Source organism: Pseudophryne corroboree, chromosome 1 (genome assembly GCF_028390025.1).
Source record: "Pseudophryne corroboree isolate aPseCor3 chromosome 1, aPseCor3.hap2, whole genome shotgun sequence".
Classification (NCBI taxonomy): domain Eukaryota; kingdom Metazoa; phylum Chordata; class Amphibia; order Anura; family Myobatrachidae; genus Pseudophryne; species Pseudophryne corroboree.
In genome coordinates, this window is record NC_086444.1 from 1124495155 (window position 1) to 1124567243 (window position 72089).

General features: G+C 49.2%; 1 long non-coding RNA gene across 1 annotated transcript; it reads left to right on the forward strand.

Moving 5' to 3' along the window:
• The first annotated feature begins 38173 nt into the window (after positions 1-38173).
• On the forward strand, positions 38174-46935 carry LOC134997867 (uncharacterized). The gene is made up of 3 exons (XR_010200292.1): positions 38174-38247; positions 44810-44860; positions 46510-46935. It is a non-coding gene; the product is annotated as an uncharacterized LOC134997867 (long non-coding RNA).
• The last annotated feature ends 25154 nt before the right edge of the window (positions 46936-72089 follow it).

A 72089-nucleotide genomic window follows, 5' to 3' on the forward strand; every position in this document is an offset into this window, starting at 1 on the left:
CAATCCGGAGCCACGAGTATAGTTCTTACTCCTCTCCGTCTTATAATTCTCAGTACCTTGGGTATGAGAGGCAGAGGAGGGAACACATACACTGACTGGTACACCCACGGTGTTACCAGAGCGTCCACAGCTATTGCCTGAGGGTCCCTTGACCTGGTGCAATACCTGTCTAGTTTTTTGTTGAGGCGGGACGCCATCATGTCCACCTTTGGTTTTTTCCAACGGTTCACAATCATGTGGAAGACTTCTGGGTGAAGTCCCCACTCTCCCGGGTGGAGGTCGTGCCTGCTGAGGAAGTCTGCTTCCCAGTTGTCCATTCCCGGAATGAACACTGCTGACAGTGCTATCACATGATTTTCCGCCCAGCGAAGAATCCTTGCAGCTTCTGCCATTGCCCTCCTGCTTCTTGTGCCGCCCTGTCTGTTTACGTGGGCGACTGCCGTGATGTTGTCTGACTGGATCAGCACCGGCTGACCTTGAAGCAGCGGTCTTGCTAGGCTTAGAGCATTGTAAATGGCCCTTAGCTCCAGGATATTTATGTGAAGTGATGTCTCCAGGCTTGACCACAAGCCCTGGAAATTTTTTCCCTGTGTGACTGCTTCCCAGCCTCGCAGGCTGGCATCCGTGGTCACCAGGACCCAGTCCTGAATGCCGAATCTGCGGCCCTCTAGAAGATGAGCACTCTGCAACCACCACAGGAGAGACACCCTTGTCTTTGGTGACAGGGTTATCCACTGATGCATCTGAAGATGCAATCCGGACCATTTGTCCAGCAGGTCCCACTGGAAAGTTCTTGCGTGGAATCTGCCGAATGGGATTGCTTCGTAGGAAGCCACCATTTTTCCCAGGATCCCTGTGCATTGATGCACTGACACTTGGCCTGGTTGTAGGAGGTTTCTGACTAGCTCGGATAACTCCCTGGCTTTCTCCTCCGGGAGAAACACCTTTTTCTGGACTGTGTCCAGGATCATCCCTAGGAATAGAAGACGTGTCGTCGGGATCAGCTGCGATTTTGGAATATTGAAAATCCAACCGTGCTGCCGCAACACTACTTGAGATAGTGCTACCCCGACTACCAACTGTTCCCTGGATCTTGCCCTTATCAGGAGATCGTCCAAGTAAGGGATAATTAAAACTCCCTTCCTTCGAAGGAGTATCATCATTTCGGCCATTACTTTGGTAAAGACCCGGGGTGCCGTGGACAATCCAAACGGCAGCGTCTGAAACTGATAGTTGCAGTTCTGTACCACAAACCTGAGATACCCTTGGTGAGAAGGGTAAATTGGGACATGGAGGTAAGCATCCTTGATGTCCAGAGACACCATTGTAAGTGTTCAATGACTTTAGATTTAAAATGGGTCTCACCGAGCCGTCCGGCTTCAGTACCACAATAGCGTGGAATAATACCCCTTTCCTTGTTGCAGGAGGGGTACCTTGATTATCACCTGCTGGGAATACAGCTTGTGAATAGCTTCTAATACCGCCTCCCTGTTGGAGGGAGTCGTCGGTAAGGCAGACTTTAGGAAATGGCGAGGGGGAGACGTCTTGAATTCCAATTTGTACCCCTGAGATCCTACCTGAAGGATCCAGGAGTCCACCTGTGAGCGAGCCCACTGTGCGCTGAAATTTTTGAGACGGGCCCCCACCGTACCTGAGTCCGCTTGTAGAGCCCCAGCGTCCTGCTGAGGACTTGGCGGAAGTGGGGGAGGACTTCTGTTCCTGGGAACTGGCTGTTTGTTGCAGCCTTTTTCCTCTCCCTCTGCCACGGGGCAGAATTGAGGAGCCTTTTGTCCGCTTGCCCTTATGGGGCCGAAATGGACTGCGCCTGATAATATGGCGTCTTCCTATGCTGAGAGGCTACCTGGGGTACAAACGTGGATTTCCCAGCAGTTGCTGTGGACACTAGGTCTGATAGACCTACCCCAAATAACTCCTCCCCTTTATAAGGCAATACTTCCAAATGCCTTTTAGAATCGGCATCACCTGACCACTGCCGCGTCCATAAACCTCTTCTGGCGGATATGGACAGCGCACTGACTGTTGATGCCAGTCGGCAAATATCCCTCTGTGCATCACGCATGCATCTTTTAAATGTTCTACAGTCAGTAATATACTGTCCCTATCAAGGGTATCGATATTTTCAGTCAGGGAGTCAGACCAAGCCACCCCAGCACTGCACATCCAGGCTGAGGCGATCGCTGGTCGCAGTATAATACCAGTATGTGTGTATATACATTTTAGGATAGTCTCCTGCTTTCTGTCAGCAGGATCCTTAAGGGCGGCCGTATCAGGAGACGGCAGTGCCACCTGTTTGGACAAGCGTGTGAGCGCTTTTCTACCTTAGGGGGTGTTTCCCAACGTGCCCTATCCTCTGGCGGGAAAGGGTACGTTGCCAATAACCTTTTAGGAATTAACAGTGTTTTATCGGGAGAAACCCACGCTTCAGCACATATTCATTTAATTCCTCAGATGCAAGAAAAACTACAGGTAGTTTTTTCTCACCAAACATAATACCCTTTTTAACGGTTACTGTTGTACTATCAGTAATATGTAAAACAGTTTTCATTGCCTCAATCATGTAACGTGTGGCCCTACTGGAAGTTACATTTGTCTCCTCGTCGTCGACACTGGAGTCAGTATCCGTGTCGACGTCTGTATCTGCCATCTGAGGTAGCGGGCGTTTTAGAGCCCCTGATGGACTTTGAGACGCCTGGACAGGCCCAAGCTGAGTAGCCGGCTGTCCCATGTCATCAAACTTCTTATGTAAAGAGTTAACACTTTCACGTATTCCTTCCATAAGCCCATCCACTCAGGTGTCGACCCCCTAGGGGGTGACATCTCCACTACAGGCAATTGCTCCGCCTCCACATCATTTTCCTCTTCATACATGTCGACACAGCAGTACCGACACACAGCACACACACAGGGAATGCTCTGATAGAGGACAGGACCCCACTAGCCCTTTGGGGAGACAGAGGGAGAGTATGCCAGCACACACCAGAGCGCTATATATATGTAGGGATAACACTATATAGAGTGTTTTTCCCCTTAAAGCTGCTGTATATAGTTATACTGCGCCTAATTAGTGCCCCCCCTCTCTTTTTAACCCTTTTCTGTAGTGCAGGACTGCAGGGGAGAGTCAGGGAGACGTCCTTCCAGCGGGGCTGTGAGGGAAAATGGCGCCAGTGTGCTGAGGAGATAGGCTCCGCCCCCTTCTCGGCGGACTTTTCTCCCGCTTTTATCTGTAATCTGGCAGGGGTTAATATACATCCATATAGCCCTGGAGCTATATGTGATGTAATTTTAGCCAGCCAAGGTGTTTTTATTGCTTCTCAGGGCGCCCCCCCCCAGCGCCCTGCACCCTCAGTGACCGGAGTGTGAAGTGTGTATGAGGAGCAATGGCGCACAGCTGCAGTGCTGTGCGCTACCTTGGTGAAGACTGATGTCTTCTACCGCCGATTTTCCGGACCTCTTCTTGCTTCTGGCTCTGTAAGGGGGCCGGCGGCGCGGCTCTGGGACCGGACTCCGAGGCTGGGCCTGTGTTCGGTCCCTCTGGAGCTAATGGTGTCCAGTAGCCAAGAAGCCCAAGCTGGCTGCAAGCAGGCAGGTTCGCTTCTTCTCCCCTTAGTCCCTCGATGCAGTGAGCCTGTTGCCAGCAGGTCTCACTGAAAATAAAAAAACCTAAAACTAAACTTTTCCTAAGAAGCTCAGGAGAGCCTCCTAGATTGCACCCTGCTCGGTCGGGCACAAAAATCTAACTGAGGCTTGGAGGAGGGTCATAGGGGGAGGAGCCAGTGCACACCAGGTAGTCCTAAAGCTTTACTTTTGTGCCCAGACTCCTGCGGAGCCGCTATTCCCCATGGTCCTTACGGAGTTCCCAGCATCCACTAGGACGTCAGAGAAATAAGGGTGTTGCTATTCATATAACATTACCCTGGCCCTGTATGCCATAAAAATTCAGGGGTGCAGTTGTTAAAATTTAAAAGCACACTGCTCCTGTATGCTTTAAAATATAGGGGTGCTGCTGGCCCTGTATGTTGTAAAAATTCAGAGGTGCAGTTGCTAAAAATTAAAAGCTCACTGCTCCTGTATGCTGTAAAATATTGAGGTGCCGCTGGCCCTGTATGCTGTAATAATTCAGGGGTGCTGTGAAAATCAATGTACACTGTCCCTGTCTTGTATGCTGTAATAATTCATGGGTGCAGTGAAAATCAATATACACTGGCCATGTCTTGTATGCTGTAATTATTCTAGGGTGCAGGGAAAATCAATGTACACTAGCCCTGTCTTGTATGCTGTAATTATTCTAGGGTGCAGTGAAAATCAATGTACACTGGCCCTGTCTTGTACGCTGTAATTATTCTAGGGTGCAGTGAAAATCAATGTACATTGGTCCTGTCTTGTACGCTGCAAGTATTCCAGGGTGCAGTGAAAATCAATGTACACTGGCCCTGTCGTATATGCTGCAATAATTCTAGGGTGCAGGGAAAATCAATGTACACTAGCCCTGCCTTGTATGCTGTAATTATTCTAGGGTGCAGTGAAAATCAATGTACACTGGCCCTGTCTTGTACGCTGTAATTATTCTAGGGTGCAGTGAAAATCAATGTACACTGGCCCTGTCTTGTATGCTGTAAGTATTCCAGGGTGCAGTGAAAATCAATGTACACTGACCTAGTCTTGTATGCTGTAATTATTATAGGGTGCAGTGAAAATCAATGTACACTGGTCCTGTCTTGTATACTGCAATTATTCCAGGGTGCAGTAAAAATCAATGTACACTGGCCCTGTCTTGTATGCTGTAATTATTCCAGGGTGCAATGAAAATCAACGTTCACTGGCCCGGTCTTGTATGCTGTAAAATTACAGGGGTGTTGTGAAAATACAGGGCTGCTGGCACTGTCTGCGGTTGCGATGTCTAGGTCTGACCTTCACAACACTGTATGGGAAGAGGAGGCTCCTACCACCATTTGCACACCCCCTGCAAGTGCTGGGAGGAGCACCGCCAGTCCAGTTGCTGATATTGAGATTGAGGATGTCACTGTAGAAGTACACCAGGATGAGGAAGACATGGGTGTAGCTGGCGCTGTGGAGGATGTTGACGATGAGGATTTTGATGGTGATGTGGTTTGTTTGAATAAGGCACGAGTGGAGACAGTTGTTGGCCATGGGATGAAAAAGCCCATTGTCATGCCTGGGCAAAATACCAAAAAAGCCACCTCTTTGCTGTGGAATTTTTCTCCACAAATCTGGACAACTGGTGTCAAGCCATCTGTTGCCTTTGTCAATCCATAATAAGTAGGGGTAAGGACGTTAACCACCTAAGAACATCCTCCCTTATACGTCACCTGCACCCATTCATAAGTCATTGTCAAGTTCAGAAACTTTGGGTAAGCAGTCTACTGACACCTAAATGATGTGGGTTTTTTGTTTGAATATTATGTCTCTGTGAGGATGAGGATGTAAACAATGAAGGGGGGTGGGGTGGATCTGAGGATGAGGACGACGACATCTTGCCACTGTAGAGCCAGTTTGTGCAAGGAGAGATTAATTGCTTATTTTTTGGTGGGGGCCCAAACAAATCAATCATTTCAGATGTGGCAGACCCTGTCGCTGAAATGATTGTATGTTAAAGTGTGCATGTCCTTTTTATACAACATAAGGGTTGGTGGGAGGGCCCAAGGACAATTCAATCTTGCACCTCTTTTTCTTCTTTGCATCATGTGCTCTTTGGGGCCTAGTTTTTAAAAGTACCATCCTGTCTGACACTGCAGTGCCACTCCTAGATGGGCCAGGTGTTTGTGCCGCCCACTTGGGTCGCTTAGCTTAGTCATCCAGCTACCTCATTGCACCTCTTTTTCTTCTTTGCATTATGTGCTCTTTGGGGCCTAGTTTTCAAAAGTACCATCCTGTCTGACACTGCAGTCCCACTCCTAGATGGGCCAGGTGTTTGTGCCGCCCACTTGGGTCGCTTAGCTTAGTCATCCAGCTACCTCATTGCACCTCTTTTTCTTCTTTGCATTATGTGCTCTTTGGGGCCTAGTTTCCAAAAGTACCATCCTGTCTGACACTGCAGGTCCACTCCTAGATGGGCCAGGTGTTTGTGCCGCCCACTTGGGTCGCTTAGTTTTGTCATCCAGCTACCTCATTGCACCTCTTTTTCTTCTTTGCATCATGTGCTCTTTGGGGCCTAGTTTTTAAAAATGCTATCCTGTCCGACACTGCAGTGCCACTCCTAAATGGGCCAGGTGTTTGTGCCACCCACTTGAGTCGCTTAGTTTAGTCATCCAGCTACCTCATTGCACCTCTTTTTCTTCTTTGCATGAGGTGCTCTTTGGGGCCTAGTTTTTAAAACTGCCATCCTGTCTGATACTGCAGTACCACTCCTAGATGGGCCAGGTGTTTGTGCCGCCAACTTGGGTCGCTAAGCTTAGTCATCCAGCGACCTTGGTGTATCCTTTTGGCCTAAAAACAATATTGTCAGGTGTGAAGTGTTCAGAATAGACTGGAAATTAGGTGAAATGAATGTTATTGAGGTTAATAATACCGTTGGATCAAAATGACCCCCAAATTCTGTGATTTTAGCTTTTTTTTTTTTTGTCAATTATCTAGATCCAAAACCAAAACCAAAACCCGAAAGGGTGGTTTTGGCAAAACCAATCCAGATCCAAAACATGAGCGGGGATCCAGATCCAAAACACAAAACCAGAAAAGTGCCCACCGCACATTTCTATTTATGATGAAAGTAAATAATAGTTCTTGTTGGAGTGCAGGTTATACAGTAGCTGTCCTCTCACAGTAGTGCCAGCCATAAACTGGGATCTGCCTGTTATGTATTTTGATATCATCCCCTGCCAGTGGCAGAACTTGTGAGCGGTGGACTCTGGTACAAAAAATATAATTTGTGCCCTCATCCTCCATTCTAAGTTCATAATATACCACACGGCAGTGGGTGACGGGAAAGGCAGAGGGTGACAGTGTAAGGCCGGGGGAGATGCAGAACAGGGCCGTAACTAGGGGGTCTATTCATGAAGTAGTGAAAAGAGTGGAGAGGTGAGCCAGTGGAGAAGTTGCCCATGGCAACCAATCAGCTGCGCTGTATAATCTTATAGTATGCAAATTATAAATGTTACATCAATGCTGATTGGTTGCCATGGGCAACTGTTCTACTGGCTCACTTCTCCACTCTTTTCACTGCTTCAATAATAGACCCCTGGGTGTGTTCTGAGTGTACCTGGCACATAGCGCACTTGCGGTGTGAGCGCATCATACGCTGTGTGCCACTGAATGGCCGCTCTGGTGGTGATCGTTGCAGAGCTGTTCAGATGTAGTGTCTGGTGCAGAACTGCTGTAGATTGAAGGCAGGATTTCAGCCTTGGGAATGACAACAGGGAGGACTGTGCAGCGCTGGTGATGGAGAGACCTCTAGTGTTCGCTGCAGCGTCAGGGATGGCAACAGGGAGAACTGTCTTCATGCACTGTCTGTGAGTAACACACACACACACACACACACACACACACACACACACACACACACACACACACACACACACACACACACACGGGCTCTACCTGGTGCAAAACACACACACACACACACACACACACACACACACACACACAGACACACACACACACACACACACACACACACACACACACACACACACACACACACGCTTTAGGTGGTGCAATGTGTCTAAGGGGCCCTACATGGTGCAATGTGTCTAAGAGTCTCCACCTGGCGCAAAGTGTCTAGGGGGTTCTACCTGGCGCAAAGTGTCTAAGGAGCTCTACCTGGCCCAATGTGTCTAAGGGGCCCTACATGGTGCAATGTGTCTAAGAGTCTCCACCTGGCGCAAAGTGTCTAAGGGGTTCTACCTGGCGCAAAGTGTCTAAGGAGCTCTACCTGGCCCAATGTGTCTAAGGGGCCCTACATGGTGCAATGTGTCTAAGAGTCTCCACCTGGCGCAAAGTGTCTAAGGGGTTCTACCTGGCGCAAAGTGTCTAAGGAGCTCTACCTGGCCCAATGTGTTTAAGGGGCCCTACATGGTGCAATGTGTCTAAGAGTCTCCACCTGGCGCAAAGTGTCTATGGGGTTCTACCTGGCGCAAAGTGTCTAAGGAGCTCTACCTGGCCCAATGTGTCTAAGGGGCCCTACATGGTGCAATGTGTCTAAGAGTCTCCACCTGGCGCAAAGTGTCTAAGGGGTTCTACCTGGCGCAAAGTGTCTAAGGAACTCTACCTGGCCCAATGTGTCTAAGGGGCCCTACATGGTGCAATGTGTCTAAGAGTCTCCACCTGGCGCAAAGTGTCTAAGGGGTTCTACCTGGCGCAAAGTGTCTAAGGAGCTCTACCTGGCCCAATGTGTTTAAGTGGCTCTACCTGGAGCAAAGTGTCTAAGGGGCTCTATCTGGTGAGTTTGTTTAAGGGGCTGTACCTGGCACAATGTGTCTGACGGGCTCGATCTGGCGCAATGTGTATAAGGGGCAGAGGCGTAACTAGGGTTTTCGAAGCCCAGGGCAAGATGAAGAGAGGCCCCCCCCAAAATAATAATAATAATAATATATATATATATATGGGCGTGGCCACACACCAGAAGGGGTGTGGCCACGCACCAGAAGGGGTGTGGCCACTGAAAATGCCCCACAGTGCCAGATACATGCCCCACAGTGCCAGTTACATTGCCCCACAGTGCCAGATACATGCCCCACAGTGACAATTACATTGCCCCACAGTGACAGTTACATGCCCCACATTGCCAGATACATGCCCCACAGTGCCAGTTACATGCCCCAAAGTGCCAGATACATTGCCCACAGTGCCAGATACATTGCCCACTGTGCCAGATACATGCCCCACAGTGCCAGATACATGCCCCGCAGTGCCAGATACATGCCCCGCAGTGCCAGTTACATTGCCCGCAGTGCCAGATACATGCCCCACTGTGCCAGATACATGCCCCACAGTGCCAGTTACATGCCCCACTGTGCCAGATACATGTCCCACAGTGCCAGATACATGCCCCACAGTGCCAGTTACATGCCCCACAGTGCCAGTTACATTGCCCACAGTGCCAGTTACATGCCCCACAGTGCCAGATACATGCCCCACAGTGCCAGTTACATTGCCCACAGTGCCAGTTACATGCCCCACTGTGCCAGATACATGCCCCACAGTGCCAGTTACATACCCCACTGTGCCATATACATGCCCCACAGTGCCGGTTACATTGCCCACAGTGCCAGATACATTGCCCACAGTGCCAGATACATGCCCCACAGTGCCAGTTACATGCCCCACTGTTCCAGTTACATGTCCCACAGTGCCAGATACATGCCCCACAGTGCCAGTTACATTGCCCACAGTGCCAGATACATTGCCCACAGTGCCAGATACATGCCCCACAGTGCCAGTTACATGCCCCACTGTTCCAGAACATGTCCCACAGTGCCAGATACATTGCCCACTGTGCCAGATACATGCCCCACAGTGCCAGTTACATGCCCCACTGTTCCAGAACATGTCCCACAGTGCCAGATACATGCCCCACAGTGCCAGTTACATCGCCACCAGTGCCAGTTACATTGCCCACAGTGCCAGATACATTGCCCCACAGTGCCAGTTACATTGCCCACAGTGCCAGTTACATGCCCCACTGTGCCAGATACATGCCCCGCAGTGCCAGTTACATTGCCCACAGTGCCAGTTACATGCCCCACAGTGCCATATACGTGCCCCACAGTGCCAGTTACATTGCCCACAGTGCCGGCTACATGCCCCACAGTGCCAGATACATGCCCCACAGTGCCAGATACATGCCCCGCAGTGCCAGATACATGCCCCGCAGTGCCAGTTACATTGCCCGCAGTGCCAGATACATGCCCCTCTGTGCCAGATACATGCCCCACTGTACCGGATACATGACCCACAGTGCCAGTTACATGCCCCACTGTGCCAGATACATGTCCCACAGTGCCAGTTACATGCCCACAGTGCCAGTTACATTGCCCACAGTGCCAGTTACATGCCCCACAGTGCCAGATACATGCCCCACAGTGCCAGTTACATTGCCCACAGTGCCAGTTACATGCCCCACTGTGCCAGATACATGCCCCACAGTGCCAGTTACATACCCCACTGTGCCATATACATGCCCCACAGTGCTGGTTACATTGCCCACAGTGCCGGTTACATGCCCACAGTGCCAGATACATGCCCCACAGTGCCAGATACATGCCCCGCAGTGCCAGATACATGCCCCGCAGTGCCAGTTACATTGCCCGCAGTGCCAGATACATGCCCCACAGTGCCAGTTACATGCCCCACTGTTCCAGTTACATGTCCCACAGTGCCAGATACATGCCCCACAGTGCCAGTTACATTGCCCACAGTGCCAGATACATTGCCCACAGTGCCAGATACATGCCCCACAGTGCCAGATACATGCCCCACTGTTCCAGAACATGTCCCACAGTGCCAGATACATGCCCCACAGTGCCAGTTACATTGCCACCAGTGCCAGTTACATTGCCCACAGTGCCAGATACATTGCCCCACAGTGCCAGTTACATTGCCCACAGTGCCAGTTACATGCCCCACTGTGCCAGATACATGCCCTACAGTGCCAGATACATGCCCCGCAGTGCCAGATACATGCCCCGCAGTGCCAGTTACATTGCCCGCAGTGCCAGATACATGCCCCACAGTGCCAGTTACATGCCCCACTGTTCCAGTTACATGTTCCACAGTGCCAGATACATGCCCCACAGTGCCAGTTACATTGCCCACAGTGCCAGATACATTGCCCACAGTGCCAGATACATGCCCCACAGTGCCAGATACATGCCCCACAGTGCCAGTTACATGCCCCACTGTGCCAGATACATGCTCCGCAGTGCCAGTTACATTGCCCACAGTGCCAGTTACATGCCCCACAGTGCCATATACGTGCCCCACAGTGCCAGTTACATTGCCCACAGTGCCGGTTACATGCCCCACAGTGCCAGATACATGCCCCACAGTGCCAGATACATGCCCCGCAGTGCCAGATACATGCCCCGCAGTGCCAGTTACATTGCCCGCAGTGCCAGATACATGCCCCACTGTGCCAGATACATGCCCCACTGTACCAGATACATACCCCACAGTGCCAGTTACATGCCCCACTGTGCCAGATACATGTCCCACAGTGCCAGTTACATGCCCACAGTGCCAGTTACATTGCCCACAGTGCCAGTTACATGCCCCACAGTGCCAGATACATGCCCCACAGTGCCAGTTACATTGCCCACAGTGCCAGTTACATGCCCCACTGTGCCAGATACATGCCCCACAGTGCCAGGTACATACCCCACTGTGCCATATACATGCCCCACAGTGCTGGTTACATTGCCCACAGTGCCGGTTACATGCCCCACAGTGCCAGATACATGCCCCACAGTGCCAGATACATGCCCCCGCAGTGCCAGATACATGCCCCGCAGTGCCAGTTACATTGCCCGCAGTGCCAGATACATGCCCCACAGTGCCAGTTACATGCCCCACTGTTCCAGTTACATGTCCCACAGTGCCAGATACATGCCCCACAGTGCCAGTTACATTGCCCACAGTGCCAGATACATTGCCCACAGTGCCAGATACATGCCCCACAGTGCCAGATACATGCCCCACTGTTCCAGAACATGTCCCACAGTGCCAGATACATGCCCCACAGTGCCAGTTACATTGCCACCAGTGCCAGTTACATTGCCCACAGTGCCAGATACATTGCCCCACAGTGCCAGTTACATTGCCCACAGTGCCAGTTACATGCCCCACTGTGCCAGATACATGCCCCGCAGTGCCAGTTACATTGCCCACAGTGCCAGTTACATGCCCCACAGTGCCATATACGTGCCCCACAGTGCCAGTTATATTGCCCACAGTGCCGGTTACATGCCCCACAGTGCCAGATACATGCCCCACAGTGCCAGATACATGCCCCGCAGTGCCAGATACATGCCCCGCAGTGCCAGTTACATTGCCCGCAGTGCCAGATACATGCCCCACTGTGCCAGATACATGCCCCACTGTACCAGTTACATGCCCCACAGTGCCAGTTACATGCCCCACTGTGCCAGATACACGTCCCACAGTGCCAGTTACATGCCCACAGTGCCAGTTACATTGCCCACAGTGCCAGTTACATGCCCCACAGTGCCAGATACATGCCCCACAGTGCCAGTTACATTGCCCACAGTGCCAGTTACATGCCCCACTGTGCCAGATACATGCCCCACAGTGCCAGTTACATACCCCACTGTGCCATATACATGCCCCACAGTGCTGGTTACATTGCCCACAGTGCCGGTTACATGCCCCACAGTGCCAGATACATGCCCCACAGTGCCAGATACATGCCCCGCAGTGCCAGATACATGCCCCGCAGTGCCAGTTACATTGCCCGCAGTGCCAGATACATGCCCCACTGTGCCAGATACATGCCCCACTGTGCCAGATACATGCCCCACAGTGCCAGTTACATGCCCCACTGTGCCAGATACATGTCCCACAGTGCCAGTTACATGCCCACAGTGCCAGTTACATTGCCCACAGTGCCAGTTACATGCCACACAGTGCCAGATACATGCCCCACAGTGCCAGTTACATTGCCCACAGTGCCAGTTACATGCCCCACTGTGCCAGATACATGCCCCACAGTGCCAGTTTCATACCCCACTGTGCCATATACATGCCCCACAGTGCCGGTTACATTGCCCACAGTGCCGGTTACATGCCCACAGTTCCAGATACATGCCCCACAGTGCCAGTTACATGCCCCACAGTGCCAGTAACATTGCCCACAGTGCCAGTTACATTGCCCACAGTGCCAATTAAATGCCCCACTGTGCCGGATACATGCCCCACAGTGCCAGTTACATTGCCCACGGTGCCAGTTACATGCCCCACTGTGCTAGATACATGCCCCACAGTGCCAGTTACATTGCCCACAGTGCCAGTTACATTGCCCACAGTGCCAGTTACATGCCCCACAGTGCCAGATACATGCCCCACAGTGCCAGTTACATTGCCCACAGTGCCAGTTACATGCCCCACTGTGCCAGTTACATTGCCCACAGTGCCAGTTACATGCCCCACTGTGCCAGATACATGCCCCACAGTGCCGGTTACATTGCCCACAGTGCCGGTCACATGACCCACAGTGCCAGATACATGCCCCACAGTGCCAGTTACATTGCCCACAGTGCGAGTTACATGCCCACAGTGCCAGTTACATGCTCCACAGTGCCAGATACATGCCCCACAGTGCCAGTTACATTGCCCGCAGTGCAAGTTACATTGCCCACAGTGCAGGTTACATTGCCCACAGTGCAAGTTACATTGCCCCACAGTGCCAGTTACATGCCCCTCAGTGCCAGATACATGCCCCACAGTGCCAGATACATGCCCCACAGTGCCAGATACATGCCCCACTGTGCCAGATACATGCCCCACAGTGCCAGTTACATTGCCCACAGTGCCAGATACATTGCCCACAGTGCCAGATACATTGCCCACAGTGCCAGATACATGCCCCACTGTGCCAGATACATGCCCCACAGTGCCAGTTACATGCCCCACTGTTCCAGTTACATGTCCCACAGTGCCAGATACATGCCTCACAGTGCCAGTTACATTGCCCACAGTGCCAGATACATTGCCCACAGTGCCAGATACATGCCCCACTGTGCCAGATACATGCCCCACAGTGCCAGTTACATGCCCCACTGTTCCAGTTACATGTCCCACAGTGCCAGATACATGCCCCACAGTGCCAGTTACATTGCCCACAGTGCCAGATACATGCCCCGCAGTGCCAGTTACATTGCCCGCAGTGCCAGATACATGCCCCACTGTGCCAGATACATGCCCCACTGTGCCAGATACATGCCCCACAGTGCCAGTTACATGCCCCACTGTGCCAGATACATGTCCCACAGTGCCATTTACAGGCCCACAGTGCCAGTTACATTGCCCACAGTGCCAGTTACATGCCCCACAGTGCCAGATACATGCCCCACAGTGCCAGTTACATTGCCCACAGTGCCAGTTACATACCCCACTGTGCCATATACATGCCCCACAGTGCCGGTTACATTGCCCACAGTGCCGGTTACATGCCCACAGTTCCAGATACATGCCCCACAGTGCCAGTTACATGCCCCACAGTGCCAGTAACATTGCCCACAGTGCCAGTTAAATGCCCGACTGTGCCAGATACATGCCCCACAGTGCCAGTTACATTGCCCACGGTGCCAGTTACATGCCCCACTATGCTAGATACATGCCCCACAGTGCCAGTTACATTGACCACAGTGCCAGTTACATTGCCCACAGTGCCAGTTACATGCCCCACAGTGCCAGATACATGCCCCACAGTGCGAGTTACATTGCCCACAGTGCCAGTTACATGCCCCACTGTGCCAGTTACATTGCCCACAGTGCCAGTTACATGCCCCACTGTGCCAGATACATGCCCCACAGTGCCGGTTACATTGCCCACAGTGCCGGTCACATTCCCCACAGTGCCAGATACATGCCCCACAGTGCCAGTTACATTGCCCACAGTGCGAGTTACATGCCCCACAGTGCCAGTTACATGCCCCACAGTGCCAGATACATGCCCCACAGTGCCAGTTACATTGCCCGCAGTGCAAGTTACATTGCCCACAGTGCAGGTTACATTGCCCACAGTGCAAGTTACATTGCCCACAGTGCCAGTTACATGCCCCACAGTGCCAGATACATGCCCCACAGTGCCAGTTACATTGCCCACAGTGCCAGTTACATGCCCCACTGTGCCAGTTACATTGCCCGCAGTGCCAGTTACATGCCCCACTGTGCCAGATACATGCCCCACAGTGCCGGTTACATTGCCCACAGTGCCAGTCACATGCCCCACAGTGCCAGATACATGCCCCACAGTGCCAGTTACATTGCCCACAGTGCGAGTTACATGCCCCACAGTGCCAGTTACATGCCCCACAGTGCCAGATACATGCCCCACAGTGCCAGTTACATTGCCCGCAGTGCAAGTTACATTGCCCACAGTGCAGGTTACATTGCCCACAGTGCAAGTTACATTGCCCCACAGTGCCAGTTACATGCCCCTCATTGCCAGATACATGCCCCACAGTGCCAGATACATGCCCCACAGTGCCAGATACATGCCCCACTGTGCCAGATACATGCCCCACAGTGCCAGTTACATTGCCCACAGTGCCAGATACATTGCCCACAGTGCCAGATACATTGCCCACAGTGCCAGATACATGCCCCACTGTGCCAGATACATGCCCCACAGTGCCAGTTACATGCCCCACTGTTCCAGTTACATGTCCCACAGTGCCAGATACATGCCCCACAGTGCCAGTTACATTGCCCACAGTGCCAGATACATTGCCCACAGTGCCAGATACATGCCCCACTGTGCCAGATACATGCCCCACAGTGCCAGTTACATGCCCCACTGTTCCAGTTACATGTCCCACAGTGCCAGATACATGCCCCACAGTGCCAGTTACATTGCCCACAGTGCCAGATACATGCCCCGCAGTGCCAGTTACATTGCCCGCAGTGCCAGATACATGCCCCACTGTGCCAGATACAAGCCCCACAGTGCCAGTTACATGCCCCACTGTGCCAGATACACGTCCCACAGTGCCATTTACATGCCCACAGTGCCAGTTACATTGCCCACAGTGCCAGTTACATGACCCACAGTGCCAGATACATGCCCCACAGTGCCAGTTACATTGCCCACTGTGCCAGATACATGCCCCACAGTGCCAGTTACATGCCCCACTGTGCCATATACATGCCCCACAGTGCCGGTTACATTGCCCACAGTGCCGGTTACATGCCCACAGTTCCAGATACATGCCCCACAGTGCCAGTTACATGCCCCACAGTGCCAGTAACATTGCCCACAGTGCCAGTTAAATGCCCCACTGTGCCGGATACATGCCCCACAGTGCCAGTTACATTGCCCACGGTGCCAGTTACATGCCCCACCATGCTAGATACATGCCCCACAGTGTCAGTTACATTGACCACAGTGCCAGTTACATTGCCCACAGTGCCAGTTACATGCCCCACAGTGCCAGATACATGCCCCACAGTGCGAGTTACATTGCCCACAGTGCCAGTTACATGCCCCACTGTGCCAATTACATTGCCCACAGTGCCAGTTACATGCCCCACTGTGCCAGATACATGCCCCACAGTGCCGGTTACATTGCCCACAGTGCCGGTCACATTCCCCACAGTGCCAGATACATGCCCCACAGTGCCAGTTACATTGCCCACAGTGCGAGTTACATGCCCCACAGTGCCAGTTACATGCCCCACAGTGCCAGATACATGCCCCACAGTGCCAGTTACATTGCTCGCAGTGCAAGTTACATTGCCCACAGTGCAGGTTACATTGCCCACAGTGCAAGTTACATTGCCCCACAGTGCCAGTTACATGCCCCTCAGTGCCAGATACATGCCCCACAGTGCCAGATACATGCCCCACAGTGCCAGATACATGCCCCACTGTGCCAGATACATGCCCCACAGTGCCAGTTACATTGCCCACAGTGCCAGATACATTGCCCACAGTGCCAGATACATTGCCCACAGTGCCAGATACATGCCCCATTGTGCCAGATACATGCCCCACAGTGCCAGTTACATGCCCCACTGTTCCAGTTACATGTCCCACAGTGCCAGACACATGCCCCACAGTGCCAGTTACATTGCCCACAGTGCCAGATACATTGCCCACAGTGCCAGATACATGCCCCACTGTGCCAGATACATGCCCCACAGTACCAGTTACATGCCCCACTGTTCCAGTTACATGTCCCACAGTGCCAGATACATGCCCCACAGTGCCAGTTACATTGCCCACAGTGCCAGTTACATGCCCCACAGTGCCGGTTACATTGCCCACAGTGCCGGTCACATTCCCCACAGTGCCAGATACATGCCCCACAGTGCCAGTTACATTGCCCACAGTGCGAGTTACATGCCCCACAGTGCCAGTTACATGCCCCACAGTGCCAGTTACATTGCCCGCAGTGCAAGTTACATTGCCCACAGTGCCAGTTACATGCCCCACAGTGCCGGTTACATTGCCCACAGTGCCGGTCACATTCCCCACAGTGCCAGATACATGCCCCACAGTGCCAGTTACATTGCCCACAGTGCGAGTTACATGCCCCACAGTGCCAGATACATGCCCCACAGTGCCAGTTACATTGCCCGCAGTGCAAGTTACATTGCCCACAGTGCAGGTTACATTGCCCACAGTGCAAGTTACATTGCCCCACAGTGCCAGTTACATGCCCCTCAGTGCCAGATACATGCCCCACAGTGCCAGATACATGCCCCACAGTGCCAGATACATGCCCCACTGTGCCAGATACATGCCCCACAGTGCCAGTTACATTGCCCACAGTGCCAGATACATTGCCCACAGTGCCAGATACATTGCCCACAGTGCCAGATACATGCCCCATTGTGCCAGATACATGCCCCACAGTGCCAGTTACATGCCCCACTGTTCCAGTTACATGTCCCACAGTGCCAGATACATGCCCCACAGTGCCAGTTACATGCCCCACTGTGCCAGATACATTGCCCACAGTGCCAGATACATGCCCCACTGTGCCAGATACATGCCCCACAGTGCCAGTTACATTGCCCGACTGTGCCAGATACATGCCCCACAGTGCCAGTTACATTGCCCACGGTGCCAGTTACATGCCCCACTATGCTAGATACATGCCCCACAGTGCCAGTTACATTGACCACAGTGCCAGTTACATTGCCCACAGTGCCAGTTACATGCCCCACAGTGCCAGATACATGCCCCACAGTGCGAGTTACATTGCCCACAGTGCCAGTTACATGCCCCACTGTGCCAGTTACATTGCCCACAGTGCCAGTTACATGCCCCACTGTGCCAGATACATGCCCCACAGTGCCGGTTACATTGCCCACAGTGCCGGTCACATTCCCCACAGTGCCAGATACATGCCCCACAGTGCCAGTTACATTGCCCACAGTGCGAGTTACATGCCCCACAGTGCCAGTTACATGCCCCACAGTGCCAGATACATGCCCCACAGTGCCAGTTACATTGCCCGCAGTGCAAGTTACATTGCCCACAGTGCAGGTTACATTGCCCACAGTGCAAGTTACATTGCCCACAGTGCCAGTTACATGCCCCACAGTGCCAGATACATGCCCCACAGTGCCAGTTACATTGCCCACAGTGCCAGTTACATGCCCCACTGTGCCAGTTACATTGCCCGCAGTGCCAGTTACATGCCCCACTGTGCCAGATACATGCCCCACAGTGCCGGTTACATTGCCCACAGTGCCAGTCACATGCCCCACAGTGCCAGATACATGCCCCACAGTGCCAGTTACATTGCCCACAGTGCGAGTTACATGCCCCACAGTGCCAGTTACATGCCCCACAGTGCCAGATACATGCCCCACAGTGCCAGTTACATTGCCCGCAGTGCAAGTTACATTGCCCACAGTGCAGGTTACATTGCCCACAGTGCAAGTTACATTGCCCCACAGTGCCAGTTACATGCCCCTCATTGCCAGATACATGCCCCACAGTGCCAGATACATGCCCCACAGTGCCAGATACATGCCCCACTGTGCCAGATACATGCCCCACAGTGCCAGTTACATTGCCCACAGTGCCAGATACATTGCCCACAGTGCCAGATACATTGCCCACAGTGCCAGATACATGCCCCACTGTGCCAGATACATGCCCCACAGTGCCAGTTACATGCCCCACTGTTCCAGTTACATGTCCCACAGTGCCAGATACATGCCCCACAGTGCCAGTTACATTGCCCACAGTGCCAGATACATTGCCCACAGTGCCAGATACATGCCCCACTGTGCCAGATACATGCCCCACAGTGCCAGTTACATGCCCCACTGTTCCAGTTACATGTCCCACAGTGCCAGATACATGCCCCACAGTGCCAGTTACATTGCCCACAGTGCCAGATACATGCCCCGCAGTGCCAGTTACATTGCCCGCAGTGCCAGATACATGCCCCACTGTGCCAGATACAAGCCCCACAGTGCCAGTTACATGCCCCACTGTGCCAGATACACGTCCCACAGTGCCATTTACATGCCCACAGTGCCAGTTACATTGCCCACAGTGCCAGTTACATGACCCACAGTGCCAGATACATGCCCCACAGTGCCAGTTACATTGCCCACTGTGCCAGATACATGCCCCACAGTGCCAGTTACATGCCCCACTGTGCCATATACATGCCCCACAGTGCCGGTTACATTGCCCACAGTGCCGGTTACATGCCCACAGTTCCAGATACATGCCCCACAGTGCCAGTTACATGCCCCACAGTGCCAGTAACATTGCCCACAGTGCCAGTTAAATGCCCCACTGTGCCGGATACATGCCCCACAGTGCCAGTTACATTGCCCACGGTGCCAGTTACATGCCCCACCATGCTAGATACATGCCCCACAGTGTCAGTTACATTGACCACAGTGCCAGTTACATTGCCCACAGTGCCAGTTACATGCCCCACAGTGCCAGATACATGCCCCACAGTGCGAGTTACATTGCCCACAGTGCCAGTTACATGCCCCACTGTGCCAATTACATTGCCCACAGTGCCAGTTACATGCCCCACTGTGCCAGATACATGCCCCACAGTGCCGGTTACATTGCCCACAGTGCCGGTCACATTCCCCACAGTGCCAGATACATGCCCCACAGTGCCAGTTACATTGCCCACAGTGCGAGTTACATGCCCCACAGTGCCAGTTACATGCCCCACAGTGCCAGATACATGCCCCACAGTGCCAGTTACATTGCTCGCAGTGCAAGTTACATTGCCCACAGTGCAGGTTACATTGCCCACAGTGCAAGTTACATTGCCCCACAGTGCCAGTTACATGCCCCTCAGTGCCAGATACATGCCCCACAGTGCCAGATACATGCCCCACAGTGCCAGATACATGCCCCACTGTGCCAGATACATGCCCCACAGTGCCAGTTACATTGCCCACAGTGCCAGATACATTGCCCACAGTGCCAGATACATTGCCCACAGTGCCAGATACATGCCCCATTGTGCCAGATACATGCCCCACAGTGCCAGTTACATGCCCCACTGTTCCAGTTACATGTCCCACAGTGCCAGACACATGCCCCACAGTGCCAGTTACATTGCCCACAGTGCCAGATACATTGCCCACAGTGCCAGATACATGCCCCACTGTGCCAGATACATGCCCCACAGTACCAGTTACATGCCCCACTGTTCCAGTTACATGTCCCACAGTGCCAGATACATGCCCCACAGTGCCAGTTACATTGCCCACAGTGCCAGTTACATGCCCCACAGTGCCGGTTACATTGCCCACAGTGCCGGTCACATTCCCCACAGTGCCAGATACATGCCCCACAGTGCCAGTTACATTGCCCACAGTGCGAGTTACATGCCCCACAGTGCCAGTTACATGCCCCACAGTGCCAGTTACATTGCCCGCAGTGCAAGTTACATTGCCCACAGTGCCAGTTACATGCCCCACAGTGCCGGTTACATTGCCCACAGTGCCGGTCACATTCCCCACAGTGCCAGATACATGCCCCACAGTGCCAGTTACATTGCCCACAGTGCGAGTTACATGCCCCACAGTGCCAGATACATGCCCCACAGTGCCAGTTACATTGCCCGCAGTGCAAGTTACATTGCCCACAGTGCAGGTTACATTGCCCACAGTGCAAGTTACATTGCCCCACAGTGCCAGTTACATGCCCCTCAGTGCCAGATACATGCCCCACAGTGCCAGATACATGCCCCACAGTGCCAGATACATGCCCCACTGTGCCAGATACATGCCCCACAGTGCCAGTTACATTGCCCACAGTGCCAGATACATTGCCCACAGTGCCAGATACATTGCCCACAGTGCCAGATACATGCCCCATTGTGCCAGATACATGCCCCACAGTGCCAGTTACATGCCCCACTGTTCCAGTTACATGTCCCACAGTGCCAGATACATGCCCCACAGTGCCAGTTACATTGCCCACAGTGCCAGATACATTGCCCACAGTGCCAGATACATGCCCCACTGTGCCAGATACATGCCCCACAGTGCCAGTTACATGCCCCACTGTTCCAGTTACATGTCCCACAGTGCCAAATACATGCCCCACAGTGCCAGTTACATTGCCCCACAGTGCCAGTTACATTGCCCACAGTGCCGGTCACATGCCCCACAGTGCCAGATACATGCCCCACAGTGCCAGTTACATTGCCCACAGTGCGAGTTACATGCCCCACAGTGCCAGTTACATGCCCCACAGTGCCAGATACATGCCCCACAGTGCCAGTTACATTGCCAACAGTGCCAGTTACATGCCCCGCAGTGCCATATACGTGCCCCACAGTGCCAGTTACATTGCCCACAGTGCCGGTTACATGCCCCACAGTGTCAGATACATGCCCCACAGTGCCAGATACATGCCCCACAGTGCCAGTTACATTGCCGGAAGTGCCAGTTACATTGCCCACAGTGCCAGTTACATGCCCCACTGTGCCAGATACATGCCCCACTGTGCCAGATACATGCCCCACAGTGCCAGTTACATTGCCCACAGTGCCAGTTACATGCCCTACAGTGCCAGTTATTATTATTTTTATTATTATCCGTAATTTATATGGCGCCACAAGGGTTCCGCAGCGCCCAATTACAGAGTACATAAACAAATAATCAAACAGGAAAACAGCAACTTACAGTTGACGACAATATAGGACAAGTACAGGGTAAATAAACATAGCTACATCAGCAGATGACACTGGAATAAGTATCAGGTGGCAGAAGACTGCTGGATTTGGTGCAGCTGAAGATTATTAAAGTAAGAAAAGGGTAAGCACATGAGGGAAGAGGGCCCTGCTCGTGAGAGCTTACATTCTAAAGGAGAGTGGTAGACAGACAGGGGTGAGACAGATGGGGTACATAGAGAGCGTGGAACAGAGGTTTAAGATGAGATTTGGCTGGGTTTGGTGAAGAAGTGGGTCTTGAGAGCCCGTTTGAAGTTTTGTAGAGAGGTGGCCCAATGTGGTTACATTGCCCACAGTGCCAGTTACATGCCCCACAATGCCAGATACATGCCCCACGGTGCCAGTTACATTGCCCACAGTGCCAGTTACATGCCCCACTGTGCCAGATACATGCCCCACAGTGCCAGTTACATTGCCCACAGTGCCAGTTACATGCTCCACTGTGCCAGATACATGCCCCACTGTGCTCCTCCCGGTCACTCACCGCTTCCTTGTGGCTCTGATATGTGAGGGGAGGAGAGCGCAGCACAGCGCCTCTCCTGCCCCTCACTGCTCCAGGTCTCCGGCGGCGGCTATGTGGCGCCGGTTCGCTAGCCAATCAGAGCTCGCGGACCGGCAGCCAATCAGGAGCCGGTTTGCAAGCTCTGATTGGCTAACGCCGCCGGAGACCGGACACACGCAGCGCTGCTGGTGCTCAGGTGCTGGCAGCGGCGGTGAGGGGAGGGAGAGACGCTGCGCTCTCCTCCCCTCACATTGCGGCGTGATGGGGGAGAGCGGGGCATGATGCCCTGGCCGCCGGCAGCGCCCCCCTCTGCTGGGCCTGCCAAGGTGCCCAGGGCACGTGCCCACTCACCCTACCCTAGTTACGCCTCTGATAAGGGGCTCTACCTGCACAATATGTATAAGTACTCTACCTGGCATAAGCAGCACTACTGTGTGATGTAATGTTAATAACTAACACTACTGTGTGATGTAATGTTAATAACTAACACTACTGTGTGGTATAATGTAAATTGGTACTTTTATGTGTCCACACCTCTTTCCCATGAAGCCACACCCCTACATTTTTGCTGCGTGCCAACAGTGCACACTGTACCTGTTTTTAGTATTGGGGGTGGCACCAATTTACTTTCTGGCACAGAGCACCAAAATGTCTAGTTACGGCTCTGAGGCAGAAGGTGACAGCGAAAGGCAGTGGGAGGCAGGGGGTGACAGGAGTACAAGCACAATGCCCTGTGCGGAGCGGAGAACCGGGGCACCTGCCCCTTGTGATTTCCTCAGTTTAGTCATGAAGACTCTGACAGTGCCAGTTACACCAGATGTGAGCTGCCTTAAATTCACAGACAACAGTGAATTTTAAAAAATGTACAGTTGTCTGTTAATTGGAGGCAGGATGTGGCTGTGATCATCAGTGCTTAAAGGTGAAAGGACTCCTTTATCAGTCCGGCACACACAAGGTCAGCCCTGCCTCCCTAAGGTAAGCGAAAGGTCCCTCAGGCTCAGTGCTCTGTGCACTGGGCCATTCATCCGACATTGCTCAAGATGGTCTGTGGCGGGATCAGGGGATAACTCATGCTGCGGCTGGATCCAGCGGCAGCGGGACTGCCACATATGAGTGGGCGCCTGCATAGGCGCCCATGTGCAGTCTCCTTCCGGCCAAGCGGGTCCTGCAGAATGGGACCCACTTGGCCGCTTTGTGTGGCCCTAGCCTAACTGACCTTAGGAGGAGAGCTATGCAGTCAGGAGTGTGCTGAGGTGACGGAGAAGATGGAGGGAGACCCTCCGCCCACAATGATGGACAGTGATGCGACTCTTCCCCCATACGAGACAAGATTGGGGGTGCAGTTGTAAATAAGAGTGACAGCGACAGGAGCAGTTCCAACAGTGACGGGCGGAGATGAGGTTAAATTGCCAGCCCTCTATGTGTATTATTGAAGGCAGGAGGCAGACAGGGAGACGGGCATAGAACTCCCAAATAAGGACAATAATGGGCAGTGAGTAGAGTTATCAGCCCATTGGAGTATGAAAGCCAGCGCAGGTCCTGCACTAACAGCTGTCAACAGCCCAGCTACTGGACAGGTATCATTGCAAACAGCTGTAGCAATACTTGTGAGTCACCACAGTTCACTACACACTGACTATACAGAGAATAAAGCAGTTTCTATACTTGTGAGTAAACTAAGGCACCCTGCTGCAGCATTACCTATTACACAGGAACAGTTATATTTGCATTGAGCAAAACTTTAGTAAATGAGTGATTCAACCTTACAGGTTTTAATGTAGTACAAATCAACATATTGAGGTACTTCTTCCTAAGCAAGAGTAAAAACTGGCAATCCTATCAGACGTGATACTGAGATTTTAACCCTGTTGAGCCACTTCTGCTAGTAAAGTCCTGCTTGACATCCATCCCCCTGCAAACATCAGTGTCAAAGCAACAACTTTTGAACCTTTTATTTCTATTGCATTTGTCTCAAGCTTACCTTTATCTGCCCCCCCTGCAGTGCACATGGGCCCTCACTCCGAGTTGATCGCTCGCTAGCTGCTTTTAGCAGCAGTGCAAACGTTAAGCCGCCGCCCTCTGGGAGTGTATCTTAGCTTAGCAGAAGTGCGAACGAAAGGTTAGCAGTTCTGCTATTAAAATATTTCATGCAGTTTCAGAGTAGCTGGAAACATGCTCCTACCTTGCGATCACTGCAAATTGTTTAGTTCCTGGTTTGACGTCACAAACACGCCCTACGTTCGGCCAGCCACTCCCCCGTTTCTCCAGCCACTCCTGCGTTTTCTGCTGACACGCCTGCGTTTTTTAGCACACTCCCGGAAAACGGTCAGTTACCACCCAGAAACACCCACTTCCTGTCAATCACTCACCGATCACTCGAGCGATAGAAAACAGTCGTTTGGCCTTGTGTAAAACTGCAAAGTTTTGTGTGAAAGTACTTAGCGCGTGCGCACTGCGGCCCATACGCATACGCAGAACAGCCGATTTTTAGCCCGATCGCTACGCTGCGAAAAACGCCAACGAGCGATCAACTCGGAATGAGGGCCATGGTTTTGTCCAACTGCTAACAAATTTGCTGCTGCAATCAACTCTGAATTACCGCCCACGTGCACTGCAGGTGTAGCAGGTACAGTATAACATTTGCAGAGAGTTATTGGCCCTACACACTGGCCAATATTCCTCAAAGATATGAACGATCTTGTTCATTATTGAATGAGATAACGTTCATATCTTTGAGTGTGGAGTCACCAGCGATGAACGATGCGCGGCCCCGCGCTCGTTCATCGCTGGTGCATATGGACGATCCCGTCCATATTTGCCTGCACTTCAATGGAGCCGGGTGATGGGGGGAGTGAAGAAACTTCACTCCCCCCTGTCACTGCCCCCCCCGCCGCCGGGTCGCCTGTCGGCCGTATCCGCCGTCGCGCAGCTCGGCGGCGGATCTTTATATGTGTAGGACCCATTAGATTTGGATGGGTTATTTTGTTTCTGTGCAGGGTAAATACTGGCTGCTTTATTTCTACACTGCAAATTAGATTGCAGATTGAACACACCCCACCCAAATCTAACTCTCTCTGCACATGTTATATCTGCCCCCCCCTGCAGTGCACATGGTTTTGCCCAACTGCTAACAAATTTGCTGCTGCGATCAACTCTGAATTAGGCCCTTTAACTCTTAAAAGGAGACAGGAGTAAAAGACAACTCTTGCACCAACAAAAGTATATACGTACAGCTGAACTTTGTTGTTTAGTTACATTTGAAGCATGCTCAGTACTGATCAATATTATAGCTCTATGATATTGTGTGTTAAAGATTACATGCATATGGTAACTGTTTACGAACCTGTTATAAAATTTGCTCTGCTAGTACGGATACAAGTAATTCTGTTTTGACTCCTGAGTAAGAAGACTCTGAGGCCAGGGCCGGTTCTAGCCCTTGTGGCACCCCGGGCAAAAAATAGGGGCGTGGCTTCCTACGGGGGCGTGGTCAGTTATGCCCCCATTTGTGCCCCCTGTAGAGTAGCGCAGCTGAAATAAATAAATAAATAAATGAATACTTACTATCCCCGCTCCTGATTCCCGACCGCTGCAGACCTCCGCCGGCGCCGCTCCTCTCCTCGGATCTATGGGAGAGACGTCATGACGTCTCTCCCATAGCACAGCATAGACACTAGAGGTCAATTATGACCCCTAGCGTCTGTGCCAGTCCCACAATGCTGTGCGGTGCGCAATGATGTAATCGCATACCGCACAGCAAAGGTCCTCTCCACGAAGGGAAACTAGACGGGTAGCGTCTAGTTCCCTTCACAGCGTGGGACACAGCGGCAGCGGGGGGCACAGTAGCGGATCTTGCCATGGTGCGGCGCCCTCCGGATGGCGCCAGCGCCCTCTGGAAGGCGGCGCCCTGGGCAAAAGTCCTGCTTGCCTGTGGCAAGATCCGCTACTGTCTGAGACGGTGTGTTCCAGTATAATAAAATTGTTTTTATTGTTTGGTGTACCATTACATAGTGTTGTTAATATTGCTAAATTTTATGCTGTTGTACAAACATTGTGCTTCAATAATATTACTAAGTTATTATTGAGATTCAGAAATTCCAACGTGAATTGACAACAGTGAATAAACCTCTTTGTGGAAGATTCCCTTCTCGCCTCTCTGTGGAGATTGCAAGGACCTGTGGATTAGGAAGAGAGAGATAAGGTCATACGTACCTACATTGTAAGTCTCCTCTCTGGGAGAAGCCCGGAGAGGAGACTCTGCAGGTGTCTTCGGGGGGTGGGGCCTGACTGTGACATCACTAAACCCCGCCCCCGCATCGGGAAATGCCGCAATTTGTGGGTCCGCTGGAAGGGGGCGGGACTAAAATGACGCGATTTGCGTAATTTTAACCCCTTCTCCACCTGACGGACCCGCGGGAGGTTATCTCTCCATCCTGCTCGCATCACTAGGGTGCGAGCAGGATGCGGGAGACCTGCCCACTCTTCCGGGGGTGCGGGGGGCTTCCCCAAAAAACGGGAGCCTCCCGCAGCTTCCGGGAGAGTAGGTAAGTATGGATAAGGTACTACGTTAAAACCCTCTCTGAATACTTACCTCTAGATATTAGTATAATACTCACATGGGCATCACAAAACTGCTTCACCAATGGTAGTTCCTCCTCTGCCCCCTGCCTTTGTTCAGCAAGTTATATACTGCAGAAATCTCTGGTTCAAAAGTCCCTAAACACTGTATGAATATCACATTGTAATTTTTATGCTGCTGGGGCCAAAGTACTGTAGGCTGTTCTTAAGCAAAATTGCTCAAAACATACTGTACCAAACTAACAGCCAATCAGGAACTAACATCGAATCAGGAACTAACATCCAATCAGGAACTACAGAGGGAGCCACGCTAATCATGGATCCATCTATGCCTGGCCCTACCGCTGTGTCTGGGGCACATGCGCATCAGTGACGCGCAGGCGCCCCATTCACTTGAATGGGAGTGTCTCAGTGCGCTCCCGGCATGACTAGGTGGACGGATTGCCTAGTAAAGCTGGGATCGATCGTCTGCGACGAAGCCGCCTCAGATGAGCGCTGCTCCATCTGTATAACAAATTTAACTAATGAACAAAAAATTTGTTTACTTTTGTACAATTTTCTTGAGACTTTCAACATACAGCTATTCAACAACATTTAACACAGATTTTATTTTTTCCATGAATCTTTTTTTATTTTCATGTAGTTTTTATGCTGGGATGACAAGATGTTTATACATTGCTGTGCAATTTATGCTACTTGCTGTATATAAACATCACTACTTACTGTAGAAAATCAGTTTTCTAAGTAGTGATGTGCATTTGTGCTGCACTGATGTTAATGTATAAATAAATACTGTTAGTTTGTAAACTGAGAGATGAGTGAATGAGTCAGATGATTATGTAAGACCCCTACACAGGATCATTACTACCAAATTACTATCAATACTGCACAGTGCATGCATTGGTCATGAATAATGAAATGTTTCCATGTACTCATTAGAGATGAGCGCCTGAAATTTTTCGGGTTTTGTGTTTTGGTTTTGGGTTCGGTTCCGCGGCCGTGTTTTGGGTTCGAACGTGTTTTGGCAAAACCTCACCGAATTTTTTTTGTCGGATTCGGGTGTGTTTTGGATTCGGGTGTTTTTTTCCAAAAACACTAAAAAACAGCTTAAATCATAGAATTTGGGGGTCATTTTGATCCCAAAGTATTATTAACCTCAAAAACCATAATTTACACTCATTTTCAGTCTATTCTGAATACCTCAGACCTCACAATATTATTTTTAGTCCTAAAATTTGCACCGAGGTCGCTGTGTGAGTAAGATAAGCGACCCTAGTGGCCGACACAAACACCGGGCCCATCTAGGAGTGGCACTGCAGTGTCACGCAGGATGTCCCTTCCAAAAAACCCTCCCCAAACAGCACATGACGCAAAGAAAAAAAGAGGCGCAATGAGGTAGCTGTGTGAGTAAGATTAGCGACCCTAGTGGCCGACACAAACACCGGGCCCATCTAGGAGTGGCACTGCAGTGTCACGCAGGATGTCCCTTCCAAAAAACCCTCCCCAAACAGCACATGACGCAAAGAAAAAAAGAGGCGCAATGAGGTAGCTGTGTGAGTAAGATTAGCGACCCTAGTGGCCGACACAAACACCGGGCCCATCTAGGAGTGGCACTGCAGTGTCACGCAGGATGGCCCTTCCAAAAAACCCTCCCCAAACAGCACATGACGCAAAGAAAAAAAGAGGCGCAATGAGGTAGCTGTGTGAGTAAGATTAGCGACCCTAGTGGCCGACACAAACACCGGGCCCATCTAGGAGTGGCACTGCAGTGTCACGCAGGATGTCCCTTCCAAAAAACCCTCCCCAAACAGCACATGACGCAAAGAAAAAAAGAGGCTTTTTACTGATATTTGGTGTTTTGGATTTGACATGCTCTGTACTATGACATTGGGCATCGGCCTTGGCAGACGACGTTGCTGGCATTTCATCGTCTCGGCCATGACTAGTGGCAGCAGCTTCAGCACGAGGTGGAAGTGGATCTTGATCTTTCCCTAATTTTGGAACCTCAACATTTTTGTTCTCCATATTTTAATAGGCACAACTAAAAGGCACCTCAGGTAAACAATGGAGATGGATGGATTGGATACTAGTATACAATTATGGACGGGCTGCCGAGTGCCGACACAGAGGTAGCCACAGCCGTGAACTACCGCACTGTACTGTGTCTGCTGCTAATATATAGACTGGTTGATAAAGAGATAGTATACTCGTAACTAGTATGTATGTATAAAGAAAGAAAAAAAAACCACGGTTAGGTGGTATATACAATTATGGACGGGCTGCCGAGTGCCGACACAGAGGTAGCCACAGCCGTGAACTACCGCACTGTACTGTGTCTGCTGCTAATATATAGACTGGTTGATAAAGAGATAGTATACTCGTAACTAGTATGTATGTATAAAGAAAGAAAAAAAAACCACGGTTAGGTGGTATATACAATTATGGACGGGCTGCCGAGTGCCGACACAGAGGTAGCCACAGCCGTGAACTACCGCACTGTACTGTGTCTGCTGCTAATATATAGACTGGTTGATAAAGAGATAGTATACTCGTAACTAGTATGTATGTATAAAGAAAGAAAAAAAAACCACGGTTAGGTGGTATATACAATTATGGACGGGCTGCCGAGTGCCGACACAGAGGTAGCCACAGCCATGAACTACCGCACTGTACTGTGTCTGCTGCTAATATATAGACTGGTTGATAAAGAGATAGTATACTCGTAACTAGTATGTATGTATAAAGAAAGAAAAAAAAACCACGGTTAGGTGGTATATACAATTATGGACGGGCTGCCGAGTGCCGACACAGAGGTAGCCACAGCCGTGAACTACCGCACTGTACTGTGTCTGCTGCTAATATATAGACTGGTTGATAAAGAGATAGTATACTCGTAACTAGTATGTATGTATAAAGAAAGAAAAAAAAACCACGGTTAGGTGGTATATACAATTATGGACGGGCTGCCGAGTGCCGACACAGAGGTAGCCACAGCCGTGAACTACCGCACTGTACTGTGTCTGCTGCTAATATATAGACTGGTTGATAAAGAGATAGTATACTCGTAACTAGTATGTATGTATAAAGAAAGAAAAAAAAACCACGGTTAGGTGGTATATACAATTATGGACGGGCTGCCGAGTGCCGACACAGAGGTAGCCACAGCCGTGAACTACCGCACTGTACTGTGTCTGCTGCTAATATATAGACTGGTTGATAAAGAGATAGTATACTCGTAACTAGTATGTATGTATAAAGAAAGAAAAAAAAACCACGGTTAGGTCACTGGTATATACAATTATGGACGGGCTGCCGAGTGCCGACACAGAGGTAGCCACAGCCGTGAACTACCGCACTGTACTGTGTCTGCTGCTAATATAGACTGGTTGATAAAGAGATAGTATACTACTAATATTATATACTGGTGGTCAGGTCACTGGTCACTAGTCACACTGGCAGTGGCACTCCTGCAGCAAAAGTGTGCACTGTTTAATTTTAATATAATATTATGTACTCCTGGCTCCTGCTATAACCTATAACTGGCACTGCAGTAGTGCTCCCCAGTCTCCCCCACAATTATAAGCTGTGTGAGCTGAGCAGTCAGACAGATATATAATATATATAGATGATGCAGCACACTGGCCTGAGCCTGAGCAGTGCACACAGATATGGTATGTGACTGAGTCACTGTGTGCTGTGTATCGCTTTTTTCAGGCAGAGAACGGATTATAAATAAAAGTGGTGGTCACTGGTCACTATCAGCAAAACTCTGCACTGTACACTACTGAGTACTCCTAATGCTCCCCAAAATTAGTAAATCAAGTGTCTCTCTAATCTATTCTAATTCTAAACGGAGAGGACGCCAGCCACGTCCTCTCCCTATCAATCTCAATGCACGTGTGAAAATGGCGGCGACGCGCGGCTCCTTATATAGAATCAGAGTCTCGCGATAGAATCCGAGCCTCGCGAGAATCCGACAGCGTCATGATGACGTTCGGGCGCGCTCGGGTTAACCGAGCAAGGCGGGAAGATCCGAGTCGCTCGGACCCGTGAAAAAAAACATGAAGTTCTGGCGGGTTCGGATTCAGAGAAACCGAACCCGCTCATCTCTAGTACTCATCATACTTTTCTAGAATACAGAAGTTTGATTTATTAATAAGTTACTATCCTCTCCTAATGGTGACAGTGGGTCACAGAAATGCAGGCTCAGATTGGCTTATTCCTGCCTTATTCATATTTGTAAGGAATTGCACACCCACAGGGAAGTGTCCATGCAATTAAAATTAAAACTCTGTAGGAGATAGGCACCTCCTGTATGCATTTGCAAGATCTGAGTGCTGCCTCTAAGGACGCGGCCTCGGATCACCATTGCGACCATCGATGTTTCAGGCATCGGTCAGTCTGCATAAGCTTTAGCTTACTCAGATGGACGTAGGATCTAGACACCTGGGTCCAGTAAGTCTGTGTCTGAGGACGCAGACCCTGTATCAGTTTTGAAGAACGGTGATGGCTGCCACCCCCCAAAAACCACGACAGGGGGCTGCAAGCGATAATGCAGACCCACAACCATCGGATTTGTACGTAAACCATTGGGTTTATGTACAAATCTGAATTAGGCTCTGAATAATTATTGTCACCACCCTTGTTACATAGCGCTACAACTTACACAACAGTTTTTCTACAGCGATTCAATGTAGAATCAGCAAAAAAAAAAAATGATTAAACCCTATATAATGTGATTATTCCTGAAGTTAATGTCTGATTTCATACCAGGAACAGTATAAGGTTCTTGTGGTAAGCATTTGCCTGAAATACTAAATCGACATATTTTGGATGAATGATCTTCTAATATTGCGGAAATGATTTCCCCTTTGGTTTTCTAATGACTAATTCACACTGAGCTGCAACTATTAGTCTGTATTTGCAAGATGTCTTCAGAGACTACGGAGGTTGTGTTTGCATCTTTGTTTATTGAAGAGAACCATAAAGAAAGTTTTATCATGAGTTATTTCTGGATCATTGAATAGTTTCAAAAAACAAAGATACACCCTATTGTTTACACAGTGACATGTCTCACCCCACACGAGCACCACCTTACCCTATCCATCAACATGTGGAAGTAGTTGTCATTACTGTCAGGACACCCTTCCACCAAGTTGGGTATGCGTGATCGGCGGTAGGGGTCCCGGCGGTCAGTATACCAACGACGCGATACCTGCTGCCGGAACGCCAACAAGGTGTCTAGTACAACGGAGCTACTTGCTGCGCTCGCCACAGGTTCTATTCCCACTCTATGGGTGTCGTGGACACCCATGAGTGGGAATAGATCCTGTATGTCGGGATCATGCATGCCGGCATTTTAAGCAGTCGGGATTCCTGCATCAGGATGCTGACCGCTGGGATCCTGACTGCTGGTAACATAACCGCATCCTTTCCACCAGCCCTATACTGCTGTGAGAGATCCATCTAATATCAGATCACTCACCCAGCATAGCCTGTAATTCTACCTACATGCCTGTGACATGCCTACAGAACACTTACCTTATGCGCCAACGCCTTGTTGCTGCCCAGTTACACCCATCCAGCTACAGTAACTGTGAGCTGTCCGTAGTTGCTCATCGTTGCATGAGTTCAAACATAGAAGGGATGTAGTTAGATTTAGATGGTCAGAATGTCGACGCTGACAATGTGCCCGGCAGTAGTTCAAACATGACATACCAACACAGTAATAATGTGATTTAGAGGATTTCCACCATGTCGGCACGGAGCCACTTGCTGCGCTCACCACAGTTTCTATTCCCACTCTATGGGTGTCGTGGACACCCATGAGTGGAAATAGATAGTGTATGTCGGGATCATGCATGCCGGCATTTTAAGCAGTCGGGATTCCTGCATCAGGATCCTGACCGCTGGGATCCTGACTGCCGGTAACATAACCGCATCCCTTCCACCAACCCTATACTGCTGTGAGAGATCCATCTAATATCAGATCACTCACCCAGCATAGCCTGTAATTCTACCTACATGCCTGTGACACGCCTACAGAACACTTACCTTATGCGCCAACGCCTTGTTGCTGCCCAATTACCCCCATCCAGCTACAGTAACTGTGAACTGTCTGTAGTTGCTCATCGTTGCGTGAGTTCAAACATAGAAGGGATGTAGTTAGATTTAGATGGTCAGAATGTCGACGCTGACAATGTGCCCGGCAGAATTTCGAACATGACATACCAACACAGTAATAATGTGATTTAGAGGATTTCCACCATGTCGGCATCAGAACTTTAAACATTTCTAATGCCGACATTTCGAATGTTTTAAATCACATTACTACTATGTTGGCATACCGTTTTCGAAACAGCTCACACAAACAAGATGAGGACTTATAATATCTGAGTTACATTATTTGGATAAAAGAACAATAACTGTATTGTTACACTGATTACCATACCTGCATCTCTCTTGACATTAGAAATAAAACTTTACAAAGTAGTGAAATTATTTAAAAATTGTACAGTTATTGAGAAGTCAGTCTGGACTTTTCCACTTTCTCGTTTTTGCCAGGTGGCAGATTACATAAAAAGTATATATTTTCTGTTTCTAAGTTTTATTTCTGTTTTAGTTGAAATAAACAGTTCTGCATTTACTTTTGTGACACCTACCGGGGTAAGTATCACTGAATTTTATAAAGCTAAAGGGGAATTCAATTGAAAAGTTGGTTGGGTGACTTTTTTCCTGTCTATTAGATAGGAAAAAACAGACACCCAACTGACTTTTTGAACAATTGAATATCCTTCTAAGTATCCACACTTGCAAAGCGAAAACACACTCCCCTGTGGGCGGAGACTATGCGGTTGCACGGCTGCTAAAAACAGCTAGCGAGCGATCAACTTGGAATGACCCCCTTTGTATCCTTCTAAATGATCTTTGTGTAATTACAAAGCTTGGTGTGTCTGCTAATGACAGCCTGCTAACAGTCAGACCAATGGATTTAAGCCTCTGTTCCCTCTAATAAACGCTGGCGTTGACATCCATGTGCCTCTCTGAGGAAATAACGCTCGATAATTAAGCTATTACTGCACCAGTAGTCTATGAGTCATTGCTAGCCATTAATGATATGGGTACTTCATGCCTTTGGATGAACTAGTAAAGAGTACTTTGTAGGGGCTTTAGTTTCTCTACCTTAACTCTCTTTCTGCGAGGTACACTGGGTTCCACAGGGAATACATTGCGGTGTAGAGCAGGATCTTGGATCCAGAGGCAACATCAGGCAAAGCTTTGACTGTCCCAGGATGCATTGGGGCCTCCTCTATAACCCCACCTCCAGGCACTGAGAGCTCAGTTTCATTAACCAGTCCAATGCAGAAGTATGTAAAAGAGAAAGCAGATGTTAGTCACCTAGAACCACAATCTGACGACAGGAGACGGTACCAGTGGCTAATGCCTTACAACCCAAAGAAACTAGGTGCGTCAGGGTGGGCGCCCTGTGGAACCCTGTGTACCTCGCAGAAGGAGAGTTAACCATATTAAGTCTACAATTACTCTCCTTTTCTGCAGCGGGGTACACTGTGTTCCACAGGAAATATATCGGGGACGTCCTAAAGCAGTCCCTCAAGGGAGGGGATGCGCCTTAGTGGGTAAGAGAACCCGGCGTCCAAAGGAAGCATCCTGGGAGGCGGTAGTATCAAAGGCATAGAACCTAATGACAGTGTTCACAGAGGACCACGTAGCCGCTTTGCACAATTGATCTAGGTACATGCCACGACGGGCCGCCCAAGAAGGTCCAACAGACTGAGTAGAATAGGCTATAACTGCAGCAGGAGCTAGGAGTCCAGCCTGCGCATAGGCTTGTGCAATCACCGTTCTAATCCATCTGGCCAAGGTTTGCTTATTCGCAGGCCAGCCACGTTTGTGAAAACCAAACCAAACAAAAAGGGAATCTAACCTCCTGATAGAGGCAGTCCTCTCAAGTAGATATGGAGAGCCCTAATCACATCCAAAGAACGTTCTTTGGGGGACAAATCTGAAGAGACAAAGGCCGGAACCACAATCTCTTGGTTAAGGTGAAAAGATGACACTACCTTAGGCAGATAACCTGGGCGAGTTCGTAGAACTGCCCAGTCCTGGTGGAATATGAGAAAGGGTGGACGACGGGACAATGTCAGACACCCGTCTTGCAGAGGCAATGGCCAGCAAGAACAGGACCTTGGCTGTGAGCCATTTAAAGTCCACCAATTCAAGAGGTTCAAATGGAGACTTTTGCAGAGGATTCACCACAACAGACAAATCCCATGGAGCCACATGAGGGACATAGGGAGGCTGAATCCATATAACTCCCTGAATGAACGTCTGAAGATCAAATATAGAGGCAATTTTTCCACTGAAACCAAACCGACAAGGCAGATATATGAACCTTGAGGGAGGCGAGACGAAGACCTAAGTCCAGTACTCTTTGCAAAAAAGCCAGTATCCTGGAAGTTCTGAAACTAAGAACATCATAATTCTTCTCAGCACACCAAGTGAAGTAAGAATTCCAAGCCCTATAATAAATTTGGGCAAATGCCGGTTTACGGGCTTTCAACATCGTTTGAATAACTGCCTCCGAGAATCCTTTTGCTCTCATGAGTGATGCTTCAAGAGCCACATCGTCAAAGCCAGTCTAGCCAGGTCTGGGTAGAGACAAGGGCCCTGTACGAGGAGGTCTGGTCGTTGGGGAAGTAGAAGGGGATGTCCCGTCGGTAGACCCTGTAGGTCTGAGAACCAATGCCTTCTAGGTCATGCTGGAGCGACTAGAAACAGAATTCCTCCTTCCTGTTTGAACTTCCGTAGAACTCTGGGCAGGAGTGACACTGGAGGGAACACGTAAGGCAGTTGGAAGTTCCATGTAATCACAGTGCATCCACAAACGCTGCTTGAGGATCCCTTGTCCTTGATACGAAGACCGGAACCTTGTGATTGTGTCGAGACGCCATTAGGTCTACGGTACACCCTACCTGTTCACTAGGAGTTGAAAGACTTCCAGATGAAGACTCCACTCTTCGGCGTGTACGTCCTGACGACTGAGGAAGTCCGCTTCCCAGGTCAGGACACCCGAAATGAACACTGCCGAGATACTCGGCAGATGGCATTCTGCCCAACAAAGGATTTTTGACACTTCCTTCATAGCCATGCAGCTTTAAGTGCCGCCTTGATGGTTTATGTATGCCACTATCATGGTGTTGTCTGACCATACCAGAACCGGTCTGTTCTGTATCAGAGGAAGGGCAAGTGATAATGCATTGAACACCGCTCTCAGCTCTAGGATGTTTATCGGGAGGAGTGATTCTTCCTTGGTCCACCGGCCCTGAAAAGAGTCTTGCTCCTACACCTCTCCCCATCCCCTCAGACTGGCATCCGTTGTCAGGAGGACCCAGTCGGGGATCCAGAAGGGACGGCCCCTGCTCAATTGCTGGTCCTGGAGCCACCAGGTCAGCAACAAACGAACCTCCGGAGTCAATAAGATCCTTTGGGATCTGATCTGATGAGGCAGGCCATCCCACTTGGCAAGAATTAATCGTTGCAGAGGGCGGGAATGAAATTGAGCATACTCCACCATGTCGAACATCAATACCATCAGGCCAAGTACTTGCTTTGTCGAATGAAGCATCACTCTGGGGTGACGGATGAAGTGTCTTACCCTTTCCTGGATTTTCAGGACCTTGTCTGGAGACAGGAACATTCTCTGACTGTGTGTGTCCAGGAGCGCCCCTAGGTGCACCATGCTCTGAGCTGGGACCAGAGAGGACTTCTTCCAGTTGATCAGCCATCCGTGGGCTTGTAAGCAACTCACCGTCAACCGTAGATGACTAAGGAGGACACCGTGGGAGCTCTCCAGAATCAGCAGGTCGTCCAAGTACGGCAGGATTCTGACTCCATGGTGACGGAGGTGCGCCGTCATCATGGCCATAGCCTTGGTGAAGATCTGAGGAGCCATGGCCAGTCCAAACGACGGAGCCTGGAATTGGTAGTGACTGTCACCAATAGCAAACCGCACGAACGGCTGATGCGATATAGCAATAGGAATATGCAGATAAGAATCCTGTATATCCAGGTATACCATGTAATCTCCGGGTTGGGGGACCGCCTGGGAGACCCTCTTACCTCCTCCCTTCATAGCAGCCATGTGAACCAGGAAAGCGTCTGCGACTATATGCCTAACCCAGAGCGTATCCGCCGCAAGTACCCGGGATCTGAGCCGTGGGAGTATGCGACGCAGCGCTGAATGTCACCCTGACATAACAGTGCTGCATCCTTTGAAGTCTTCAGCTTTTTCAGTGAGGTCCAGTGCAGCCCGCCTGTTAGTGACCTGCTGCCTGCAGGCACCACTCGAAACTGGGCTCTCAGTGCCTGGAGGCAGGGTTATAGAGGAGACCCCAATGCAACCTTGGACAGTCAAAGCTTTGCCTGATGGTGCCTCTGGATCCAAGATCCCGCTCTACACCCTGATTAATTCCCTGTGGAACACAGTGTACCCCGCTGCAGAAATATTACTTTATTCCTGCTCCTATGCCTGTGTGATTCAGTTTACTTGCAACGAGAGTGTAGTGCAGTGATTCCCAAACTTTTTTTAATCACAGCGCCCAATAGTATCATAATTTTTTTCACAGCACCACTAGGCTAAATGTTTCTTATTTAGAAATTTAGAAAGAAATATTAAATTAAGTAAATTGTGTTTATATGTCATCCTTGGGTTCAATTATGTGGTGAGGGGCAAGATTTGCTTCTGTTTGTCCACATAGTTTATGACTGACAGCCACCAGCACTGATTTTTCCTATTACAATGACCATAAATAATTTTAATTGGTCCTGGACCACCAATCCAAGGCATCCTTTGCATGTATCCCAAGGCACCCCACAGCACACAGTTTGAGAAACACTGGTATAGTGTATTCAGCTGGACAGCAATTTGAAGTACAGGTGGGGGTTGCTGGGTAGTACTAGCTCAATTTTGCATGGGCTCTGCCTCCATCCCTATTCTCTAGTACTGTAGCTCTGCGTACTGTGTCTGGTTACCGGAAACTGCCACCCTGCACAGGTTAGACTAGCAGCACTCCTGCATACTGCCAGCCATCATCTCCCAACCAAGATGGCTGCTCAACGACCACCAACTGTCACACCAGTCAGCACGTGCCAGCCTCTTTCTGGAGTAGCATGTGACCTCCAACAGCCACAGTAGCCAGCATGAGCCAGCCTCTCCCTGAAGCGGCATGTGACATCTGTGTAGCCAGCGTGCGGGTGAGAGTCTCATTCACTATGCTCTAGCTCTGTAGCTCTAGTCCCACTGTCACTAATGATGCTCTGGCCCCATTCAAATGTATGTACAGGCAGTATTTACAAATAAACAATGTTCTCACTGGGAGTGGGGTATCACACTTTCCCAACTTACTGTGGACCATCAATATCATAGCTGCATAGCCCATTCAGTTCCTGTGTTATTCTAACTTTTTTTAATACATGTTTTTTTCTCCCATGTATTTATAACAGGGTCGGCGACAGGGGGGTCAAAGGGGACACCTGTACCGGCCCCCAATGATCAGAGGGGCCCCAAGTATATGCCACTTAGTGTCCAGCAGGAATGTGAGCAGGGAATCATCATGTAGTTATTGGGGAGAGACAGACCGTGGGGGGGGGGGGGATATATACATATTTATATATCTGTATACAGTAGATAAATAAAAATATATATTTATTTAAGGCGCCCATAATTTTATTGCGATTGACATAAACACTTCTTTAAGCTAGCTTATCACTAAAATAACGACACACTAAAATAACGACACGGACACGTTAGCTGTAGTTAAAGGCCAGACGATATTTATTGATCGCTGACCTGTTCTTTAAACTATAATTGTAATTGAATTGATTTTATATTGGAGGATGGCAAAAGGACCAGTCGCTACCAGACACCAGCTCCAGTCCGTTGGATGAAATCCAACCACCAAGGAGGGGAGTACACCAAACCCCGCCTCCTCCCTGCATAACCCGCATTGTGCAGGCCTCACCACTCTTTTCTCTGGCAAACGTTCGGTTCCCGCAGGGGAACGTCTAAATGTCCAACCGCAAGGTAAGGACACACCCGCCGTCCTTCTAAAGAGGGTGCCCCACAATGACCACTTATGCCCATCTGACCCGCCACAGAGGTTTAACAAACCGCCCCGCCATCCAAACCAATAAAAACCAGGAAAGGAGAAAGCTAACTAAAAGGACCAGAACCCCAGCTAAGACAAAACCTGCAAAATTTCAGCCAGAGAAGACGAAACGCCTTCCCCCTTGTCGAAACTGCGGCTGACGCAGTACCAGCAGAGGATGCCTGACCACCTAAAAGCCGTAACCCAAAACATCAGCTGTCCTATGCGCCAAGTAATGCCCTGCCGCCCAAAAATGTAAGAGTGGCCAAACCAGCCATACCCATTCAACCTTCGACGGCTGCAAAAGAAAAACACCCTGAAATCATCACTGCAGACATCACAAAGGAAAACCAAGTGACAGATAACAGAACTAACCCAAGTGAAGGAGAAAACTCAAAAAACCTCCCGTGGACCTTTGATGAGCCAATTGTAATTAGGCCCCCTCGGAGGAAAATTTAAAAATTCACTTCACACCCTCGATTCCTGAACGCTACTTGTTCAAAAACCGACGGGTAAACACGTTTTTGGGTTAGCACAACAGACGCAACTAAACCTTATCCACATGCAGAAGGCTTATAGTAAGCCTCCCTCCACGGAGCACCTCCTGAATAGCTGCCGTGGAGGACTCTGTGGCTGCCGCACGGTAGCCACCCCCATCCGCAAGGAATAGGACCCAAAAAGTATACCTCCAACGCCCACGTCCTGCATCGCCACCATGGAGGAACCTGTGGCTTCCGCATGGTAGCCACCCCTATCCGTATGGAATAGGACCTAAGAAGTATATCTCCAACGAACCACCCCTTGACTAGCTGCCGGGGGGGGGACCCTATGTCTGCCACACGGCAGCCATCCCCCCTCCACAAGGAATGTATCTAAAAAACAAATATACCTCCAGCGGACCACCTCCTGAATAGTTGCCGCATGGTCAGCCTCCCCAGTCCGCCGGGGATAGGACCTATAATAAGCACACCCCCAAAGGCTCTGCTCCTCAACAGTTGCCGAGGATGACCCTGTGGCTTCCGCAAGGTAGCCACCCCAAACCGCAAGGAATAGGACCTAAGAAGTATACCCCCAATGGCTCAGCTCCTGAATAGCAGCTGTGGAGGCCCCTGTGGCTGCCAAATTGCAGCTTCCCCCATCCCTAAGGAATAGGACCCAAGCAGTATACCGCCAATGGGCCAGCACCTGAACAGCCGCCGTGGCGGACCCTGTGGCTGCCGCAAACACAGCAGCAACCCTGTACCTTAGTGAGATAACCAGCGAGCGCCTGTATCAGCAACTGGTCGCCCCCCCCCCCCCCCCGGAGGCCCATCTATACTCGTGCGCCAGGCGCAGCGGGCAGACACCCACAACCTCCTGGGCCTCCAAGGACACCCTGCGACCCCCGGCTGCTTGATCCGATTTGGATCACACCATCCTGCAGAGCAACCGACCACCCTGCAACCCGCGTTACAGATAAAGGTCCCAGCATCCTGAACTGCCTGCTGCTCGCCACCCTTTGCTTACCCGCAAAAACCAGCAGAAAGTCAAAGCAAAGGCTAATCTAAACCGGGGCCACCTCCCACATCAACCTGTCGACAGGAGGCAGCACACCCAGCAACTCCGTCAAAATTTGCCACGTGGCAGGCCTACGTGTATCCGCAGGCGCGGGGCGCACCCTAGCCCCAACCCTAAAGTGCTAACGAAAGACCAGGCGGGGTCCACCTGCCGGCGCAGCCTAGAACGGAAGGAAATGCCCGCAAAGGCAGGATACATGGCCGCCTAAGCCCTCCCTCCCAAATAATGCTCGAACAGGAAAACCAGCAAAACCGTCTACCAGGGACACACCCGCTGTATCCAACCTACTGAAAAAACACCGGGACGCAGCAGACGCCCCAAACGAGGAAGGAGCCAACACATGACCAGTCCGAGTAGCCAACCCGCCCTGACAATCCACCCGCCAGAAGACGGGCATGAGGAGACCTTATGACGCTACCCCGGAACCCACTCGCGGCACTCATCAAACTGCAAAGAGACAAAGCATCCGCCAACCCATTCCGACTCTGAAACGGGATGGCAAAACTGCACCACCAGCAGCCACGCAGCTGTCGCAACAGCCGCAAAGCCTGGGGGGACCGTAGGGAACAAGGTGGAGGAGGCCACAACAACCTCCCCGTAAAAACTATAGGAATGAAGACCAAGTCCACCCAAACATCTCTGATCCCACGGGAAGGGAAACCGCGGTACGCTACCTGGTCAACCTCGCAGGGGCCCTTAGTATTCTTGAAACCTATGCCACCCATGGGGATAAACCTGCTCGCCAACGGGGAGGAGATAACAACTGCATCCGCTTAAACCGACTTCGCGTCAACCCCCGCCGTCGTTAATAAAACCCCAACAGTGTCGGTACCTTGTCAGTGGGGAGGCGACAGCAACCCGCAAGTGTGCCCCGCGCCAACCCCTGAAACCTCAGGCAACCGGTAAGGCCCTAGCCGTATACCGGGGCAACGGGATCCTCCTGGACCCTGACAAAAACCTGGCAACCTACTGCAGGATACCTGCAAACCAAAAATGCCTCCCAGACCCATGAAGAGAAAATAGTCCCTGTAGCGAGAAACACCGAAAGGGCCGGATCCGGACCGTGTGTGCCAACGCGAGAAAGTGCAGAATTCTCAAAAAAGGCACGTGAGCCAGAAAAACTCAGGGGCACCAACCTGTCAGCATAGAACAGGCCCCTAACCGAGGCCCGAAAAATTTGAGGTGATAGGGACGCAGGGGAAGCGGCGCAGAAAATGACAAATACTACAAACACCAGTCGAACCCAGGATTCGAACCAGTGACACTACAATCACCGTCTGCAATGTAGGCGAGGATGCCTAACCATTAGGCTATGGAGCCTCCCCACTACCCAACGTATAAGTTAACCAAAATTGAGGTACCCGGCCCATCTTCCTGGAACCAAACGCAGAGTCCCATAAAAGACTAATCTCACCCCGCGCGAGGTATCGGAAATGGAGCATGCAAAGAAAAACCCCTTGAGGATACGACAAATGTAGGCTAATGCAGCCCCAGCCCGGGGTCCCTGGCCATAACCCCACAGGGAAGAAGCACAAGCCGGGAAGAGATGAAAAAACAAAACGGCATAGGGCTCACATGAGCCCTAAGCCGGTTCGGCGACCACCCTCCGCCGGACCTGATGCGGAAAGCGTGCGCGGACGTCCAACACCCGCTCCCGGCTGGGGCACCGTCACTAGACGGGAGACAGGCCTAGCAAATTCGCAGGAGTGACGAACACGGGAGTGAACCTATGGCGTACTAGCCCCTGCCATAAGCGACACCCCCTTTTTCTACCAAGGAGCGCAAAAAACAGCAACGCCAACTGCGAGGGTCCTGCGGTCTGGGACCCCCCTGTGCGGTCCGGCCCGCCGGGCGACCCCCAAACATAACCCCCAGAAATTGGCGTTACACCCCCGAACCCGATGGACTTCACGTCGTAATCACCCCGAGAAAACCGTAACCACACTGAAAAATACGGAAAGCCGTCTCCCCAATCCCCCTCACCGTCCGCCTCCTCCGCAAACCGAAGGGGGCGGGGGAAACCGTAGCCGCCGGCGCCCTGCCTTTCCGAGAAGCCTAACGCCACGCGCAGCGCCATGAGCCCAGCCAACTAACGCGGGCGCCCAGGAGAACCAGAGTAAAACGCTACAAAAAGGTACAAGAACTGTAAAGTAATAATAAACAACAGCATGCTCACCGGTGTCCGGAGAACGTGGAATACCATCAGCCGGCTCCAACGCCACCGACCCTGTCGTTGCGTCATCCACTGTCGTTGCAGCCGCATCCCTACTTTGTCACCGATCCCTCCACGATGAATCCACCGACTCCCCGGACTCGCAGACACCTGTGCGGACGAAACAGAGGGGACAACAAGCGCCGGAAGCGCCCGCGCATAAAGACAGAAAAATGGAGGCACAAGCGAGGGCAAAGGAACGCTGAAACCCTTGGACAGCGGGCTGAGGCGAGGGAAAACACCTAGATGGGAGGGAGGAACCCGCAGCACGGGGGGGGGGGGGGGGGGGCAGGGCCCGAACAAGCCGGGGGGGGGGGGGGGGTGGCGGAGACCCAAGGGAAATTGGAATATCGCGCCGGAACTGCAGACAAGTTGGAAATTGCGGGGGGTGGGCAAAGACAGACACGTTTGCCGCGTCCCGAAGGACACCGGAAATGACTGTCCAATGGGGAAGGGGGGTGCATTACGGAGAAACCCTGTCGAAACTTCCCCCTGGCATGCCTGACAGGCGAAAAGCAGGGAAGGAGAGCCAGGCAAGGGACAGGATGCTGGTAGGGTAGACCGTGCGGACGTTAACCACAATACCACAGCCTGGCCAGCAGGGGGACACCAGCAAAATGCACAGAGTGAGGACGAGGAACCAAGCAACCCCAAGGGAGCAGGGGGCAGGAGTTTACCACGCGTGAGCCCGGCGTGCGCACCGTGGCACGGGACGCCGCAGGCACCAAGCCGGCCCCGGGGGAGAACCGTGGACCACTGTCCACCAACCCAGAGCGCGTCCTTCACAGTGCCCGCCCGCGGTGACCTAAGTATGCCAGCAGCCGACCCCCCCATCACCACGGGGAAGTTAACAATTTAAAAAATAAAAGACCCTTAACCCGGGACACACACTAGGGGAATGCCGGGAAACAACTGCCGCCCCACGCGCCGACGCCTGTCTCCCCCCGCAGCCAGCCAGGGGCAGCCAGGCCACGTGGGCGCCGGAGCCGCCGGCCGGGTCTGCGAGCAGCGAGGTGAGAGAGGAGAGCGTGGAGACGCCGGGCGGGAGAGCAGGGCACCAGCAGCCGCGGCGGGGGAACCCGCCCCGGATACCGGCCGAACAACAGGGGGAGGAACGCGGGCCGCATAGGGTCGACCTCGCTGCGGACAGCAGGCGCCGGGACGGAGACAGGGGAGGCCACGCTCCGTGCACAGGAAAGCCGGAAGCCTGAGGCCGCCGACCGGCGATGGGAGGGTGGGGGGGGAGGACCCACACGGACGCTGCCTAGCAGCGGGGATGGGGGGGGGGAGGGGGAGAGGAGCCACAAGCAACAGGGGGAAGAAAGAAAACGCTGGTGTAGAGGGGGGAAAACAGTGCAGTAGGACACTATAAGAAATAAGGCATATAAGACATATAAGACAATATATAATGCCAGCAGTACTCAGCCTTCCTGGGCCATTCCAAAATGGCAAGAGGAAGTCTGAGTCACATGATCATGGCTTATATATTCTTCCAAGACCAACCCCTACCCCCTTGATGGATAGCCCTATAATCCTATAGGAAAATACCCAAGAACACACTGATCTGCCTAGCAACTGCTTAGTCACCAACAACCAATCACAAAAAATTGGACTCTTATATGTCTTCAGGCTTAAGCAGCCTTCAGCTTATCTAATAACAGTTTATTATATAGCGTAGCAAATTCCATTGCTCTGAGGGGGCCCCAGATATATCACTTTACTGGGCCCCAAGATGTCTGTTGCCGACTCTGATTTATAAAATGTGCATACATCTTACATATGGTGATCTGTGCTCAGTACAGCCAGACCTATGTGTATACATCTATTGCTCAGGTACACACTTTAATCGGATCACTACACCTCAGCGCTGCCTCTTTTCTTTTCTTCTCCTCTCCTACAGTTTTGCACTTAGAAGGGTAGAAAGGTTCCACAGTGCCATGCATACTAACAGGTAAACTTTTCAAAATAAGAGTACCAGAGCATTAGGGTGGTATCAAAGTAGCCGCGATAGTGCGATGTCAACGAAAAACTGTTGTTTTTTTTGTGTGAATTTACTTTTCCCTATCCAATTGCCTCTCGCGCAAAACATCAGTTTTTCGTGCAAAAATACATAGGTCCCACAAAAAGCCGCGGACCTATGTATTAATGCACTTATCGCAGATAAAAGGGGCAATGCATAATCCCCGATAAGTGCCAGCATCAGGGATAAGCAATGGCTTATTGGGGCTAATTGAATAGCCTCTGGCGAGACAACTAACCGCGGAAATTTACCGCAGATGATTGGATACACCCTATAGTATAATATTTTTAGTATTTGCGATATTATTATTATTATTATTATGTGTCTACCGGTTATCAATATTTTTATTTAATGAGCATTGTGGCTTTGTGTCATTCTATAAATCCCATTTAAAAACAGTTTGTCTTTCGTGTTCAGAGTAACAACCAAATTCGTAAATTCAGCCAGTCGTCTGTATGTCAGCAAGAGCGCGTTGCTAAACTCTAGTGGGTCTAAAGGCCCATACACACTAGACGAGAAAGTAAAAGATCTTGCTCAGAAGGGCCACTCCGAGCGAGATCTTTTACTTTCTCGTCCAGTGGGGGTAATTCCAAGTTGATCGCAGCAGGATTTTTGATAGCAATTGGGCAAAACCATGTACACTGTAGGGGAGGCAGATATACCATGTGCAGAGAGAGTTAGATTTGGGTGGGTTATTTCGTTTCTGTGCAGGGTAAATACTGGCTGCTTTATTTTTACACTGCAAATTAGATTGCAGATTGAACACACCCCACCCAAATCTAACTCTCTCTGCACATGTTATATCTGCCTCCCCTGCAGTGCACATGGTTTTGCCCAATTGCTATCAAAAATCCTGCTGCGATCAACTTGGAATTACCCCCAGTGTGTACATTCAATATCAGTAACGATACGCGCTCCCGCGCATCGTTAACGACAGCCATGCTGCAGATGCAGTATGGGTGTGTGTCCCCCCCCCCCCCCCCCCCCCCGCGCCGTTGCTCCCTTCCCCGCCGGCATTGGAAAGTGTGTATGCACTTGCTGACACTGGCACCCTGGCGGGTCCCTACCGCTACCAATATTGGCGTCGGCGGGGATCGTGTAGTGTGTATGGGGCTTTAATCAGAATTCAAGCCCAAGATAGAAGTTTAAAAAGTTAACATATTGTAGTACAAAATGCCCTAAAATAGTGCAGTAACATTGTTCGACTGCAGCAAATAGAGGCTTGTAATAAATATGTGTCAATTACTCCTGTATAACATGAAAAGGCACATAACATTTACATTCATCCAGATATTTTATTTAGGCCTCTAAAACCAGAATCTTCAACAGATTTGATGTATTGCCTCCATGCGTATATCCATAAAAGTGAAGTAAATTATGATCCATTCAATTCTGCTTTAATCTGTGTTTCCTTACCTCAATATGACAGCGAATTATAAATAACATCGTCCTATATCTGTACAACTAACTGCGCTCTTCATTCTGAAAACTGACCTTCATATCTCTCTGACAGCGTAGTCATAAATCTATTTCACTATTTGTATGCTTGATCGAGTTACAAATTATTGCTTCCGTTACAGTCCGATTCTAAGCACCTCTGTGGTCTACTCAGATGCCAAGGCGCTGCGTGAGACAGTTCCGTATTACAGAAATACACAAGACTGAAAAATGATGTTTTAGAAATTGAAATCTACTTTCTTGAGGAAATGCATGCACAACAAAGACTGGCATTCAGGATGTGATGTGCTGTCAGATACTGTAGGGGAGGAGAGCATTAATAAAGATCTACAGGACCTTATGAAAGAACAGCTAAAGAAAGCACCAAGTTAAATACAACCTTCAGTATTTGCTTAACATAGCACTGCAGCTTTGTGAAAAAGTTGAGCTTAATTAAATGTTTCCCCCTCTTTCAGAAAAAGCTATAGCCAGCTCCAAAGCTCTAAATCGCTGTCTAGAGCGGTGCACTTATATGTCAAAAAGCTCAATTCATAAAGCTTGGCATGTCAGTTTTGCTTCCTGTGATATTATTGACCATGGGGGTAATTCAGACCTGATCACTCACTAGGTTTTTTTTGCACTGCTGCGAACAGATACTGTAGTCGCCGCCCATAGAGGAGTGTATTTTCACTTTGCAAGTGTGCGAACACATGTGTAGCAGAGCTGTACAAACAAATCTTGTTGCGGTCTCTGAGTAGCCCAGGACTTACTCAGCCGCTGCGAACACTTTCAGCCTGTCCGGGACTGGAATTGACGTCAGGAACCCTCCCTGCAAACACATGGACACGCCTGCATTTTTCCAACCACTCCATGAAAACGGTCAGTTGCCACCCACAAATGCTTTCTTCCTGTCAATCTCCTTGCAATTGCCCGTACAAATGGATTCTTCGCACAAACCCATCGCTGAGCGGTGATCCTCTTTGTACCGGTGCGACGCACATGCGCATTGCGGTGCATACGCATGCGCAGTTCTGACCTGATCGCAGTGCTGCAAAAAACGCTAGCGAGTGATCAGGTCCGAATTACCCCCCTTGTCTTTTCATATCAATCCAACAATCTGAAGTACAGTTATTACAGTGTTTTTGTTAGCAAGCAGACTAGCTTGCCAGTTCTTACTTTATCCTGAAATTACATTCTATATTATGTAAAAAGTGTTGGTAATACTGCACCGATCTATAGATTATCGAGTAAATATTTGAACCAATATTAGACAGTGTAAGAGAGAACTCCTGATTCTAGTCAGATTGGTGGTGCGCCCGGAGTCAGTAGGTAAATTGTATGATCAAAAAGAAAAAGAAGACTCTTGTGTAGGCGCACTCTTCAAACTAGTTAGAAATGGTTATGTCATATGTGAAATTAAAATCAATAAGTTTTAATAGGTATCATTTAAAAAAGTATTAGGGTATATCCAATAAGACAAACAAACACCAAAATAGGACACCACATATAAGTTAAAACTTTTTAGGTCTAGGGTCCATCATGTTTATACCGATATCAAAAGTTTATATCAATTTCTTTGAAACATTTGGACCAAATAGACACATATTTCAATCAAAACTTATCCAGTCTGTTATCAACTCACGGGTATAGTTAGAATAGATATCACATAGTAGGGTTATGCAGGTTTGATAGGCATGGGAATCGATTGTATTAGACTGTCTGTAAATAGATCCTGTTAATGCACACACCAAAATTGGAAAGAGCGATATTCAACAGCACCTATTCCTTAGCAGATAGATTAAAAAGGTGGAAACAAGCATCAAATGGTGAATGACAACCCGACATTGTCTGATCTTGGAAGCGAAGCAGTGTTGGGCTTGGTCAGTACTTGAATCAAAATGTGTTTGCTTAACTGCGCACTGAGTCCCTTTTTGTTCGGATAAGCTGCCGCACTTAAAGGTGACCAACCTCCAAATAGAAACAAAAAATACAAATTTGTGCTGCGCTCAATCCTGGTGATTGTAATGTGCTTACCCCTCAATTTGTTATCACTAATTGTCTGTATGGTTTTAGGTACAATATAACCTACACAGGAAGGTGATATATGAGACAATAACTTTTATAGTTGACCAGTGTAATTTATAAAGTATAGTATATACCAGGTTGTGGATGAAATAATTCTGTGGCAACTGTATTTTTTAAGTGCTAAGCTCCGTTTATTTAGGCAATTTAGTCCAGTATTGTCCATATCATTTCTCAATGTCACAATTTCTTAATGCGGCGTCCCGCATGCAAGTTTCACCAGATTCTACTTGGTACAGTCAGTCTTTTGAGTACTCAATTGTTTCTGCAGTAATACTGTAAAAGGTACTTGAGTCTTCACGGTGTGGAGCACTCAATGTTCATTCATATGGTACACAGACACAGTGGTTTCCTCCGGACTGGCTTCCTCCTCTCACCCTGGCTGTCCGTGGTGCGTCCTGCTTCGGACGTTCCCCGTGCGCCAGTCGGTTCGATTGAGCAGCCTGTCTGAGGCAAGGGAGTCCGGGGGGCGCTCTACGGAGCTGCTCACCAGGCTAACCCCGCCTCATACGGACACTCACCTGTTGTCTTTTCCCGATGATGACCCGAGTTCCGACACCGACTTCTTCCTCCGTTCCTCGTCCTGCGGTTGCTTAGTTACGAGCGCGCTCTCTGAATGTCCGGGTCACGTGACCAGTTCTTTCATGGATCGTCTCGTCCCCTCTGCTCCGTGCGGCAATGATAAATGAAATGTGGATAATAAAATCAGTGGTGCCTCCAACGCGTTTCAGCCTCTGTCAGGCCTTCCTCCAGAGGCTGAAACGCGTTGGAGGCACCACTGATTTTATTATCCACATTTCATTTATCATTGCCGCACGGAGCAGAGGGGACGAGATGATCCATGAAAGAACTGGTCACGTGACCCGGACATTCAGAGAGCGCGCTCGTAACTAAGCAACCGCAGGACGAGGAACGGAGGAAGAAGTCGGTGTCGGAACTCGGGTCATCATCGGGAAAAGACAACAGGTGAGTGTCCATATGAGGCGGGGTTAGCCTGGTGAGCAGCTCCGTAGAGCGCCCCCCGGACTCCCTTGCCTCAGACAGGCTGCTCAATCGAACCGACTGGCGCACGGGGAACGTCCGAAGCAGGACGCACCACGGACAGCCAGGGTGAGAGGAGGAAGCCAGTCCGGAGGAAACCACTGTGTCTGTGTACCATATGAATGAACATTGAGTGCTCCACACCGTGAAGACTCAAGTACCTTTTACAGTATTACTGCAGAAACAATTGAGTACTCAAAAGACTGTACCAAGTAGAATCTGGTGAAACTTGCATGCGGGACGCCGCATTAAGAAAGGGTGACATTGAGAAATGATATGGACAATACTGGACTAAATTGCCTAAATAAACGGAGCTTAGCACTTAAAAAATACAGTTGCCACAGAATTATTTCATCCACAACCTGGTATATACTATACTTTATAAATTACACTGGTCAACTATAAAAGTTATTGTCTCATATATCACCTTCCTGTGTAGGTTATATTGTACCTAAAACCATACAGACAATTAGTGATAACAAATTGAGGGGTAAGCACATTACAATTACCAGGATTGAGCGCAGCACAAATTTGTATTTTTTGGTCAGTACTTGGATGGAAGACCTCCTGGGAAGACCTAGTTTAGTAGAAATTAGGAACATTGGCATGCTCCGTGCCTAACATTGACAGCAGATTCACCATTTGATGCTTGATGCCTGGAGGACTGTCAGGTGGGAGCCCGACTAAAATTCTTCAGTCACATCTGGTCAAGTTCGTGCCAGGATCCCTGGGTCATAGATTTTATTTCCCAAGGCTACAGACTCCCACCTCACAGACAAGAACTCCCACCTCACAGATTCTTCAAATCAGGCTTACCGGATACAACGCCCTTCTGCAGGCCTCTTATCTTCTACACGATCGGGCCATTTAGGTCCAGTCGAACAATGTGACGGCAGTGACGTACATAAACTGACAGGGCAGAACTAAAAGCATAGCAGCAATGTTAGAGGTGTCTTTGGGCAAAAAAAACGCTGTGGCATTGTCAGTGGTCTTCATTCCGGGAGTAGACAACTGGGAAGCAGACTTCCTCAGCAGACACGACCTTCACCCGGGGGAGTGGGGCCTTCACCCAGAAGTGTTCAGGTGCTAGACACGTTGGTGGGGATATCCACGAATTGATATGATGGCCTCTCATCTCAACAACAAGCTCAAGCGGTATTGTTCCAGGTCGAGAGACCCACAGGCAGTGGCGGTAGACGCTCTAACGACTCCATGGGTCTATCAGATGGTGTATGTGTTTCCTCCACTTCCTCTGATCCCAAGAATTCTCAAAAGAATAAAAAGGGAAAAGGTTCAAGCAATACTCATTGCTCCGGACCGGCCAAGAAGGGCCTGGTACGCGGGCCTTCTGGAGATGCTCCTCGAAGATCTGTGGCCTCTACCTCTTCACGAGGATCTTCTGCAACAGGGCCCATTCGTCTATAAGGACTTACCACAGCTACGTTTGACGGCATGGAAGTTGAACGGCTGATTCTAGCCAGAAGAGGGATCCCTAACAAAGTTATCCTGACTATGATCAAAGCCAGGAAGGGGTAACGTCTAAACATTACCACCGTATTTGGAAGAAATATGTCTCTTGGGCTCCATAAAAGTCCAGATTTCGGCGTAGGAACATTGGCGTGCTCTGTTACTTGGTTAAGTATTGTTGGTTCAGCTGTTGCTGTCCCTGTTTAAAGTTGGGTTAGCATAGCTTTCCTCTGTTTGTGTGTGCTGGTTCAGAATCTCACCACTATTTTTATCTATCCTTCTCTCAAAGTATGTCTGTCTCATTGGGCACAGTTTCCTAGACTGAGTCTGGTAGGGGGGGCATAGAGGGAGGAGCCAGACCACACTATCAAATTCTTAAAGTGCCCATGGCTCCTAGTGGACCCGTCTATACCACATGATACTAAATGGAACCCCAGTATCCTCTACAGACTACGAGAAAAGCATTTACCGGTAGGTAATTAAAATCCTATTATTTCTGTCATTGACATCAGTTCCTGTTCCAGTGGAGTTAACAATTATGTTTCCTACATCATACATACTCGGGTTAATTTTATTTGAGAGACAATTAACCTACTAGATATATTTTTGGATTGTGGAAGGAAACCGGAGTACCCAGAGTAAACCCATGTAAACAAGGGGAGAATATACAAACTCCACACAGTGGGAATCAGAACCAAGACCTCAGTGCTTTGAGGCAGTAATACTACTACTACTACCCACTGCACCATTCCTGCTTGATAGATGGTGTTAAGCATAAGCCTTTCAGTGTTTCTTCTGGCTACATTATTTAGCTCAGTAGTATACATAATTTAACATACATTATTATTATTATTATTATTATTATTATTACTACATTTTATTTATAGGGCGCCACAAGTGTTTTGCAGAGCTGTACATACAGCAGACATTAGAACAATACAGGGTACACATAACATTTTGGTAACAGAAAAGCTAAAACAGCACTGGTAACAATTCACACTACAATTCTCAGTACACACTACAGCCAAGATGAAAGGAAGCAAAGGAGTAGTCAGCGTACTACTAGGGGCAGGCAGCCACTGGTAGAGATAAACAGTAACAAGCTAGAGGAGATGCAGGGATAGACATTTGCTGCGTAGGAGAGAGCTGTAACTGAAGTGTGAGAGAAGAGGAACCTGCTCCAAGGAGCTCCCAACTTAGGGCCTGAGGGGAGACAGACAGGATATGCTTATGTGACCGGCAGTCGGGAGACCTACAGAACCATGTCTTGAGCTAGACGCGTCTTGACCTCATCGAGAAATCTGTCAATTGGGACCGCACATGCTGAAATCTTGGCTACTCTTGCAGTTGCTGGTTCTGAGCTTTCCTTCCAAGGTTTCAGCAGATTTATATGATAGATCTGTGTAGGCTTCCGCTTTCCTGGTTGGCTCACACGGTAAGTTACTGGCCCCAGAGCCTCGTGCACTGTATATGGCCCTTGCCAATGGCAGGGCCGAAACTAGGATTTTCGTCACCAGGGGCAAAGCAGAAAATTGGCTCCCCCCCTCCCAAAAAAACCCAAACTCTGTCAGACTAAAATAATCATATTATCAAAAAATGCGAAAAAAGAGTATACTATTGGACAATATTCCCCTATGTGCCTCAAATACCCTATGCGTCACATGCCCCACCAGTGTGTTCAACTACATGCTCCTTTGTGTGTCCCCATACATTGCACTATATCAGGGGTGGCCAACCAGTCAGAGACAAAGAGACCCAAAAAATGTGTTAGGTACGTCAAAGAGCAGACATCGAGCTGAAGGCGCACATGCAAAAATGAGGTGTGGCCTTGTGCCTTCTAAGCCACGCCCCTGGTATAAAATACATTGAAAAAGCCAGATCCAACATAAAATACATTGAAAAAGCCACTTCCACATAAAATACATTGTAAAAGCCAGATCCACTTAAAGTATATTGAAAAATCCAGATTCACATAATACACTTCAGCTCCCCCATGTGTCACTCCAACCAGCACCCTCTTGTCACTCTAACCAGCACCCTCGTGTCACTTCAGCCAGCACCCTCATGTGTCACTTCAGCCAGCACACTCATGTGTCACTTCAGCCAGCACCCTCCTGTGTCATTCCAGCCAGCACCCTCGTGTGTCACTTCAGCCAGCACACTCATGTGTCACTTCAGCCAGCACACTCATGTGTCACTTCAGCCAGCACCCTCATGTGTCACTTCAGCCAGCACCCTCCTGTGTCATTCCAGCCAGCACCCTCGTGTGTCACTTCAGCCAGCACACTCATGTGTCACTTCAGCCAGCACACTCATGTGTCACTTCAGCCAGCACACTCATGTGTCACTTCAGCCAGCACACTCATGTGTCACTTCAGCCAGCACACTCATGTGTCACTTCAGCCAGCACCCTCCTGTGTCATTCCAGCCAGCACCCTCGTGTGTCACTTCAGCCAGCACACTCATGTGTCACTTCAGCCAGCACACTCATGTGTCACTTCAGCCAGCACACTCATGTGTCACTTCAGCCAGCACCCTCATGTGTCATTCCAGCCAGCACACTCATGTGTCACTTCAGCCAGCACACTCATGTGTCACTTCAGCCAGCACACTCATGTGTCACTCCAGCCAGCACCCTCCTGTGTCACTTCAGCCAGCACACTCATGTGTCACTTCAGCCAGCACACTCATGTGTCACTCCAGCCAGCTCCCTCCTGTCACTTCAGCCAGCACACTCATGTGTCACTCCAGCCAGCACCCTCATGTGTCACTTCAGCCAGCACACTCATGTGTCACTTCAGCCAGCACCCTCCTGTGTCATTCCAGCCAGCACACTCATGTGTCACTTCAGCCAGCACACTCATGTGTCACTTCAGCCAGCACACTCATGTGTCACTTCAGCCAGCACACTCATGTGTCACTTCAGCCAGCACCCTCCTGTGTCATTCCAGCCAGCACCCTCGTGTGTCACTTCAGCCAGCACACTCATGTGTCACTTCAGCCAGCACACTCATGTGTCACTTCAGCCAGCACACTCATGTGTCACTTCAGCCAGCACCCTCATGTGTCATTCCAGCCAGCACACTCATGTGTCACTTCAGCCAGCACACTCATGTGTCACTTCAGCCAGCACACTCATGTGTCACTTCAGCCAGCACCCTCCTGTGTCACTTCAGCCAGCACACTCATGTGTCACTTCAGCCAGCACACTCATGTGTCACTCCAGCCAGCTCCCTCCTGTCACTTCAGCCAGCACACTCATGTGTCACTCCAGCCAGCACACTCATGTGTCACTCCAGCCAGCTCCCCCATGTGTCACTCCAACCAGCACCCTCCTGTCACTCCAGCCAGCACCCCCATGTGTCACTCAAGCCAGCTCCCCCATGTGTCACTCCAGCCAGCTCCCCCATGTGTCACTTCAGCTAGCACACTCATGTGTCACTTCAGCCAGCTCCCCCATGTGTCACTCCAACCAGCACCCTCCTGTCACTCCAGCCAGCACCCCCATGTGTCACTCAAGCCAGCTCCCCCATGTGTCACTCCAGCCAGCTCCCCCATGTGTCACTTCAGCTAGCACACTCATGTGTCACTTCAGCCAGCACACTCCTGTGTCACTTCAGCCAGCACTCTCCTGTGTCACTCCAGCCAGCTCCCCCATGTGTCACTTCAGCCAGCACACTCCTGTGTCACTTCAGCCAGCACACTCATGTGTCACTTCAGCCAGCACACTCATGTGTCACTCCAGCCAGCACACTCATGTGTCACTTCAGCCAGCACACTCATGTGTCACTTCAGCCAGCACACTCATGTGTCACTTCAGCCAGCACACTCATGTGTCACTCCAGCCAGCACCCTCCTGTCACTTCAGCCAGCACACTCATGTGTCACTTCAGCCAGCACCCTCTTGTCACTTCAGCCAGCACCCTGCTGTCACTTCAGCCAGCACCCTCATGTGTCACTTCAGCTTCCCCCAATTCATGCCACTGCAGCAGCCTCTTATGTGTCCTCTGTTGGCTGGTGGGTGTCTCATCTCTAGTATCTGGCTCCCTCAGTTCTAAGTCCCCGTAGTACGCTGCGTGTTTTTCTGGAGAGCAGTGGTTACCGGATCTGTTGTGGTCATGTGACTTTGTGTGTTAGGAGCCACATATGAAAAAAGAAAGAGCCGCATGTGGCTCAAGAGCCACAGGTTGGCCACCGCTGCACTATATCATAACACTTCATCACTACACTACATTCCCCTATCCTCTATGCACTGCACTACATCACTATACTACATCCCCTACACGCTGAACTACATCACTACAATACATGCCGCTATGCACTGCACTACATACCCTATATGCTACACTACATCACTACAATACATCCCCTTATATGGTCAGGGCCGTCTCTACCTTTAGGCAGCTGCCTAGGGGTGTCGGCCACTGGAGGGCGCCACTGAATTCATCTAGCAAAATATTGAAAGATGTCTCAGTATGCGACCTACTTCTTTTACACTGCACTGGCTGCTGCTGCCGGTCTAATCAGGTGCAGCCGCTACTATCAGGCTGTACCACATAGTGTCTCAGTGATTCCTCCATGCCGACACATGTAATATCAAGTCATGTGACGGCACATAGGAGGCAGATGTATCTATGACTCCCGAGGGGCGCCCACTCAGCCGCTCCTCATAGCCCTGACGCACCTACTCTATGCGTCTGGATCCCGGGTCTCCAGCAGCAATCAGCACCTGACAACATGTCTGCACCCAGCAGCATCACTGCAATGCTGCTGTCATTCTCAAAGGGGAATCCAGCCAATGCTGAGGGTACACAAGAAAACAGCTGAAGGTAAGTAAGCCATGGGGGTTTGGGGGCTCTTCAGACAGTACAGATCTTACAGCCCGATGGGTGGTTTGCACTTGTAAACAGGGGTTGGGGCTGGGAGACCGGCGCTGGCAATCCTGGCGGTCAGCATACCAACCCCCGGGATCCGCCAGCAGAATGAAGGCGGGGGGGGGGGAGGGGGCTAGTGCAACAAAGCCCCTTGCGGGCTTGCTGTGCTCGCAGCAGGCTCGCCAAAGGATGTATTCCCACCCTGTGGGTGTCGTGGACACCCACGAGTGGAAATAGTCCCAGTCATGTTGGCATGCCGACTGTTGGGCTGGGAAGTGGACGGGATCCTGGCATCGGCATGGTGACCGCCGGGATCCAGAGTACCGGTCACATTAACAGATCCTGTAAACAACATAATAGGGAAAACACAGGCACTGTGGCACAATACAGTACAAATGGAGGAGGTGGGATCACTAATGAGCTTACAGATGAGGCGATGGAACACTATAAGGAGCATACAAATATATGTATGTCTATGCGTATATATGTATGTATATACATACAATTAAAGGCATGTAGTTGGCATCGCGGCGGATGGGATGCTGGTGTTCAGAACACCGGCGCCGGAATCCTGACACCTGTTAGAATGCCGATGCCGGAATCCTGACAGCCGGCATCCTGAATGTTGTGCCATTGTGCCAAGGAGAATTAGGGTTAGGCTGCTGGGAGGTAGTGTTAGGGTAAGGGTAAGGGGCAGGGTTAATTAAGTCCATTTAAAATGTCAGGATTAAGGTGGTCGGCATACCATACCCAACCACAATTAAATATCCCCACCAGACCCCATATACAGTATATATATATATATATATATATATATATATATACTGTATATATATATATATATATATATAAATTAGAGATGAGCGGGTTCGGTTCCTCGGAATCCGAACCCCCCCGAACTTCAGCCTTTTTACACGGGTCCGAGGCAGACTCGGATCTTCCCGCCTTGCTCGGCTAACCCGAGCGTGCCCGAACGTCATCATCCCGCTGTCGGATTCTCGCGAGGCTCGTATTCTATCGCGAGACTCGGATTCTATATAAGGAGCCGCGCGTCGCCGCCATTTTCACACGTGCATTGAGATTGATAGGGAGAGGACGTGGCTGGCATCCTCTCCGTTAGAATAGAGATAGAGACACTTGAGTTGATTACTTAGTAATTTTGGGGAGCATTAGGAGTACTCAGAGTGCAGAGTTTTGCTGATAGTTACTAGTGACTGACCACCACCAGTTTTATTTATTATTTAATATAATCCGTTCTCTGCCTGAAAAAAAACGATACACAGTCACATACCATATCTGTGCTCAGCCTCAGTGTGCTGCATGATAATATCATCTATGTATATCTGACTGTGCTGAGTGCTCACTGCTCACACAGCTGAATTGTGGGGGAGACTGGGGTGCAGTTATAGCAGGAGTACAGTGCACACTTTTGCTGCCAGTGTGACTGACCAGTGACCACCAGTATATTGTCTGCCTGAAAAAGTTAAACACTCCTGTGGTGTTTTTTTTTTTTTATTCTATAAACGCATTCTGCTGACAGTGTCCAGCAGGTCCGTCATTCATTATATTATATAAATATTTACCTGCAGTAGTGTTATATTTTTTTTGTTCATCTCTATCATCTTTATCATCTCTATATTAGCAGACGCAGTACGGAAGTCCACGGCTGTGGCTACCTCTGTGTCGTCAGTGCTTGTCCATAATTGTATACCTACCTGTGGTGGGGTTTTTTTTTCTATCTTCTTCATACTAGTAGTTTAGGAGTCTGCTGACAGTGTCCAGCAGGTCCGTCATTATATTATATATACCTGCAGTAGTGATATATATATATTTTTTATATCATTATCATCTCTATACTAGCAGACGCAGTACGGTAGTCCACGGCTGTAGCTACCTCTGTGTCATCAGTGCTCGTCCATAATTGTATACCTACCTGTGGTGGGGTTTTTTTTTTCTATCTTCTTCATACTAGTAGTTTAGGAGTCTGCTGACAGTGTCCAGCAGGTCCGTCATTATATTATATATACCTGCAGTAGTGATATATATATATTTTTATATCATTATCATCTCTATACTAGCAGACGCAGTACGGTAGTCCACGGCTGTGGCTACCTCTGTGTCGTCAGTGCTCGTCCATAATTGTATACCTACCTGTTGTGGGTTTTTTTTTTCTATCTTCTTCATACTAGTAGTTTAGGAGTCTGCTGACAGTGTCCAGCAGGTCCGTCATTATATTATATATACCTGCAGTAGTGATATATATATATTTTTTATATCATTATCATCTCTATACTAGCAGACGCAGTACGGTAGTCCACGGCTGTAGCTACCTCTGTGTCGTCAGTGCTCATCCATAATTGTATACCTACCTGTGGTGGGTTTTTTTTTCTATCTTCTTCATACTAGTAGTTTAGGAGTCTGCTGACAGTGTCCAGCAGGTCCGTCATTATATTATATATACCTGCAGTAGTGATATATATATATATTTTATATCATTATCATCTCTATACTAGCAGACGCAGTACGGTAGTCCACGGCTGTGGCTACCTCTGTGTCGTCAGTGCTCGTCCATAATTGTATACCTACCTGTGGTGGTTTTTTTTTTTCTATCTTCTTCATACTAGTAGTTTAGGAGTCTGCTGATAGTGTCCAGCAGGTCCGTCATTATATTATATATACCTGCAGTAGTGATATATATATATATTTTTTATATCATTATCATCTCTATACTAGCAGACGCAGTACGGTAGTCCACGGCTGTGGCTACCTCTGTGTCGTCAGTGCTCGTCCATAATTGTATACCTACCTGTGGTGGGTTTTTTTTTTCTATCTTCTTCATACTAGTAGTTTAGGAGTCTGCTGACAGTGTCCAGCAGGTCCGTCATTATATTATATATACCTGCAGTAGTGATATATATATATTTTTTATATCATTATCATCTCTATACTAGCAGACGCAGTACGGTAGTCCACGGCTGTGGCTACCTCTGTGTCGTCAGTGCTCGTCCATAATTGTATACCTACCTGTGGTGGGTTTTTTTTTTCTATCTTCTTCATACTACTAGTTTAGGAGTCTGCTGACAGTGTCCAGCAGGTCCGTCATTATATTATATATACCTGCAGTAGTGATTCATACTAGTAGTTTAGGAGTCTGCTGACAGTGTCCAGCTGGTCCGTCATTATATTATATATACCTGCAGTAGTGATATATATATATTTTTTATATCATTATCATCTCTATACTAGCAGACGCAGTACGGTAGTCCACGGCTGTAGCTACCTCTGTGTCGTCAGTCACTCGTCATCCATAAGTATACTAGTATCCATCCATCTCCATTGTTTACCTGAGGTGCCTTTTAGTTGTGCCTATTAAAATATGGAGAACAAAAATGTTGAGGTTCCAAAAATAGGGAAAGATCAAGATCCACTTCCACCTCGTGCTGAAGCTGCTGCCACTAGTCATGGCCGAGACGATGAAATTCCATCAACGTCGTCTGCCAAGGCCGATGCCCAATGTCATAGTACAGAGCATGTAAAATCCAAAACACAAAATATCAGTAAAAAAAGGACTCAAAAATCTAAAATAAAATCGTCGGAGGAGAAGCGTAAACTTGCCAATATGCCATTTACCACACGGAGTGGCAAGGAACGGCTGAGGCCCTGGCCTATGTTCATGGCTAGTGGTTCAGCTTCACATGAGGATGGAAGCACTCAGCCTCTCGCTAGAAAAATGAAAAGACTTAAGCTGGCAAAAGCACAGCAAAGAACTGTGCGTTCTTCGAAATCACAAATCAACAAGGAGAGTCCAATTGTGTCGGTTGCGATGCCTGACCTTCCCAACACTGGACGTGAAGAGCATGCGCCTTCCACCATTTGCACGCCCCCTGCAAGTGCTGGAAGGAGCACCCGCAGTCCAGTTCCTGATAGTCAGATTGAAGATGTCAGTGTTGAAGTACACCAGGATGAGGAGGATATGGGTGTTGCTGGCGCTGGGGAGGAAATTGACAAGGAGGATTCTGATGGTGAGGTGGTTTGTTTAAGTCAGGCACCCGGGGAGACACCTGTTGTCCGTGGGAGGAATATGGCCATTGACATGCCTGGTGAAAATACCAAAAAAATCAGCTCCTCGGTGTGGAAGTATTTCAACAGAAATGCGGACAACATTTGTCAAGCCGTGTGTTGCCTTTGTCAAGCTGTAATAAGTAGGGGTAAGGACGTTAACCACCTCGGAACATCCTCCCTTATACGTCACCTGCAGCGCATTCATCATAAGTCAGTGACAAGTTCAAAAACTTTGGGCGACAGCGGAAGCAGTCCACTGACCAGTAAATCCCTTCCTCTTGTAACCAAGCTCACGCAAACCACCCCACCAACTCCCTCAGTGTCAATTTCCTCCTTCCCCAGGAATGCCAATAGTCCTGCAGGCCATGTCACTGGCAATTCTGACGAGTCCTCTCCTGCCTGGGATTCCTCCGATGCATCCTTGCGTGTAACGCCTACTGCTGCTGGCGCTGCTGTTGTTGCTGCTGGGAGTCGATGGTCATCCCAGAGGGGAAGTCGTAAGACGACTTTTACTACTTCTACCAAGCAATTGACTGTCCAACAGTCCTTTGCGAGGAAGATGAAATATCACAGCAGTCATCCTGCTGCAATGCGGATAACTGAGGCCTTGGCATCCTGGGCGGTGAGAAACGTGGTTCCGGTATCCATCATTACTGCAGAGCCAACTATAGACTTGATTGAGGTACTGTGTCCCCGGTACCAAATACCATCTAGGTTCCATTTCTCTAGGCAGGCGATACCGAAAATGTACACAGACCTCAGAAAAAGACTCACCAGTGTCCTAAAAAATGCAGTTGTACCCAATGTCCACTTAACCACGGACATGTGGACAAGTGGAGCAGGGCAGACTCAGGACTATATGACTGTGACAGCCCACTGGGTAGATGTATTGACTCCCGCCGCAAGAACAGCAGCGGCGGCACCAGTAGCAGCATCTCGCAAACGCCAACTCTTTCCTAGGCAGGCTACGCTTTGTATCACCGCTTTCCAGAATACGCACACAGCTAAAAACCTCTTACGGCAACTAAGGAAGATCATCGCAGAATGGCTTACCCCAATTGGACTCTCCTGTGGATTTGTGGCATCGGAAAACGCCAGCAATATTGTGTGTGCATTAAATATGGGCAAATTCCAGCACGTCCCATGTTTTGCACATACCTTGAATTTGGTGGTGCAGAATTATTTAAAAAACGAGAGGGGCGTGCAAGAGATGCTGTCGGTGGCCAGAAGAATTGCGGGACACTTTCGGCGTACAGGCACCACGTACAGAAGACTGGAGCAACACCAAAAACGCCTGAACCTGCCCTGCCATCATCTGAAGCAAGAAGTGGTAACGAGGTGGAATTCAACCCTCTATATGCTTCAGAGGTTGGAGGAGCAGCAAAAGGCCATTCAAGCCTATACAACTGACCACGATATAGGAGGTGGAATGCACCTGTCTCAAGCGCAGTGGAGAATGATTTCAACGTTGTGCAAGGTTCTGCAACCTTTTGAACTTGCCACACGTGAAGTCAGTTCAGACACTGCCAGCCTGAGTCAGGTCATTCCCCTCATCAGGCTTTTGCAGAAGAAGCTGGAGACATTGAAGGAGGAGCTAATACTGAGCGATTCCGCTAGGCATGTGGGACTTGTGGATGGAGCCCTTAATTCGCTTAACAAGGATTCACGGGTGGTCAATCTGTTGAAATCAGAGCACTACATTTCAGTGACGTGCGGTGAGGTCATTGGCTGGGGAGGCACTGAGATTATATATATATATATATATATATATAAAGACAAATACTCTCCCTCTGCGCTTTAACACAACAAGAAAATGGGGAATTAGATATGGCTGCCCAAATTCCGCTAAGTCCCTTGTTAGGAGGGACTAAAAATAGGAATATGTAGCAATAGAGGAATAGGCGCCTTTGGGATGTATTTCCTCCCAATAATAAATAGGATTCAGCAGGAATCTCTAGACGTATATTAATATATGTTTGCTCAATATTTTAGAGCATAAAAATCACATTAACATGTTCCATATAAAATTTATTAAAACATAAAAACACAAGCAATGGTACAATGAATTAAGTATCCATCCTTAACAAATGACACCGAACAATTATACAGAGGACAAGTAGAATAACTTTTACAGACTCCTCCTTCTCCTTATAGCAAGTTTGGAGATTGGTGTGACAAATAGAAAAAACCAACGCGTTTCGTCTTGCTCAAAGACTTCATCAGGGGTATATCTCGAATGCTTGATAAAAATTGATAGACTGTCACATGAATTAACACATAGGCGTTCAGGATACTTGAATACTACCCACACATCAGTGGGATATATAGATGAAAAATAGATTGGGCCTTTTATTTCAAATGCTTGACTGACAAGTTCAAATACACAGGTCTAACAAGGGTTCATATAGATGTGTGACCCTCCAGCAGATCAGCAGTGTTCAGCTCAGTTCCAGTGGAATCCACTGGAACTGAGCTGAACACTGCTGATCTGCTGGAGGGTCACACATCTATATGAACCCTTGTTAGACCTGTGTATTTGAACTTGTCAGTCAAGCATTTGAAATAAAAGGCCCAATCTATTTTTCATCTATATATCCCACTGATGTGTGGGTAGTATTCAAGTATCCTGAACGCCTATGTGTTAATTCATGTGACAGTCTATCAATTTTTATCAAGCATTCGAGATATACCCCTGATGAAGTCTTTGAGCAAGACGAAACGCGTTGGTTTTTTCTATTTGTCACACCAATCTCCAAACTTGCTATAAGGAGAAGGAGGAGTCTGTAAAAGTTATTCTACTTGTCCTCTGTATAATTGTTCGGTGTCATTTGTTAAGGATGGATACTTAATTCATTGTACCATTGCTTGTGTTTTTATGTTTTAATAAATTTTATATGGAACATGTTAATGTGATTTTTATGCTCTAAAATATTGAGCAAACATATATTAATATACGTCTAGAGATTCCTGCTGAATCCTATTTATTATTGGGAGGAAATACATCCCAAAGGCGCCTATTCCTCTATTGCTACATATATATATATATATATTATATATATATACACACACACACACACACACACACACAAATACATATACATACATACAGTGGTCAAAGTGGAAATTTTGAAGTGGGGGTATGGAAAAGTGAAGGTTGCAATTATACGCGCGCCTCCGGAAAAGGGGTTGTGGCCACTCAAACAGGGGTGTGTCCTTCAGTGTAGTAGGATCCCTTATACTATCTAGTACTGGCGCCCCTTTCACTTGATACCACACAGTATGAGCCAAAATTCACATTACAGCACACGGTATGAGCCGAAATTCACATTATAGCACCCAGTATGAGCCGAAATTCATATTTTACCACACGGTATGAGCCGAAATTCACATTACAGCACACGGTATGAGCCGAAATTCACATTACAGCACACGGTATGAGCCGAAATTCACATTACAGCACACGGTATGAGCCGAAATTCACATTACAGCACACGGTATGAGCCGAAATTCACATTACAGCACACGATATGAGTCGAAATTCAGATTTTACCACATGGTATGAACCGAAATTCACATTATAGCACCCTGAATGAGACGAAATTCAGGGAGAGTGACAGCAGGTATAGGAAGAGAGAGAGGGAAAGTGACAGCAGGGACATAGGGACACGGAGAGTAACAGAGGGACGGGGAAAGTGACAGCAAGGACATAGGGACATGGAGAGTAACAGAGGGACGGGGAAAGTGACAGCAAGGACATAGGGACAGGGACAATGACAGCAGGGACAGGGAGAGTGACAGAGAGAGGGACAGCAAGGGGATACAGTAGGGACTAGGGAGAAAGGCAGCAGGGTAAGATTACCTTTTTAGCAGCGTTGGTGTTGAGGATGCTGTGGTCTGCGGTGCGGTGGATGAGGAGGCTGTGGTCGGCCTGGTGCAGAGAAGAATTGAGGGCGACGGCGGGGTGCGGATGAGGGTAGTGGCGGTGTAGTGAGGAGGAGGAAGAGGGCGGCGGTGGTGCAAGGAGGAGGAGGCTGTGGTCGGCGGCACTGCGGCTCCTATGACTGAGGTGCTACTATTTCATATCTGCTGCGGACCGGCAGCCAATTAGGAGCGTCTGCCTCCCCCCTGTATCTCCCTAAGACTGCCTCCCCCCCTGTATCGCCCCAAGACCGCCTCCCCTCTGTGTATCCCCAAGTTGCCTCCCCCACTTTTATGTCCCCATGGCTGCCTCCCCCCTTAAGGTCCCCAATGCTGCCTCCACCCCAGGGGCAAACGCAGGATTTTTAAGGGGGGGTTTCCAGATATGTGAATATATATATATATATATATATATATATATTACACACACGCACACGCAAGGGTGACATGGGAATGGGGAGTGTGGTGAGAGAGAGATAGAGGCATGGAGTGAGGGGGGGGGCATGGAGAGAGAGAAATAAGGGCATGGGGAGAGATACTTCAGATCTACCAACAATGTACAGTAACTTAATGCAGCCTGATGACCACTGCAGTCAAATGTTATATCCTCCCATCCCCAGCCCTCTGTACTCACTTCATTTATCCGTCCTGGAAGGAGGGGGAGGAGGGGATTGTCTGTGATAGATTACAGCCTCCCCCAAAATTGCTGCTCCCGCTGTCCCAACTAAGAGCAGAGGAGACATCTGCCTGTCAGCCCTGCACGGAGCCCTGTGCAGGGAAATGTTACACTAACATCCTAGCCACTGCTGCTGCTTCCGGACGGTTAGAGGCAGCAGAATGGAGAGTGCCGTTGGTAGTACTAGTATATATTCCCCCATGCACCTGTTGCGGGTATCGGTATAGCATAGACGTGAAGACAGTGGTCAGCCAATGAATCCGCCGCCGCCGCCCCCCAGTGGGGGTCCAAACCAACCCGTCATTTCAGTCACAGTCGTGTGGCAGACCCTGTCACTGAAATGATGGGTTGGTTAAAGTGTGCATGTCCTGTTTATACAACATAAGGGTGGGTGGGAGGGCCCAAGGACAATTCCATCTTGCACCTCTTTTTTCTTTCATTTTTCTTTGCGTCATGTGCTGTTTGGGGAGTGTTTTTTGGAAGGGCCATCCTGCGTGACACTGCAGTGCCACTCCTAGATGGGCCAGGTGTTTGTGTCGGCCACTAGGGTCACTTATCTTAGTCACACAGCTACCTCATTGTGCCTCTTTTTTTTCTTCTTTGCGTCATGTGCTGTTTGGGGAGTATTTTTTGGAAGGGCCATCCGGCCTGACACTGCAGTGCCACTCCTAGATGGGCCAGGTGTTTGTGTCGGCCACTAGGGTCGCTTAGCTTACTCACACAGCTACCTCATTGCGCCTCTTTTTTTCTTTGCGTCATGTGCTGTTTGGGGAGTGTTTTTTGGAAGGGCCATCCTGCGTGACACTGCAGTGCCACTCCTAGATGGGCCAGGTGTTTGTGTCGGCCACTAGGGTCGCTGAGCTTAGTCACACAGCTACCTCATTGCGCCTCTTTTTTTCTTTGCATCATGTGCTGTTTGGGGAGTGTTTTTTGGAAGGGCCATCCTGCGTGACACTGCAGTGACACTCCTAGATGGGCCAGGTGTTTGTGTCGGCCACTTGGGTCGCTTAGCTTAGTCATCCAGCGACCTCGGTGCAAATTTTAGGACTAAAAATAATATTGTGAGGTGTGAGGTGTTCAGAATAGACTGAAAATGAGTGGAAATTATGGTTATTGAGGTTATTAATACTTTGGGATCAAAATGACCCCCAAATTCTATGATTTAAGCTGTTTTTTAGGGTTTTTTGAAAAAAACACCCGAATCCAAAACACACCCGAATCCGACAAAAAAAATTCGGTGAGGTTTTGCCAAAACGCGTTCGAACCCAAAACACGGCCACGGAACCGAACCCAAAACCAAAACCCGAAAAATTTCCGGTGCACATCTCTAATATAAATATATATATATATATATATATATATATATATACACTGTGTATATATATATATATATATATATATATATATAATTTTATTCATTGGCCTCAGTGTCCTAATATGCTGGCTAGCGTGTATACATAAAGAATAGATGACACTCAAGGACTTTTAAAGTGAAAGCAAAATGTTGTGACTTTGTTAAAATATGCATTTATAACTTTTTCATGTATAATGATGCAATTAACCCCAGCCCACCTAGTAGCCACCTGCATCCCTCCTCCGAGAGGTTGGTCGGGGGTGTGGTTTGTAGTTTAGGGGGCGCTGGACTGAAGTTATGCCTAGGGTGCAAAGAGATCTTGCACCGGCCCTGTATATGCTACACCACATTAGTGCACTACGTGATCCTATATACTGCAATACATTACTACACTACATACCCTATAAGCTACACCAAAACCCCCATCTGAGAGGCAAAGTGGACAGTGCACTGCACGCTAGTCGCAGCACTGCATGGCAAAGAAGAGAGTTTAAGACAGTAGTTGGCATAGGAGAGATCCCAGGTACTGGAGCTCACCTGCACAGTGCCGGAGCCAGCTGCGGGCAGACAGGTGGGTCAGAAACATTGCTCTGGGAGCTGTCTGCTGTCTCACAGGGGCAGCACAGCACTGTCGGGATTTTTTTTTTTAAACCCTGCTCCTCTGTAACTCCTTGGCGCCCCATCATATCCTGCACTCAGGGCACATGCCCCCTTAGCCCCCCCATCCCCTAGTTACGGCCCTGCCAATGGGCATACAACTTGCACTCCACTGTGGGTAAACAAAAAAAGGGGGCGTCTCTGCACCACAGAGATAATTTGCTTCAAAGAATTAGTATAACCAAAAGGAGATAATTAGCTTGACACGTGTCACTATTGCAGTGTCCGAATTGGTGGTGCGCCCAGAGTCAGAAGACAGTCTAAGTAACTATGGTAGAGAAAAGAAGACTCTAGTGTGGGCGCACTCTTGAGGATCGGTAAATACCGGGTGTCAATATGTTTGAACACTAATAAAACATAACTTTTATTATATTACCACTAAAAGGTCATGTAGCTCACAGTGCCACATTACCCAAATATGTGAAAAAAGGAGATATTAGAGACAAGTGAGGAACAAAATATAAATTCTAGATATTATTCAGTGTTAGAAAATAATTTGTTAAAAGAAAAAATATTTAATGTTCTGGTCACTAAATCCCTTACTTGAGAGTAGGGGGTATACAGCCATATATCTGGGCTGTACCCTGCCACCCTGACCAGTACAAAAATCGTATTAATAGGGCCACACGTGGCAAACAGAAAGGGGGCACCGTACCCCACCTGTGTTAAGGCAGCACCGTATACTGGATAAGAGTATATTATGTCACTAGGAAGTAATGATTAGATTGATTAGCTTAAATAGATTGTGCACACTGGCAAAAGACAGAAGAAAGAACAAGGGGTGCTTCTGCTGTTGGTGTTGAGAGTTCCTCCGGTCCCGGTAGATCCTACAACACCCGGTACTCCCCGGAAGTCTCCCTTCAGGTACTAACCAGGCCCAGACCGCTTGGCTTCCGAGATCGGACGAGATTGGGCATATATGGGATGGTATGGTAGTAGGATCCCAAGACTGATAGAGGCACCAATGAGAGAGCACCGAAAAAGTATGATAATGGTAGTCTTGTATATAACAAGAGATAGAACCTAAAGATGGGTGAATCTGCTGTCTGTGTTAGGCAGGAATGAACCTGTGTCTCAGATGAGAGTTCACAGAATAAGTGGAGTATTGGAACAAATTGGAGAAAATTGAGACCGGTGTGCACAAGAAAGTATTGAGTAAGAAAATTATGTTCAATAGATGAGAATGGAGTTTGGAATAGTCAGTCTCAGCAAGTAGCAATATGTTGCAATCTCTCCTTATAAATAAAAAGGATATAGTTTATTTGCTACAAAGATGAGTTTTTAAGCCATTCTCACCAAACTATAGTTGCGAGTGGTATTGCTTTGTATCACACCCAGTTAGTTTCACTAATTGCCCAATTATACAATGCACATTAAGCTCTAATCACAGGTGCTGAATTAAGTGCATTACAAACAATGGTTATAGATCAGAATATTCCATGTGTACCAACAAAAATACCTCTGCAGATATACGTGTGTTATCAACTATAATATTGTATAATAATAATAATAATAATAATAATAGCATCCATCCTAATAGTTGAACAATAATATAGTGCAAAAAATTCACTCTGTAGTGTGGGTATATAACTCAAGAAGCTGACCCCAACACACACTGCAATGTGCTGGCTGGCTACTGAAAACTAACTGCAACACTGAAGCTGCCTAGCTTACAATCGTGGGTGAATCTATTATTTCTCTTACGTCCTAGAGGATGCTGGGGACTCCGTAAGGACCATGGGGTATAGACGGGCTCCGCAGGAGATAGGGCACCTAAAAAGAACTTTGACTATGGGTGTGCACTGGCTCCTCCCTCTATGCCCCTCCTCCAGACCTCAGTTAGATCTTGTGCCCAGAGGAGAATGGGTGCACTACAGAGAGCTCTCCAGAGTTTTCTGTGGAAAAATAATTTTGTTAGGTTTTTTATTTTCAGGGAGTCCTGTTGGCAACAGGCTCCCTGCATCGTGGGACCGAGGAGAGAGAAGCAGAGCTGGCTTGTCAAGTTGGGCACTGCTTCTAAGGCTACTGGACACCATTAGCTCCAGAGGGAGTCGGAACACAGGTCTCACCTGGGGTTCGTCCCGGAGCCGCGCCGCCGTCCTCCTCACAGATGCCGAAAATAGAAGCCGGATAGAGAAGGCAGAAGACATCTTAGGCGGCAGAAGACATCAGATCTTCATGAGGTAAGGCGCGCAGCGGTAAGCTGCACGCCATTGCTCCCAGTCACACACACACAGAGCAGCACTGAAGGGTGCAGGGCGCAGGGGGGGGGGGGCGCCCTGGGCAGCAATAAACCTCACATTTTGGCACAAATACAGTGGATTAGACTGTGGAGGCAGTAAATCTACAGTATGATACCCCGCCATTTTATGGAAAAATCACTGGGACCGAAGCCCGCCGTCGGGTGGGCGGGGCTTGATCCTCAGCACTAACCAGCGCCATTTTCTCCACAGAAGCTGCATGAGGAAAATGCTGGCTCCCTGGTCTCTCCCCTGCTGAACTTCACAGGCTGGAAAAAAGAGGAGGGGTGCACATTAGCGACGCAGTGAGTGAGAATTGGCATATTTTATATAAAAAAGCGCTATCTGGACATATTTTTTCCAGTGTTTTAAAGCGCTGGTGTGTGCTGGCATACTCTTTCTCTGTCTCTCCTTAGGACCTGTTTGGGGTTTTGTCCCCTTATAGGTTAATCCCTGTGTGTGTGGGGTGTCGGTACGTGTGTGTCGACATGTCTGAGGCGGAAGGCTTCTCCAAGGAGGAGGTGGAGCAAATGAGTGGTGTGTCCCCGTCGGGTGTGCCGACTCCAGATTGGATGGACATGTGGCATATGTTGAATGCAAGTGTGGCATCTTTACATAAATGGCTTGATAAGGCTGATTTAGGGGGGACATCAGGGGGTCAATCCTCAGATTGGACCGACTCACAGGGCCCGTCGGGGTCTCAAAAGCGTCCCTTAACACAAGACACTACTACCGACACGGATTCTGATTCCAGTGTCGACTATGACGAAGTAAAATTGCACCCTTGGGTGACTAAAACCATTCAGTGTATGATTGTGGCAATAAGGGATGTGTTGCATATTGTGGATGAACGATCGGTCCCCGACACAAGGGTACACATGTTTAAGGAAAAGAAACAGATTATTAACTTTCCCACATCTCATGAATTAAATGAATTCTTTGGAGACTCCGGATAAGAGACCGCAGATCCCCAAAAGAATTTATATGGCATACCCTTTCCCTAAGCAGGACAGGGAGATTTGGGAATCACCCCCCACTGTGGACAAGGCCCTGACGCGCTTGTCCAAGAAAGTGGCGCTACCGTCTCCTGACACAGCGGCCCTTAAGGACCCTGCAGATCGCAGGCAAGAAACTACCTTAAAGTGTATTTATTCTCATACGGGTGCTGTGCTAAGACCGACAATTGCGTCGGCATGGGTGTGTAGCGCAATTGCAGCTTGGACAGATGAGCTGACAGATCAAATTGATAATATGGATAAGGATACTATATTCCTAACTCTAGCCCATATTAAAGACGCAGTCTTATTTATGAGGGATGCTCAAAGGGACATTGGATTGCTAGCTTCTAGGGCAGGGGTGGGGAGCCTCAGGCCCGCGGGCCGTATAAGGCCCGCAAAGCCACTTGATCCGGCCCAGCCAGGCTCACCTAACCGAAAGGGATGCCGGGTGCCCGTGGAGATTTTGTTACCAGCAGGCACCCGGCTCCTTCCCCTCAGCAGGAGCACTCATGTCATGACATCTCTCCAATAGTTCTGAGGAGCGGGCAGCCATAAGCAGGAGCGGGGCTGGTGAGTATATATATTTTTTTCCTTTTACTGTGTGTGTGTAAGCGGCGCTAGTAGGGAGCATATCTAATGGGGCATAACAACTATCTGGGGGCATATCTAACGGGGAATAACAACTGACTGGGGGCATATCTAATGGGGCATGACAACTGACTGGGGTATATCTACTGGGGGCATAACTACTGACTGGGGGCATAATTAATGACTTGGGGCATAACTACTGGGGGCAGGCTAATTTTTAAATTGATAATTTTTGTATGGCCCCCGAAGGATTTTCTAAATATCAAAATGGCCCTTGTCAGAAAAAAGGTTCCCCACCCCTGTTCTAGGGCCAATGCCATGTCTATCTCGGCGAGAAGATCCTTATGGACTCGCCAATGGACGGGTGATGCGGATTCCAAGAAACATATGGAAGTACTACCCTACAAGGGTGATGTATTGTTTGGGGACGGGCTGACGGACATGGTTTCCACAGCTACAGCAGGTAAATCAAATTTTTTACCATATATTCCCCAACAGCAAAAGAAAGTAACACCCTATTAGATGCAGTCCTTTCGGTCGCACAAGTCCAAAAGAGGTCGGGGATCCTCTTTCCTCACCAGAAGTAAGGGCAGAGGCAAGAGAGCACCTGCTGCGGCACCAAAGTCCTCCCCGGCTGCTCCAAAACCCACAGCATGATGCTGGAGCTCCCCTGAGGGAGTCCGCACCGTTGGGGGCACGTCTTCGACTTTTCAGTCAGGCCTGGGTCAGTTCGGACCTGAATCCCTGGGTGTTGGAAATAGTTTCCCAGGGTTACAAATTGGAATTCGAGGAGGTGCCCCCTCGCCAATTTTTCAAAACGGCCCTACCAGCTTCCACATCGGAAAGGGATGTAGTGTTAGCTGCAATTCAAACGCTGTGTATACAGCAAGTGATAATCAAGGTTCCACTGCACCAGCAGGGAAGAGGTTACTATTCAACCCTATTTGTGGTCCCGAAACCTGTTTTGAATCTGAAATCCCTAAACCTGTACATAAGAAGATTCAAATTCAAAATGGAATCTCTCAGAGCGATAATAGCCAACATGGAGGAGGGGGAGTTTATGGTGTCTCTGGACATAAAGGATGCGTACCTTCATGACCCCATATATGCCCCCCATCAGGAATACCTGAGATTCGCTGTACAGGATTGTCATTACCAATTTCAGACGTTGCCGTTTGGACTCTCCACGGCCCCGAGGATTTTCACCAAGATAATGGCGGAAATGATGGTGGTCCTGCGCAAGCATGGAGTCACAATTATCCCATACTTGGACGATCTCCTGATAAAAGCGAGATCAAGGGAGAAATTGCTGAACAGTGTGGCGCTCTCGTTGATAGTGCTCCAGCAACACGGTTGGATTCTAAATCTACCGAAGTCACAGTTGATTCCGACAACTCGACTACCGTTCCTAGGTATGATACTGGATACGGAACTAATGAAGGTCTTCCTCCCAATAGATAAAGCCCAAGACATACAGAACATGGTCAGAGACCTGCTAAAACCGAAAAGGGTGTCAGTTCACCAATGCACTCGAGTTCTGGGAAAAATGGTGGTGGCCTACGAAGCCATTCCCTTCGGGAGGTTCCATGCAAGAACTTTTCAATGGGACCTTCTGGACAAGTGGTCCGGGTCCCATCTGCACTTACATCGGAAAATAACTCTGTCCCCAGGGACCAGAGTGTCCCTTCTGTGGTGGTTGCAAAGTGCTCACCTCCTGGAGGGTCGCAGGTTCGGAATTCAGGATTGGATCCTGGTTACCACGGACG